The 71621-nt window shown below is 49.7% G+C and overlaps 3 protein-coding genes across 5 annotated transcripts in view; all 3 read left to right on the forward strand.

The window, feature by feature from the left end:
* The first annotated feature begins 16884 nt into the window (after window positions 1-16884).
* On the forward strand, window positions 16885-37973 carry aldh3b1 (aldehyde dehydrogenase 3 family, member B1). Its single transcript, XM_059642803.1, has 8 exons — window positions 16885-17046; window positions 20622-20742; window positions 21163-21248; window positions 23531-23612; window positions 24690-25076; window positions 28987-29153; window positions 34155-34254; window positions 37777-37973. The coding sequence occupies exons 1-8, from the start codon at window positions 16885-16887 to the stop codon at window positions 37971-37973; spliced, it is 1302 nt and encodes a 433-aa protein (XP_059498786.1).
* Window positions 37974-44316: 6343 nt separating this feature from the next.
* Window positions 44317-58922, forward strand: LOC125449602 (ras-like protein family member 10B). The gene is made up of 4 exons (XM_048525441.1): window positions 44317-44378; window positions 49431-51145; window positions 57372-57508; window positions 58651-58922. The coding sequence occupies exons 2-4, from the start codon at window positions 50936-50938 to the stop codon at window positions 58919-58921; spliced, it is 618 nt and encodes a 205-aa protein (XP_048381398.1). The 5' UTR covers window positions 44317-44378; window positions 49431-50935; the 3' UTR covers window position 58922.
* Window positions 58923-65212: 6290 nt separating this feature from the next.
* The window catches only part of LOC125449551 (E3 ubiquitin-protein ligase DTX4-like), a 40491-nt gene continuing 34082 nt past the window's right edge, over window positions 65213-71621 (forward strand). For 2 of the 3 annotated variants that reach the window (XM_059642828.1, XM_059642829.1), the window contains exon 1: window positions 65215-65619. In XM_059642828.1, the coding sequence (XP_059498811.1) occupies window positions 65394-65619 (226 nt within the window). In that variant the 5' untranslated portion in view covers window positions 65215-65393. Of the gene's footprint in view, window positions 65620-71621 lie in introns of all 3 variants that reach the window. The other variant, XM_059642831.1, reaches the window with a different exon arrangement.

Here is a 71621-nt window from a genome sequence, read left to right on the forward strand (position 1 = left end):
GGGATCGAGCTCTGGAACCAAGAGGTTATGGTGAAGCTGTACAAACCTCTGGTGCGGCCGCACTTGGAGTATTGTGTACAGTTCTGGTCACCGCATTATAAGAAGGATGTGGAAGCTTTGGAAAGGGTGCAGAGGAGAATTACTAGGATGTTGCCTGGTATGGAGGGAAGGTCTTACGAGGAAAGGCTGAGGGACTTGAGGCTGTTTTTGTTCGAAAGAAGAAGGTTGAGAGGTGACAATTGAAACATATAAAATAATCAGAGGGTTAGATAGGGTGGATAGGGAGAGCCTTATTCCTAGGATGGTGACTGTGAGCACGAGGGGGCATAGCTTTAAATTGAGGGGTGAAAGATATAGGACAGATGTCAGAGGTGGTTTCTTTACTCAGAGAGTAGTAAGGGAATGGAACGCTTTGCCTGCAATGGTAGTAGATTCGCCAACTTTAGGTACATTTAAGTTGTCATTGGATGAGCATATGGACGTACATGGAATAGTGTAGGTTAGATGGGCTTCAGATTGGGATGGCAGGTCGGCACAACATCGAGGGCCAAAGGACCTGTACTGTGCTGTAATGTTCTCTATGTTCCACGCAGACAGTCACCTGAGGCTGAAATTGAACCCGGGTCCCTGGCACTGTGAGACTGCAGTGCTAACCACTGTGCCACCGTGCCGCCCACAAATACATTATTAGGTTCATTGTAACCTGCACAATCTGTTATAATTGCATTGGAATAATCCAGAAAACTATAGACTGGTGAGTGTCACATCCATGGTTAGGAAGCTATTAGAGAGACTTCTTTCGGATAGGACTTACACGCATTTGGAAAAGTATGGCCTGATTAGGGACAGCCCACATGGCTTTGTGTAGGGCAGGTCATGCCCTACTAACTTGATTGAATTTTTCAAGGCGGTGACGAAAGTGATTGAAGAGGATAGAGCAGTGGATGTTGTCTGTGTGGATTTTCGTAAGGCTTTTGACACGATCCCTCATGGTAGGCTCACCCATAAAATAAAGATGCATGGGATCCACTGTGCCAAACAAAAGTGGACCCGGCACTGATCCCCGTGGAACACCACTGATCACAGGGATCCAGTTTTTCTGTTTCTCTTTCTGTCCGTCTGTCTCTCTCACTCTGTGTATCTTTGTGGTTGCCCCTTTCTCTTTCTTTCTGCCTCTCTGTCTCTGCCACTTTCTATGTTGTTCTCGCTCTCCCTGTCTCTCTCTCTCTCTGTCTGTGGATAGGTGTTTTTTTTTTGTGTCTTTCGGTCTCTCCCCCAACCCCCTGTTGAACTTGCCAGTGACTGTCTGCTTAACTGGGAAAATCCACTTCCCCATTCAAGCTGTAGGATGTGTAACTCGGACTGTAGTTTCATAAAAGGTAACTTTTGAAGCTCGGTTTTCATTGTTTAGAGGTGGGTGCTTGCAGTGATTGTAACAAGGACCAGGAGGAACTAATTGACTATGAGATCCATGATTTGGGCTGTTAACGTGGGTTATTCAGGGAGTACTGATGGACAGATATGAACAGGAGATTCTGGATCTGGACTGATGGGTCAGAGGCAGTGTACTGTGGACAAATACATGCACAAAGCTATAAAGGGTGACTAGGTGATGAAATATTGGCATTTGTGCAATTATTTCAGTGTTAAATACCTGCATTGCATTGTTCTGAATTAGAATTGATTAGAAATCTGAACTGGAATAAAAGTGAACAGTCACTTTTGTGTTGCCATCCTGAATCTACGCCAATAGTGATTGTTTATCTCTAGTTTCCCCTTGATAAGGTGGTGTCTTCTTCTCTGCTGACTAACAATGCACTTAGAGCATGAAATCAAGGATTCTGACCCAGCGACACTGAAGCAACAGCGATATATTTCCAAGTCAGGATGGTGAGTGGCTCGGAGGGGAACTTACAGGGGCGGCTGTTCTCATGCATCTTCTGCCTTTGACATCGAAGGTGGAAGTGGTCGAGGGTTTGGAAGCTGCTGCCCTTGAATTTCTGCTGTGCATCTTGTAGATGACACACTGCAGCTACTGAGCATTGATGGTGGAAGGGAGTGGGATGATTGTGGATGTGGTGCCAATCATGTCCTGGATGGTGTCGAGCCACTTGAGTGTTGTTGGAGCTGCCCCCATGTAGGCAGGTGGACTAAAGAACACCAATTTCAGACTGAGATGTGGAGGGATTTCCTCCCTCAGAGGGTTGTGCATCTTGAAACTCCTTGTCGCAAAGACCTGTGGGTGTAGAATTCTGATGTAGATTTAAGGCTGAGAGAGGGAGAGATTCTTCAGTGAATCAAGGGTTATGGGGCAACGGCAGGTCGGTGGACATCAGAACTGCCAGACCAGCCATGATCCTTTTGAATTGTGGCTCGAGCAGCTGAACGGCCCGCTCCTGGTTTTATTTACTATAGTCTTATTTACTCAATGTCGCACTGACCCACCAAACTTCACACATCCCTGGTTAGAGAGGAATGAATGAAGACAATCACTTGACACTCAGTTCCATTCCAATCATCAAATGGCGTATTTTATAGCTGACGGGGAATAAGTTGTTGGGTTTACCATGCACTTTTATTCGCTGAGCAAAGGAGATCATGTATGTTCTTCCCTTTTACTCCTACGCATGCTGGCTGGTTCAGGATTTCCTTAAGAAGGAGGAGTCTCAGTGGCCAAGAACTTTCTTCCTAATGAGTGTCAGTGGTCAATATTTCTTTCACAGTGAAACTTGATGCTCAGTTGTAATGTTCAGGGATCTGCTCAGATCTGGTGGGGTAAATGATCATCCACTGTGCATTGTACTTAACGTGCCCCACTCTCAGAAATAAATAGGAAAAAGTAACAATAAAAAAGTCACAAATGTAGACAGGAAATGAAATATCAGCTCACATTCTATCACAGCTCTAAAAAAAACAAATGTAAGGCACACAAAATGAAGAAGATTCAGGAATGTGGACAATGGGGTAGCCTCAAAGATAGATGGTGGGTAATGGTATACAAAGTGGGAACAACTGGGCAATTTGTTTTTGTTTTTGATCAGTAATGCCAGAGACTGAATGTGACTTGTGGAGAACACTTTTGAGTATTGTCTGTTCTGGTCCCATCCGCTCATAATATTAGTCACATCAGATCGCAGAGTGAAAGCAGTTTGGAAAATTTTAAGTTTAATCTTTGAATTTGATTGATGCAGTGGTTAGTAACTGAACATATTCACACTAGGCTGCCACTGTCCTTTCATCCCAAAAAGATAAATTTATAAATGAGAAAGTGCAAAGCTATAAATGCTTTAGAAATTGGAAAAGAACTCAATATGAAACTCAGAAGCAAAGGCTCAGCCTTTTTTTCCTCAGAAACATCCTTTGCAGATGTTCGATCACAGTGAAATATAATTCTATTTTCAACTCATTAATTTCTTGCATAACTGATTCTTTCCAATTTTATTGGCAGAGAGGCCAATTCTGAGGCCTTACACTTTTTTTCAGTTAATACAGCTAATTCCACAAGCTCTTTCAACATGGAGAGCCTGTTGTATGACTGGAAATATATCTTCAAAAGGAGGTCAGACCTCGACGCTTATCTGCACAGCTCAACAACTCGAGCAAATGGATACTTTACTCCATTGTTTAACTCCTCCCTGAATTTAGACTGCGTTGGAGCGTAGATGCAGGTGTTGGTGCACGAATTCAGAAGGCGTAGCATGAATCTAATTTCTTGAAAGACAAATATCGGGTCATTTAAAGTCTTGTCTTCATAATTATAATTTACTTCTTGCCAGTTCAAAGAGCGTATGACATATGTCAACCACAGCAGTATAAAATTAGCAGACAAAGCAAAGAGCAAGATGATGGATTTTCTCCGGTTTACCATCTCTGGATCAGTACTATCCTGTCCTTTTCCATGGATCTGGAGGCGACAGCAAATGCGATTAGCTGTTATAATATGCCTGACAGTCAGAGCATTGAAAATTAAGATCAATACAATTGGTAGCAAAGGTGTAATTATACTGTCAATCCATTCATACACTTTCCAAAATAATGATGTGTGATAGTTTGATGTTATGAGACAAAACCATGGTACATTGTCAATAACAACTGAAGGAATAAATACAAAATACCAAGTAATTGACCGCAAACAGCCAACCACACTCACAGTTACTATAACCACCAATGCTTTTCGCTTTTTACAATATCTTGCTCTTAGGTTCTGACAACAAATTGCCACAAACCGATCAAATGTGAAAGCAACTGTGAACCAAACTGAACAGTCCAGGGCTGCAATGAACAGGACAACTCTCACAGCACACACAGGAGTGATGGATAAGAAAGTAACTGGGAAATATAAATTGTTAATTCGGTTCAGTAAGACATTGAGGATGACAAGAAGTAGATCTGCTGTAGGCATTGCCAACAAATAGCAAGTGATGCACTTGGATAGCCCACACTTGCCTCGATTCAGGATCACGATTGCCACTAAATTAACTGCAAGAAAAATAAAGAAATGTACACTTCTTCATGACTGGAGTCACAGCAAAAAAAAGCTTATTATGCCTACTACATCACACCAATTTCCCCAGCCTAATATATTAATTATATGATACATGGTGAAAAATTACAATGTAATTGCTGACTCAAGTAAACCAGAATGAAGTAAAGATATGCTGTGAACCAATAGACAAGCAGTGAAAGAAATAAATAATTGAGGAATAAAAACTACAATGAATGAAATATATTAAAACAAGTCTGGCATGCTGACAGATTAATTGAAATGTTTAATGGATGTTTCATGCTTATCAAACTGGGTAATGGAGCAACTACATCCACAAAATAATCCCCTTCCAACACTAACACTCAGTAGCTGAAGTGTGCAATATCTGAAAGATTCAGTGTGGAAACTCATCAAAGATTCACATACAGCACCTTTCAGACCCACAACCTCTCCCACTGATATAAACCAGAGCATCTCACACATGGGAACACACCCCCCGCAACCCCCACAAGTTCTCCTTGAAACCCCTCACCATCACCTTCTTGAGTGCGACTCGGGATGGAGAATGAATTCTGACTCAGCCTACTCTCTATTGGAAGTAAATACTCTGTAAAACATTCATAAACAAACCTGATCCTCCAGATGTAGGGAAACAATAGTAAAATATGAACGACTGGTGGAGCCATTAGGAGCACGTAGTTTGGAAATAACCAAAACTGGGGAAAGTACATCAAATTTCAACAAATAATGAAAGTAGGGTTAAATAGGTTTTACGTGAGCATGACTGGATTTAAGGACTTACAAATAATGCCGACAGCTGCAAGTATTGGGTAGTAAATTTGAGCGATCTGTAAGATTGCTGTGTATTTCATCCTGTCTCAGTCAGGACTGTCTGTTACTGTGAAGTCAATGATGCTGTTCACTGAAATACAATAATATCGTCAACATTACTGCATTTTATTTGGAAGCTCAACATCGAGGGAGACAGTACTTCTGGTTGAACCACTAGTTAGATTAATTGCAGTCATCTGAATTAGCAGCAAATCATACACTCTCCTCTGGGAGTTTTTACACAGTCGAATCTACTTTGAAGAATAAAATGTCACTAAGTTCCTGAGAATTAGATTTAGATTTTATTGTCATGTGCACTCAAGTACATGTGGACAGTGAAAAGTGTATGAAGTCACCATCCCCGGCTCTATTCAGTGGACAAAGGTACTGCGGGACAAAATCTTAGGTACAAAATAGATAAATTACAAAAAGTTAAAAGTTAAACATTACAGTCCTTCTTAGCCTTAATAAGAATATAAAGAAATAAGATTAAAAGACTAGTTCAGAAATATTTTCGAAAGAAGCGGTTCAATTAATAAATGATAGTGCTGCCACCACAGAGCTCTAAGTTCTCAAAACAACAATTCAGCAGCAGTTTTAACCATGTTAAGAAATAACAAAGGCAATTTGTCACAACTTGGGAATGGTGTACGGCCCCATTTGTAAGAACGATATGCTACGATGCTGTACAAAGTAAGCAATAGCTAGAACTTGTCACACAGATGTGATGATAATTAATCGTAGGATACTTTAATGCATTTAGGACTGGGGAAGATAAAGATGGCCAAGATGACTGTTCATGGAATGTTGTCGTAAGAAATTCTTAGAACGGCATCTTCTGGAACAACAAGAGAAAAGGTGCACTTTCGTCCAAAGAGAAGGAATGAATTAATGACCTAATACTGAGAGCACTGCTAACAGTGACCCTATTCTGAGGAAGGATGCTCTTGCTCTCGAGGGAGTGCAGCTAAATGTTTATCAGGCTGATTTCAGAGATGGTGGGTGTGATGTATGAGGAGACATTGGCTCGGTTAGGATTGTTATTGCTGGAGTTTGGAAGAATGAGGGGGCGATCTCAAAGAGGCTTATAAAATTCTAACAGGACTGGACACAGTCAATGCAGGGAGGATGTTCCCAATGCCGGGAGTGTCCAGAGCCAGGGGTCACAGTCTGAGGATTCAGGGTAGACCATTTAGGATTGAGATGGGGAGATATTTCTTTACCCAAAGAATGGTGAGCCTGTGGAATTCATTACCACAGGAAGTAGATGATGCCAAAATATTGAATGTGTTCAAGAAGTGGGTGGATGTAGCACTTGGGGATAACGGGATCAAAGAGAAAACATAAGAGCATGGAGCAGGAGTAGGCCATTGAGCCATGCTCAATATGATCATCATAGCTGATGTCATCTGAGCCTCATTTCCTGCCCACCGTCTATAACCTTTCAAATGTTATTTGAAAATATGCCTACCTCCTCCTTCAAGATCACTTTCTCTCTCTGCAATGCTCATTCTCTCTCTCACTTGTGCTCTCATGCTCACTCGCTTGTTCTATTTGCTAGACCTCATCTTGCTCGTGTTCTCTCACTCTTCCTCTCTTACATGCTCTCTCTCTCTGTCTCTCAACACCCCCTCCTTTAGACTCCCCTGCTTGCTTGCTTTTGTCTCCATCTTACTCTTTCGACATTTTGCTCTCCCTCCCTCTTTCACTCTTCCTTACTTTCTCGCTCGCTCCCTTTCTCGCTCTCACCCTCACTATCACTCCCTCACTCTCCCCCTCACTTTCTTACTTTCTTTTTCTCCCTCTCGCTTTCCCTCTCACTCATTTTCTCCCCTCCTTTATCACAGTCTCTAACTTGTTCTATCTCTTGTTCACTCTCCCTTTCTGGCTCACTATCACTCTCTCCCTGTCGCTCGCTTGCACTGTCTTTCTCTCTCTCTCTCATTCTGTCTCTCACTTTCTCTCTCACTCTCTCTTTTAGCCTGCTTTGTCACCCACTTGTGCTCTGTCCCATTGACCTTACCTTTCCACATCCATTTGTTAATGTCTGATTATTGAAAATTACTTATCTGCAAATTTGGCTAAAGCGTTTTCTATCACAGCATCCAACTCATTAATATGGTTTATGAATAGCTAGGGCCAAACATCTGAACCCTGTGTCACCCACTAGTTCTAAGTTAAATAGCAGAAGGAGCTTGATGGGCTGAATGGCATACTCATGCTTCCAGTTCCTATGTTCTCCTCAAGACATAGAAATGCAATATTGATGGAGAGGCACAGACTTATTTGGGAGTTTGGCTGCCCATGGATTTAGTATCTAATCCATTTTTAGAATTGACCTAACGTAGTCTTCTCATTCCACTCTTTCTGTTATGACTTTCTCCCCATATCTGTTGGTAACGTTTTGCTCTGAGAACTATATCTAACTCCTTCTTAAAAACATTCAATATTTTGGCTTCCATTGCTTTCTGTGCCAGAGAATTCCACAGGCTCCCCCAGGGTGAAGATATTTCTCCTCATCTCAGTCCTAAATTGCCTACCTTGTATCCTTAGATTGTGATCCCCTGGTTTTGGGCTCCCTGGTCATCACAAACATTCTTCCTATATTTATTCTGGCTAGTCCTGATAGAATTCTGTAGGTTTCTATCAGAATTCCCCTCACCTATTTCTCTAAACTCCAGTCAATCCAGTCCAAACAATTCAGTCTCTCTTCATACATCTCTCCGTAACTCACTCAATCTCTCTATCACTCTCACTCACTTGGTCCCTCTCTCTCTGTCTTGCACTCTCATTTAGTTTCTCTCTCTCTTGCTCAGTCTCTCAAAATAACTCTCGCATTCCCGCACTCACGAAGAGACTCATTCTCACTCTCTCTCTACCTGTCTCTCTCGCTCAGTTTCTTTCTTTCGCATGCCCATTCTCTCTCACTTGCACTCACTCAATTGCTGTCTCTCGATTCCTCACTCTCTCATGATTGCTGTGTCCCTTGCTGTCTAAAATGCTCTCTTTCTCACTCTCTCCATCGCACCCGCAGTCACTCTGTTTGTCCCTCACTCTCTCCATTGGCCTCTGCTCTGCTCTCTCTGGTGGTCCCTCTTGCACTCTCTTTCTCACTCTCTCCATCGGTCTCTCCTATGCTCTCTCTGTCTCTCCCTCACTTTCTCTCCCTCACTCTCTCACTTGCTCTCTCTTGTGTTTTCTCACTCTTCCTCTCTCGCTCACTTGGCGTCTCTCTCTTGCTTGTTCATTCAGTTTCTCACACTCCCTCTCGGTCTTGTTCAAAGTCTCATGCGAACTCTCTCACATTCCCCAATCACTTTGCACTCAATCTCACTCGTGCTCTCTTTCTCCATCTCTCGTTCAGCTCTTTTCTCCTGTTACCCACCTTCTCTCTTGGTACACCTCTCTCTTTCCCTCGCACTATTCCTCTCGCGTTTGCTGTCTCGCTGCATAGGGCACGCTTGCTTTCTCTCTCTCTCTGCCTTTGCTTACTCACTCACTTCCATCCTCTCTGTCATGCTCTCTCACTCATTTTCTGTCTCACTCTCTCTTTCTCAGTTACTGTCTTGCTTGCTCTCTCACTCTCTTGCTCTCTCTCCTCTCCCTCCCTCCCTCTCTCTCTCACTTTATAAAAGGTGACCTGTCAGGGTCAGACGCTGAATTGTGGGTGCGTGATCTTGTGCGTGATCTGTCTCAGGACGATACCCTGCAGACTGGCTTGTTTTATCCTGATAGCAGGAATTTATAAAATGCTGCACAGCCGTACCATGGCTTCAAATTTTGTGTTCTGTACAAACAAAAAATACCTGCATTGAAACTGTGTGTGTGTGTGTGTGTGTGTTTGTGTGTGTGTGTGTGTGTGTGTGTGAGTGTGTTTGTGTGTGCATGCCTGAGTGTGTGTCTATGTGTGTGTGCGCGTGTGTGCATGTATGCATGTGTGTCTGTGTGTGTGCATGCATGTGTGCTTGTCTATATATATGTGTGTGTGTGTCTGTGTGTGTGTGTGTGTGTGTGTGTGTGTGTGTGTGTGTGCGTGTGTGTGTGTGAGAGAGAGAGAGAGAGACAGAGAGGGGAGAGATAGAAAGTGTGACTGAGTTTGTGTGAGAAATTGAGTGAATAAATATTTATGTCTGACAGTGTATTTGTATGTGAAGGAGGAACTCCAAAGGTATATTAATTTCATCAGTGAAAGGGAAAATCTGACCTGGAGAGATACACAGTAAAATTTCCTGTCGCAACAATAACTGGCAATGTATCACAGTCCTCCTAATTGTTGTCTTTAATTGTTATGTTTCTGATATTTGTGTACAAAATTGCTCAAACCTGCTGGGCAATAATGTTTGATAACAAAGTATGGAGCTGGATGAACACAGCAGGCCAAGCAGCATCTCAGGAGCACAAAAGCTGACGTTTCGGGCCTAGACCCTTCATCAGAGAGAGGGCAATAATGTTTAATCATTTCTCAGCATTTTAAATCAAAACAATCTTCTTCCTACAAACGTGAATCACATTTCACCTCATTATACTCACCTGGTAATGATTCAAATATATGTCACACAATACAGACAACACAGTGTATGATGTAAGATAATAAAATGTGAGGCTGGATGAACACAGCAGGCCCAGCAGCATCTCGGGAGCACAAAAGCTGACGTTTCGGGCCTAGACCCTTCATCAGCGAGGCTTTCTGATGAAGGGTTTAGTCCCGAAACATCAGCTTTTGTGCTCCTGAGATGCTGCTGGGCCTGCTGTGTTCATCCAGCCTCACACTTTATTATCTTGGATTCTCCAGCATCTGCAGTCCCCAGTATCACAGTGTATGGTGTGATGGGATGCAGCAAACTCTGTTCCACTCAGTATCCTCATGTTGCAATGGTGTAATATTGAGTCAGAAAACGGGCCTCACATTGGGGGACAGTGCCACTGGAAGTGTGGACTGGGCAGGGACAGGGGTTTTAACACATCACTGGCCGTAGTTTCTAAATCTGTACCACTAGCGGAAGTTTACACCAGCTCACTTGTGAATGTTCAGTCTGAGTTTGCAAGATTTCACAATTTGTCAACATTTAAAGCAGCAAAAGCTCTGTCTTTCTATCAATGTGATTGCTCCACATTATATTCCATCTGCCAATTACTTGCCCACATGGTGACCTTAATCATATCTGTTTCACAGCCTCTTTGGTCATCCCCACAGCTTTCTGTCCCACCCAGTTTGGGTCTTGTCATTGAACGTGGAGATAGTACACTTGCTCTTGTTGTCTGACTCATTGCTATCAATTGTAAATGACTATGGTTTTACCAGTGACCTGTCTGGCTCTCTCACCAGTCCCAGCTCGCCAAGCTGGAAATGTTCGCTGTCCACCAGCCTTTTCTCTGTCCTCCAGGACACTTAACATATAATGTTATAACATATAGTCAGAGGTGTGTCAGTGATGGGAACATACAGGGGGAGTGAGTGATAAATTTGGTGGGTTAGCGAATTGGGGGCAGGATATTGAAAGGCTGTATTACGCTGCACTCAAAAGGACAAGAAGATCAAGTTCACACTTCTCCTGAAGAAGGGTCTAGGCCCGGAACGTCGGCTTTTGCGCTCCTAAGATGCTGCTTGGCCTGCTGTGTTCATCCAGCTTCACACTTTGTTATCTTGGATTCTTCAGCATCTGCAGTTCCCATTATCTCTCACACTTCTCCTTGTCGTTTTCTCTTTATAAAGCCAGCGTGTGCTTTAAAGTGAACAAACCAAAAATGGCTGACTTACTAATTCCGTTGGAATCATTTGTGCTTCCTTGCAGATTAAAACACATCTCACACTTTTAACAATCCCATCTCCTGGCGTTCTGTAGATTTCCCAGCCGTTATCAGACTGATGAATGGGGTCTGCAACCTCAATTAACTCTGATCTTGCTGATGTTGATCTCGCCTAGTGCACATGATGTGCAATGTAGCCCGTATATCTCAAAGTCTTTTTGATATGTACATCCTTTGCTAACTGTGGCCTGTCTGCACTGCTCATAAGCAAAGATTTTCACTGCACTTCAGTACACGTGATAATCAATCAAACAAAATACAGCAACATCAAAAGTAATGATTTTTGGATGTTAGACTGTAAACAAGTTTGTACAATGTTAAATTGGCTACAGAAATAGAAAGGCTTCAGCTCGGGTCTGGATTTGTCAGTATAAGAGGCAGGCAAACGTGTCAAAAGCTGCTTTCATTTATACATTCCTGCATCAGAGAGATGTCAGCTCGCTCCGCATAGCCCTGTAAAAAAGGGTTGGCACGCTTCCATTGATTGGAGTGCAAATTCCAGAATCTGTCGAAAGTCAGTGCTTTGAGATAGTTAACAGTTCCGGCAGGGTCTGGCTAACTTGGCAAACTCCAAACAGCCAGAGCGATAGGAATATACAAAAAGCGACGTGTCAGGTCAGCCACTGAATTGTAGGTGTGAGGCCTTGTTCAGAATCTGTCACAGAGTTTTAACCTGGAGTCAGGCTTGGTTTACCCCGAAAACAGGAATTAACAAAATGTCAGAGATAATGGGAACTGCAGGTGCTGGAGAATCCGATTGGAGCTGGATGAACACAACAGGCCAAGCGGCATCTTAGGAGCACAAAAGCTGACATTTCGGGCCGAGACCCTTCGTCAGAAAATGAAGGGCCTAGGCCTGAAACGTCAGCTTTTGTGCTCCTGAGATGCTGCTTGGCCTGCTGTGTTCATTCAGCTCCAGACTTTGTCAATGAAATGTCACATCGTCCTCCTCTGGTTTCATATGTTGTGTTGTCTAAAGAGTTAAATAACTTAAGATCATAAGGCCATAAGACATAGGAGCAGAAATTAGGCCATTCGGCCCATCAAGTCTGCTCTGCCATTCAAACATGGCTGTTAAGTTCCTCAACCCCATTCTCCTGTTTCCTCCCCATAACCCTTGATAATCAAGAACCTATCTATCTCAGTATTAAATGTACTCACTGACCCGGCTTCCACAGCCTTCTGTGGCAGGAAATTCCATAGATTCACCACTCTCTGGCTGAAGACGTTTCTACTTATCTCCGTTCTAAATAGTCTTCCCTTTACGCTAAGGCTCAGGCCCTAGTCTCTCCTACCAATGGAAGCATCTTCCCAGCATCTACTCTGCTCAGGTCATTCTGGAAGTTTCAATTAGCTCCTCCCTCATCCTTCTAAACTCCAATGAGTATAGTCCCAGAGTCCTCAAACATTCCTCATATGTTAAGCTTTCCATTCCTGCAACCATTCTTGTGAACCTCCTCTGAGCCCACTCCAGGGCCAGTTCATCCTTCGTGAGATATGGGGCCTAAGTCTGTAATATATCTGTAATTGAACTAATCTCCTGGATAAAAACCAAACAGCTTTTCAAGCCAGAAGGTGACTGGCAGTGTCCGATAGAACTGCGGATGCTGTAAATCAGGAAGAAAAACAAAAGTTGCTGGAAACTGGCAGCATCTGTGAAGGAAAAAAACATGTTTCGGTTCCAGTGACCCTTCCTCAGAATGAACTGCTGAGCTTTTCCAGCGACTAAGTATTTGTTCCTAATCTCCTGGATGGAATGATGCACCCAGTGAATCTGTGTGTGTGAGTGTATGAGGGTGTGAATGTGTGTCTGCACATGTGTGTGTGAGGGTGTGTATGTGTGTGAGTGCATGGGTGTGTGTGTGGGTGTGCTTGTGAGGGTGTGCACACTTGATTTTGCTGGTGAGGGAGTGTGTGTGAGTCTGTGGTGGAGTCTGCTTGAGCGAGAGATTGCGTTTATGTGTGTGTGAAAGGCATGTGTCAGGGAAGCCAGAGAGGAAATAGCCGGGGCCCTAACAGATATCTTTGCAGCGTCCTTAGACACGGGTGAGGTCCCGGAGGACTGGAGACTTGCTAATGTTGTCCCCTTGTTTAAGAAGGGCCGCAGGGATAATCCAGGTAATTATCGACCGGTGAGCCTGACATCAGTGGTAGGGAAGCTACTGGAGAAGATACTGAGGGATAGGATCTATCCCATTTGGAAGAAAATGGGCTTATCAGTGATAGGCAACACGGTTTTGTACAGGGAAGGTCATGTCTTACCAACTTAATAGAATTCTTTGAGGACGTGACAAAGTTGATTGATGAGGGAAAGGCTGTAGATGTCATATACATGGACTTCAGTAAGGCGTTTGATAAGGTTCCCCATGGCAGGCTGATGAAGAAAGTGAAGTCACATGGGGTCCAGGGTGTGCTAGCTCGATGGATAAAAAACTGGCTGGGCAACAGGAGACAGAGGGTAGTAGTAGAAGGGAGTTTTTCAAATTGGAGACCTGTGACCAGTGGTGTTCCACAGGGATCTGTGCTGGGACCACTGTTGTTTGTGATATATGTAAATGATCTGGAGGAAGGTGTAGGTGGTCTGATCAGCAAGTTTGCTGATGACGCTAAGATAGGTGGAGTAGCTGATAGTGAAGGGGACTGTCAGAAATTACAGCAGAATATAGATAGACTGGAGAGTTGGGCAGATAAACGGCAGATGGAGTTCAATCTGGGCAAATGCGAGGTGATGCATTTTGGAAGATTAAATTCAAGGGCGAACTATACAGTAAATGGAAAAGTCCTAGGGAAAATTGATGAACAGAGAGATCTGGGTGTTCAGGTCCATTGTTCCCTGAAGGTGACAACGCAGGTCAATAGGGTAGTCAAGAAGGTATATGGCATGCTTTCCTTCATTGGGCGGGGTATTGAGTACGAGTTGGCAGATCATGTTACAGTTGTATAGGACTTTGGTTCGGCCACATTTGGAGTACTGTGTACAGTTCTGGTCGCCACATTACCAAAAGGATGTGGATGCTTTGGAGAGGGTGCAGAGGAGCTTCACCAGGATATTGCCTGGTATGGAGGGCGCTAGCTATGAAGAGAGGTTGAATAGATTAGGATTATTTTCATTTGAAAGACGGAGATTGAGGGGGAACCCGATTAAGGTCTACAAAATCATGAGGGGTACAGACAGGGTGGATAGCAAAAAGCTTTTTCCCAGAGTGGGGGATTCAATCACTAGGGGTCATGAGTTCAAAGTGAGAGGAGGAAAGTTTAAGGGAGATATGCGTGGAAAGTTCTTTACACAGAGGGTGGTGGGCACCTGGAACGCGTTGCCAGTGGAGCTGGTGGATGCAGACACGTTCACGTCTTTTAAGATATATCTGGACCGGTACATAGATGGGCGGGGAGCAAATGGACACAGACCGTGAGAAAATAGATGACAACTTAGAAAGAGGATCTTGATCGGCGCAGGCTTGGAGGGCCGAAGGGCCTGTCCCTGTGCTGCAGGTTTCTTTGTTTCTTTGTTTATTATGTGACTGCAAGGCAGTGTGTAAGGCTTTGTGAACATATCTGAGAGTTCATATCAGAGTATGTGAATACATGAGTGTGTGACGGTGCCTGGGTGCATGACTGAGTGTGTTTGTCTAAGTGAGTGTGTGTCTGTGTGTGTGTGACTGTGTGTGTGTTTGTCTATGTGTGAGTGTGTGTGTCTGTGTGTGTGTGACTGTGTGTGTGTTTGTCTATGTGAGTGTGTGTGTGTGTCTGTGTGTGAGTGACTGTGTGTGAGTGTGTTTGTCCATGTGTGAGTGTGTGTGTCTGTGTGTGTGTGACTGTGTGTGTGAGTATGTGTGTGTTTGTCTATGTGTGAGTGTGTGTGTCTGTGTGTGTGTGTTTGTCTATGTGTGTGTGTGTGTGTGTGTGTGTGTGTGTCTGTGTGTGTGTGTGTCTGTGTGTGAGTGACTGTGTGTGTTTGACTATGTGTGAGTGTGTGTGTCTGTTGTGTGAGTGACTGTGTGTGAGTGAGTGTGTGTGTTTGTCTATATGTGAGTGTGTGTGTGAGTGTGACTGTGTGTAAGTGTGTGTGTGTGTGTGAGTGTGTTTGTCTGTGTGTGAGTGACTGTGTGTGAGTGTGACTGTGTGTAAGTGTGTGTGTGTGTGAGTGTGTTTGTCTGTGTGTGAGTGACTGTGTGTGAGTGTGACTGTGTGTAAGTGTGTGTGTGTGTGAGTGTGTTTGTCTGTGTGAGTGCGTGTCTGTGTGTGAGTGACTGTGTGTGAGTATGTGTGTCTGTGTGTGTGACGGTGTGTGCGTGTAAGTGTGTGTGTCTGTGTGTGTGTGTTTGTCTATGTGTGAGTGTGTGTGTTTGTGTGTGAGTGACTGTGTGTGAGTGTGACTGTGTGTGAGTGTGTTTGTCTGTGTGTGAGTGACGGTGTGTGAGTGTGACTGTGTGTAAGTGTGTGTGTCTGTGTGTGAGTGTGTTTGCCTATATGTGTGTTTGCCTGTGCAGAGTTTTACTGTGAGATTGTGTGTTTGTGTAAGAGATTTTGTGAGAATGTCTCTGTGGCTGGGCTTGGAGGAGAAACTCTACCGGATATCGAGGGAATGGGAGAAATGATACTCTCCAAGACTTCCTCACCTTCCCAACACAATCTCCTGGTAATAACCAGCAACGTTGCATTTGTTGTCATAATTGTTAACTGCGCCACCAGATTAACTGTTGGAGATTCCCACACACCATGAGACCATAAGACATGGGAGCAGAAATTAGGCTATTCAGCCCATCAGATCTGCTCCGTCATTCAATCGTGGCTGATATGCTCCCCTTACTACCTGGGCAATAATGTTTAACCACATCTCACCAAGACATTCCCTTGTTTTCTGTTCTTCCTACAAATGTGAATCACAGTTCACCACATTATATTCAGCATTTTAAATTCAATATTAATTCACATGATACAAGCAACAAAGTAAATGATATAATGGGATGTAACAAATTCTGTTACACTCAGTACCCTTCATGTTGCAAAGTTATAATATCCAGTCAGAAAACTGCCCTCTGTGAGGAACAGTGACCCCAAGGGCTGGGTTACCGTCAGGATGAGACAGCCCGGGTACCGGGTGAGAGAGGACATTTGATCCAGAGGGCTGGTAAGTGACATGGTTCGGAGAGGAGGAGGAACAGTTACACCCATGGTCTTTGCTCAAAGCTGGCCAGGACATAGTCAGCAGTGAAACCTTGCCCTTAACCTGACCCCAAACCTGAGAAACACACACACACACACACACACACACACACACTTGCTCAAACACTCTCATACATGCACTCACTTTCACACACGCGCTCGGACACATACACATGCACACAGCCTCTCACACGCTCACTCTCAATAATAGGTAGCTGAGACTGACACACACACGCGCACACACACTCACACACGTTCACTCTCTCTCTTTCTCACACATACACACACACACACACACACACATGGTCTCTCTCCCTCACACATATGCACACACACACACACACACACACACACACGCACACACACACACACACACACACACACAGCCTGTACAGGAGCAGGCATTGACAGGAAGTGGCAGTGGGGTACAGAAGGGTGACCAATTCATGGATAGGCTGGTACAGACACCATGGGCTGTGTAACCACTTGTTGTGCTGTCCTGACCTATCATTCAACATGTGAAGGCTGTTCCCTTGAAGCAAGTTATTCTTCTAATGGGTTGTTCTCTGTTTGTTCAGCCGTCTCTCTCTGCAATGACAACTTTTGCTGAATCCCTGTTGAGGCTACGCAACGCTTTTGCGAGCGGGAAAAGCCATTCTGTGGAATTTCGCATCAGTCAGTTACAGTCCCTGATCAGACTGCTGGAGGAGAACGAAGCAACACTCCTCAATGTTCTCAACCAGGATCTGCACAAGGTCTGTGCCAGGTTCGAGATCAGAGCCCATCACCCAGTGGGAGAGCCCATCACTCAGTGGGAGAGTCCATCACTCAGTGGGAGAGCCTGTTACCCAGTGGGAGAGTCCATCACCCAGTGGGAGATTCCATCACCCAATGGGAGAGCCCATCACTCAGTGGGAGAGCCCATCACTCATTGGGAGAGTCTGTCACCCACTGGGAGAATCTATCACCTAGTGGGAGAGTCCATCACCCATGGAAGAGTCCGTCACCCAATGGGAGAATCTATCACCCAGTAGGAGAGTTCCTCATCCAGTGGGAGAGTCCATCACCCAGTGGGAGAGTCTGTCACCCAGTGGGAGAGTCCATCACCCAGTGGGAGAGTCTGTCACCCAGTGAGAGAGTCCGTCACCCAGTGGGAGACTCCATCAACCAATGACAGAGTACAGAGTCCGTCACCAGTGGTAGAGCCCATCACCCAGTGGGAGAGACTGTGTCACCCAATGGGAGAGACTGTGTCACCCATTGGGTGAGACCATCACCTGACGAAGGAGCAGTGCTACAAAAGCTTGTGATTTCAAATAAACCTGATGGACTAGAGCCTGGTGTTGTGTGGCTTCTGACTTTAGCCAGTGGTAGAGGGTGTGCAAGATTTTTTCACACAGTGGGAGCATCTGTCAATATGTAGGAGAGGCTGACTAATACCAACCCGTTGTGTCTTGCAGTCGAAGTTTGAGGCAATGATTGCTGAGATTGGATTTGTGAAAAATGAAGCAATTTCTGCAATGAATAACATCAAATACTGGGTCTCAGCCGAGTTTGTGGAGAAGACATTTGTAGGTATTGGGAGGGACTCTCTCTCTCTCTCGCTGATTGTCTCCTGCCATTTCTCAATCCTTCTCTCTTCATTTGACTTCCTCGGTCCTCAGTCCCCACTTCTCTGTCTCCATCTCTCTGACTCACAATTCTTCCCTTTCCTTTGTGTCCCTCCATCTCTCTGTACCTGTTTGTCCATCTCTGAACTGTCCTATCTCAATATCTCTCCATCTATTTCTGCGCCTCTCAGTCAACTCTCACCCTATCTGTCTCTCTTCATCACTCAAATTCTCTCACCTTTTATTCTATATACATTGCTGTAAGTTGGATGTAGGAACTAAAATAATGTGTGAATGTTTCACGAGGAGAACATTTTCACAGCTGGACGCGCTGTGTGAGAGAACCAATTTGAGATTCAGTGCAGATTGAGTCCTGTTTGTTTTTGTTCACACCTGGAATATAGTGTGCGGTTTTGGTCTCCATTTCTGAGGAAGGATGCTCTTGCTCTCCAGGGAATGCAGCGAAGGTTCACCTGGCTGATTCCTGCGAATGATGTATGAGGAGAGATGGACCAGGTTGGGATTGCTTTCATTGGAGCTCAGACGAAGGAGAGGGAGGGGAGATCTCATATAGACTTAAAACATTCTAACAGACTGGGCAGGGTGGATGCAAGGAGGATGTTCCTGATGGTGGGTGTGCCCAGAACCAGGGGTCACTGTATGACCATTTAGGGTGGAGATGAGGATACATTTCTTCACCCAAAGGGCCTGTGGAATTCATTAGCACAGGAAGTAGTCACTTCCAAAATACTGAATGTATTCAAGAGATGACTAGATATAGCACTTGTGGGATTGTGGGATCGAAGGTTATGGGGAGGAAGCAGGATGAGGCTGTTGAGTTGGATGATCAGCCATGATGGTGAAGAATGGCAGTGCAGGCTCGAAGGGCTGAATGGCCTCCTGCTGCTCTTCTTTCCTATATTTCGATGGGAAACGGGCATGGTTGGCTGGGCCCAGCATTTGTTGTCCTGTCCCTAATTGCCCCCCTTGAGAAGGTGGGGGTGAGCTGCCTTCTTGAACCGCTGCAGTCCATATGCTGTGGGTTGACCCACAGTGTCCCTTAGGGAGGGAATTCCAGGGATTCTGACCCAGTGACACAGAGGGAATGGGGATATATTTCCTAGTCAGGGTGGGGAGTGATTCGGAGGGCAACTTGCAGGGGGTGGGGGTCCTACGTACCTGCTGCCCCTTGTCCTTCTGGATGGAAGTGGGTTGTGGGTTTGGAAGGTGCTGCCTGAGGATCTTTGGTGAATCTCTGCAGAGCATCTTGTAGCTGGTACACACTGCTGCGACTGAGCGTCGGTGGGGCAGTGCAAGCTGATCAATATGTTTCCTTGCACAGGCTGAGTGCTGTTTTCTGAATGCTCCTTGGTACAACCTGAGGGCTGTGTTTCTTTATGTAGGCTGAATGGTGAGTTCCTTTGTACACGTGGAGCAGTGTATTTCTTTTGGAACAGGTCAACTCTGTGGTTGTGAGGGATAATGGGAACTGCAGATGCTGGAGAATCCGAGATAACACAGTGTGGAGCTGGATGAACACAGCAGGTCAAGCAGCATCAGAGGAGCAGGAAAGCTGGTGTTTTGGGCCTAGGCGCTTGTGTTTGGGTGTGTGTACCTGTGTGCATGTGTGTGTGTGTCCATGTGTATCTGTGTATGTGAGTGTGTCTGTGCATGTGTGTGTAGGTTTGGTGTGTGTACGCCTGTGTGTTTGTGCGTGTGTGATAGTGTGTGTGTGTTTGTGTGTGCGTGTGTGTGTTTGTGCATATGTGTGTCTGTGTATGTGTGTGTGTGCACGTCTGTCTGTGTATGTGTGTGAGTGTGTATGTGTGTGTGTTTGCGTCTGTGTGTGTGGGCATTTGTGTTTGTGTGTGTCTGTGTGTGATTGTGCCTGTGTGTGTGTGTGTGTGTGTGTGTGATTGCGTTTGTGTGTGTGTGTGATTGTGCCTGTGTGTGTATGTATTTGAGTGTGTGTCTGTGCCTGTGTGTGTGATTGTGCCTCTGTGTGTTTGTGTGTGTGTCTGTGCCTGTGTGTGTGTGTGATTGTGCCTGTGTGTGTATGTGTGTGTGATTGTGCCTGTGTGTGTGTGTGCATGTGCGTGTGTGTTTGTGTGTGTGTCTGTGCCTGTGTCTGTGTGCATGTGTGTGATAGTGCCTGTGTATGTGTGTGTGATTGTGCCTGTGTGTGTGTGTGCCTGTGTGTGTGTTTGTGCCTGTGTGTGTGTGTTTGTTTGTGTGTCTGTGCCTGTGTGTGTGTGTGTCTGTGAGATTGTGCCTGTGTCTGTGTGTGTGTGATTGTGCCTGTGTGTGTGTTTGTGTGCATCTGTGCCTGTGTGTGTGTCTGTGCCTGTGTGTGTGTGTGCCTTTGTGTGCGTGCGTGTGTGTGTGTGTGTATGTCTGTGCCTGTGTATGTGTGTGCCTTTGTGTGCGTGCATGTCTGCGTGTGTTTGTCTGTGTTTCTACAGTCATTCAGAGATCCCAGCTGTCTGCAGATTAAATGTGGCTCAGAGGGAGGCAGAATCCTCAATGTGAGACCATTCAGCCCATCATATCTGAAAGTGGCTCTCTGAATGGAGAATTTACTTCAGCCCATTCTCTTACCTTCTCACTGGAGCTCTACCCATTCTTCCTCCCTGGCTGTGAGGATGCGGATAAGACACAGATTGGGAATGATGCTTATCTGCCCCGCCAACCCCTACTGACGCACCCCTCGTGTATCCTAGGTAACCAAGCTGGACCAATGCTTCATCCGGAAGGAGCCATTCGGAGTGGCACTGATCATCGCAGCCTGGAGCCACCCCGTTCAGCTGCTGCTAACCCCCCTGGTTGGAGCCATCGCTGCAGGTCAGTATCGGCGGCTGGGAATATGTGGCACAGCAAGATCCCAAAACCCATCACCACCCTGAGCCTCACATGGGCACGGTGAGATCCCAGAATCCTGGGGTCAGTGGCAGTCGGGCGTTGGGGGGAGGGTGGTTGGAGCGTGCAGCGAGATCCCAGACCCCTGTTACCCCCCTGAGCCTCGCAGGGCATGTGGACGTCGAGCCGCGATGAGATCAAATTGAAGGCGCCGAAGGGCCTGCGGTTGCTCATATTTTGTATATCGGCGTGAAACGGTTTCTTCCCAGAGGCTTGATGTGTTAGGTACATTCGGGATTGTCTGCTGTTTCCCTCCTTGAGGAGCACAAACGGTCTGATGGATAAGCACCGAGCATCCCATTTTAACCCTCCGGCTTCACTCTGTTTGTTTGTGTTCAACCTCAGGCAACTGCGTTGTGCTCAAGCCGTCTGAAGTGAGTGTCAACACAGCAGCTCTGCTCAGCAAACTCATCCCCCAGTATCTGGACAAGGTGAGTCCCGGTGTAAATCCTCGATTTTGTCATCTGCCACAGTGAACGGGGAGACGAATGTAGCGGGGTGTGACACCTTTCACTGCCTCACTGACACATTCAGCCCCCTTCTTCAACCTGTCCCACCAAGAACAGGAGCAGGCCATATCGCTAATCTCCATCCTGGCCCATGGAAAATAGGGCATTCAGCCCCCTTCTCTAGCCTATCCCACAGGGATAGGATGATCCCATTTAGCTCCCATCTCCATCCTGGCCCATGGAGAATAGGAGGAGGTCATTCAGCCCCATATCCAGCCTATCCCACAGAAGCTGCAGGAGGCCATTTAGCCCCATCTTCATACTTTCCCATGGAGAACAGGAGGAGGCCATTCAGCTCCTTCTCCAGACTGTCACACAGGTACAGGAGGAGGTGGCTCACCACCGCGCCCCCAATCTCCAGTTGCTCCTCAGAGAACAGATGCAGGCCATTCAGCCTCACAATCCCAATTTTACATATTAATCAGATCTGGGTTGATCAATATTTTAAACCAATTTAGCAGCATTTGTTCAGTAACTTTAATCCCTTTCCCATTATAAAAAAAGTGTCAGTTTTGAAATCTCCCACTGACTGCCAGCTGGAACAGACTGACGTAGGGACAGCATTCCAGATTCTAGCAGCTCTCTCCGAGTGAAGATATGCTCCCTGAAGCCACCGCTGAACTCATTTCAATTTTAATGTTCTGATTACCTTGTTCTGCACTGCCCCCTTCTAAATCCAGCTCCCACTCGATTCAGCTGGGATTGTGTCAACCTGTCTGTACAGTTAACATCATCAGCATTTCTCATCGTCTCTCTGCTTTTTTAAAAATCCCAGCAAGTAACATTCACAGCACACCATGACCAACTCCAATAATCTAACAGTACCCAACCACCGTCCCTTTACATTCAATGGTGTTACCATCACTGGATCCCCCACTACCCACATCCTGGGGGTTACCATTGACCAGAAGCTCAACTGGACCCACCACATAAACACAGCGGCTACAAGAGCAGGTCAGAGGCTGGGAATCCTGCAGCGAGTAACTCCCGTCCTGTCTCCCCATCTACAAGGCACAAGGCAGGAGGGTGATGGGATACTCCCCACTTGCCCCTGGATGGGGGCAGCTCCAACAACACTCCAGAAGCTCGACACCATCCAGGACAAAGCAGCCCCCGCTCGATTGGCACCACATCCACAAACATCCCACTCCCTCCCCCCACCGACGCTCAGTCGCAGCAGTGTGTACCATCTACAAGATGCTCTGCAGAGATTCACCAAAGACCCTCAGGCAGCACCTTCCAAACCCACGACCCACTTCCATCCAGAAGGACAAGGGGCAGCAGGTACATGGGACCCCCACCCCCTGAGCCCCTCTCCATCCTGACTTGGAAATATATTCCCATTCCCTCAGTGTCGCTGGGTCAGAATCCCTGGAATTCGCTCCCTAAGGGACACTGTGGGTCAACCCACGGCACATGGACTGCAGCGGTTCAAGAAGGCAGCTCACCCCCACCTTCTTAAGGGGGGCAACTAGGGACAGGGCAATAAATGGATACTGAATCTAATGTGTCCAGATCTGATGATGAATAAAATAAGGTCTCATCATAAATCAGAATTAAACCTTCCTAATCCAGTTTAATTCTTTTATAATTGGGAATAAACCATTCATGATTTCCTAATCTCAGTCCCTTAAACCTCTGACCCCATTAATGCTGTTTGATGGGGACAGGGTAGAGGGAGTTTTACTCTGTATCTAACCCCATGCTGCCCCTGTCCTGGGAGGGTTTGATGGGGGCACAGTGCAGAGAGAGCTTCACACTGTATCTAACCCTGTGCTATCCATGTCCTAGGCGTGTTTGATGGGGGCACAGTGTACAGGGAGCTTTAGTCTGTATCTAACCCCGTGCTACCCCTGCCCTGGCACTGCTTGATTGAGAGAGTGTGGAGAGAGCTTTACACTGTACCTAACTCCTTGTTATCCATGCCCTGACAGTTCAGAGAGACCTTTATTGTGGATCTTACCCTTTGCTGTCCCTGACCTGGGAATGTTTTATTGGTGGGTGGGGGGGGGAAGCAGTGCGGGGAGAGCTTTACTCTGTCTCTGACCCTGTGCTGTCCCAGTTCTGGGAGTGTTTCCAGGGGACAGTGCAGAGGGAGCTTTACTTTCAGTTAAAAGTTTTGAGCTGACTATGGAAGTGTTGTGGGCAATATAGAGGGATCCTTGCTCATGCTCAGCCCCTGAGCTCTGTTTGTATCATTCCAGGACTGTTTTGCTGTGTTCAATGGAGGGCCAGTCGAGACAAGGAAACTTCTGCAGTACAAATTTGATTATATCTTTTACACAGGTGAGAGGGTCTACCAGACTGAGACACGTGAACGGGCACCAGACTGAATACATCGCAGGGACAGCGGGAGGCTTCGACAAGTCAGTTAAAATAGAGGTGCAAAGCCGAGATACTAGAGAAGGGACACAGGAGGTGGTTAGACAGGACATTCAGAGTGTGGTCTGGACATGAGGGGAACAGAGTAAATATACACTAGAGGCACAAATGCTAGACACTAAACTAAAGATTTAAAGTCGGCCTGTGGACTTGTTGTATGGAGGGGCGGGTGATGGAGTGAAAACTGAGAGGCTAAACAAACACAGGGAGAGTCTAAATTCAGAATAGGCACTGATGGATTGACAAGAATATGTATGGTGTCTGGGAGAGAGAGTCCAGAATGTAAATGGAAACTGAGGCAATACCTAGAGTGGATGGAGGGTGAGGGAGTGTCTAGAGTGTGAATAGAGACTAGGAGAGTGACTCGAGTGTATGGACACTGAGGGAGTGCCTAGCCTCTGAATGGAATCTGAGGGAGAGTCTAGGCTGAGTAGAGACTGAGGGAGTGACCAGACTGTGAATGGAGACTGAGACAGACCTCAGACCGAATGCACACTGAGGCAGACCACAGACTGAATGGAGACTGACACAGACCCCAGACTGAATGGAGATTGAGGGAGAGTCTAGACTGTGAATGGAGACTGAGACAGACCTCAGACCGAATGCACACTGAGGCAGACCACAGACTGAATGGAGACTGACACAGACCCCAGACTGAATGGAGATTGAGGGAGAGTCTAGACTGTGAATGGAGACTGAGGCAGGCCACAGACTAATTGGAGACTGAGACAGACTCCAGACCGAATGGAGACTGAGGGAGAGACCAGGCTATTGTAATGTAAAGGTATTTTTGGATGTGACACAATGACAACCTGTTATCGGCCTGTGCCTGCGCGGGTGAGATGGTAATGGGAGAGATGTGTCTCAATCAAAGGTTCTCCCAAGAAGGAGCAGTGGGTGTCGGGACGGTGTGAAACAAATATTTCTGCCACCATTTGCTGCTGAATAATGAACCCACGCTTCCGCTCCATCTCTCCCCAGGGAACAGTGCGGTGGGGAAGGTCATCATGAAAGCGGCTGCTGAACATTTGACTCCTATAACGTTGGAGCTTGGAGGCAAGAACCCATGCTACGTCGACCAGAGTTTTAATCTCGAGAGCACAGTCCAGCGCCTCGTCTGGGGACGATTCTTTAACAGTGGCCAGTGCTGCATCTGTCCAGATTATGTGCTCTGCAGTGAAGAGGTGCAAGAACAGTTGGTCCCAGCCATCAAACAGTGTCTGAAAAAATTCTACGGAGAAGAAACAAAAGAAAGTGCTGATTATGGAAGAATAATCAATGAACATCATTTCAATCGACTGCAAGACCTCCTCAATTCTGGCCAGGTGGCAATAGGAGGCGATACAGACAAACAGGAGAGATATATTGGTAAGCATCTTTAAATATTTCTGCAAGTCCCGGTCAGTATAACTGGGTCAGCGAGTTAAATACAGTGTCCCCGTCCCAATCAGTGTAACTGAGTCAGTGAGTTAAATACAGTGTCTCTGTCCCGGTCAGTATTACTGGGTCAGTGAGTTAAATACCGTGTCCCTGTCGCTGTCAGTATAACTCAGTCAGTGAGTTAAATACAGTGTCCCCGTCGCGATCAGTGTAACTGAGTCAGTGAGTTAAATAGTGTCCCCGTCCCGGTCAGTATAAGTGAGTCAGTGAATTAAATACAGTGTCCCCGTCCCGGTCAGTGTAACTGAGTCAGTGAGTTAAATACAGTGTCCCAGTTCCGATCAGTATAACTGAGTCAGGGAGTTAAATACAGTGTCCCCGTCCCAGACAGTATAACTGAGTCAGGGAGTTAAATACAGTGTCACCGTCCTGGTCAGTATAACTGAGTCAGTGAGTTAAATACAGTGTCCCTGTCCCGGTCAGTATAACTGAGTCAGTGAGTTAAATACAGTGTCCCTGTCCCGGTCAGTATAACTGAGTCAGTGAGTTAAATACCGTGTCCCCATCCCGGTCAGTATAACTGAGTCAGTGACTTAAATACAGTGTCCCCCTCCCGGTCAGTGTAACTGAGTCAGTGAGTTAAATACAGTGTCCCCGTCCTGGTCAGTACAACTGAGTCAGTGAGTTAAATACAGTGTCACCGTCCTGGTCAGTATAACTGAGTCAGTGAGTTAAATACAGTGTCCCCGTCCCGGTCAGTATAACTGAGTCAGTGAGTTAAATACAGTGTCCCAGTTCCGATCAGTATAACTGAGTCACGGAGTTAAATACAGTGTCCCCGTCCCAGACAGTATAACTGAGTCAGGGAGTTAAATACAGTGTCACCGTCCTGGTCAGTATAACTGAGTCAGTGAGTTAAATACAGTGTCCCTGTCCCGGTCAGTATAACTGAGTCAGTGAGTTAAATACAGTGTCCCTGTCCCGGTCAGTATAACTGAGTCAGTGAGTTAAATACCGTGTCCCCATCCCGGTCAGTATAACTGAGTCAGTGACTTAAATACAGTGTCCCCCTCCCGGTCAGTGTAACTGAGTCAGTGAGTTAAATACAGTGTCCCCGTCCTGGTCAGTACAACTGAGTCAGTGAGTTAAATACAGTGTCCCCGTCACGGTCTGTATAACTGAGTCAGTGAGTTAAATACAGTGTCCCCGTCCTGGTCAGTATAAGGGACTCCGTGAATTACATACCATGTCCCTGTCGCTGTCAGTATAACTGAGTCAGTGAGTTAAATACAGTGTCCCCGTCCCAGTCAGTTTAATTAAGTCAGTGAGTTAAATACCGTGTCCCCGTCCCGGTCAGTATAACTGAGTCAGTGATTTAAATACAGTGTCCCCGTCCCGGTCAATATAACGGACTCCGTGAATTAAATACCGTGTCCCTGTCGCTGTCAGTATAACTGAGTCAGTGAGTTAAATACAGTGTCCCTGTCCCGGTCAGTATAACTGAGTCAGTGAGTTAAATACAGTGTCCCCCTCCCGGTCAGTGTAACTGAGTCAGTGAGTTAAATACAGTGTCCCCGTCCCGGTCAGTTTAATTAAGTCAGTGAGTTAAATACAGTGTCCCCGTCCCGGTCAGTACAACTGAGTCAGTGAGTTAATTACAGTGTCCCCATCCCGGTCAGTATAAGTGAGTCAGTGAGTTAAATACAGTGTCCCCGTCCCGGTCTGTATAACTGATTCAGTGAGTTTAATACAGTGTCCCCTTCCCAGTCAGTACAACTGAGTCAGTGAGTTAAATACAGTGGCCCCGTCCCGGTCAGTATAACTGAGTCAGTGAGTTAAATACAGTGTCTCCGTTCCGGTCAGTATAACTGGGTCAGTCAATTAAATACAGTGTCCCCGTCCCGGACAGTATAACTGAGTCAGTCAATTAAATACAGTGTCCCCGTCCTGGGCTGTATAACTGAGTCAGTGAGCTAAATACAGTGTCCCCGTCCCGGGCTGTATAACTGAGTCAGTGAGTTCAATACAGTGTCCCTGTCCCCATCAGTATAACTGAGTCAGTACATTAAACAGCACGCTCCCTCAGCACTGACCCTCCGACAGTGTGGTGCTCCCTCAGCTCTGACCCTCCGATAGTGCCCGCTCCCTCAGCACTGACCCACCGATAGTGCCCGCTCCCTCAGCACTGACCCTCCAACAGTACGGTGCTTCCTCAGCACTGACCCTCTGACAGTGCCCACTCCCTCTGCACTGCTCCTCCAACAGTGCGGCACTCCCTCAGCACTGACCCTCCAACAGTGCCTGCTCCCTCAGTACTGCCCCTCCGACAGTGCCCGCTCCCTCAGCACTGCTCCTCCAACAGTGCGGCTATCTCTCAGCAGTGACCCTCCGACAGTGCGGCGCTCCCTCAGCACTGACCCTCCGACAGTGCCCACTCCCTCAGCACCGACCCTCCGACAGTGCCCACTCCCTCAGCACTGACTCTCTGACAGTGCCCGCTCCCTCAGCACTGACCCTTGAACAGTGCGGCGCTCCCTCAGCACTGACTCTCCGACAGTGCGGCGCTCCCTCAGCACTGACCCTCCAACCTTGTCTGCTCTCTCAGCACTGACCCTCCAACAGTGGCTGCTCCCTTAGCACTGACCTTCTGGCAGTGCCCGGTCCCTGAGCACTGACTCTCCGACAGTGCCCGCTCCCTCAGCACTGACCCTCCCATAGTGGCCGCTCCGTCAGCACTGAGCCTCCGACAGTGCCCACTCCCTCAGCACTGAGCCTCCGACAGTGCCCACTACCTCAGCACTGACCCTCCAACAGTGCGGCGCTCCCTCAGCTATGACCCTCCGACAGTGCCCACTCCCTCAGCACTGACCCTCTGACAGTGCCCACTCCCTCAGCACTGACCCTCCAACAGTGGCTGCTCCCTTAGCACTGACCATCTGAAAGTGCCCGTTCCCTGAGCACTGACTCTCCGACAGTGCCTGCTCCCTCAGTACTGACCCTCCGTCAGTTCCCGCTCCCTCAGCACTGCCCCTCTGACAGTGCCCGCTCCCTCAGCACTGATCCTCCCATAGTGCCCACTCCCTCAGCACTGACCCTCCAACAGTGCCCGCTCCGTCAGCACTGAGCCTCCGACAGTGCCCACTACCTCAGCACTGATCCTCCAACAGTGCGGCACTCCCTCAGCGCTGCCCCTCCGACAGTGCCGCGCTCCCTCAGCACTGACCACCCGACAGTGCCCACTCCCTCAGCACTGACCCTCCGACAGTGCCCACTGCCTCAGCACTGACCCTCCGACAGTGCGGCGCTCCCTCAGCACTGACACTCCGACCTTGCCCGCTCTCTCAGCACTGACCCTTCAACAGTGGCTGCTCCCTTAGCACTGACCATCTGACAGTGCCCGTCCCCTGAGCACTGACTCTCCGACAGTGCCTGCTCCCTCAGTACTGACCCTTTGACTGGGCACTTCAACACAAGCCATGTAACGCTATTTTGTTTCAACTTTATGAAATCACTGATAACTCTTGCAATAATTTTGGACAATTTGTTTGCTCAGTGGAACTGAATGTTTGGAAATGTGTAACTGAGAGTCGATGATCAGTTTATGATGGCGGTTGAGGGAGCCGTTGAATAGTCTTTGTCAGATAGTCACATGCAGCACTATGGGAATTGTATGTGCACAGCATCTGATTGTCCAATCGAGCAGGATTGTATTTGCTCGAGGGATAGTCTCGATCAGCTGAATGGTCTTCCCGTTCTCTTTGTCTATGTCTTCTGTGCTTGTTCACTTCCTGTTTCCCGCAGTGTTTGTAATTTTTCCCGTATCTTTTGCAAAGGTGTGAGGAATGCTTGCTTTTCCTGTGCGTTGGGACTCCACTGACTCTGCACCTTCTGCTCCCAGGTCCGACAGTCCTGGTAGACGTGAAGGAATCTGATGCAGTGATGCAGCAGGAGGTTTTCGGCCCAATTCTGCCAATCATCAACATCAACTCCATGGAGGAAGCCATCGCCTTCATCAACAGGCACCAGAAACCGCTGGCCCTCTACGTTTACGCCAGCAACACTAAGGTTGGGAGGTTTCTGATCAAGGTCCCTGTCTGGGTATTGAGAGCTACTGACAGAAAGGCCCAGAGTGTAGGAAGCTCCAAGCTCATCCCATGTGTGTACCATCTTCCGAAGCTGGCCTGCATCGCCTTGCTGGGTCCACAACATGTTGCATAGAGATCCCTGAGCTCGATCCACAGCTTCAGGCTCCTGCTCTGTGTCACAGCTGAGTGCTCCCCCTCTCCCGACCACAGCAGCAGGCCGAATGGCCAGTGCTGCTATCACTGCCTGAGCAAGGCTTCCCCATTGGTCAGAGGGCTTATAATAATGTCTCTCTATTGGTCGCTGTGTTCTGTTCCATCACGCTTATTTTGGTGGGTGTGTTCAGTATGATGTCTCTCTATTGGTCAGTGTGGTCTGAATGCTTTCTTTCTATTGGTCAGTGTGGTCTGAATGATGCCTCGCTCTTGGTCAAGGTGTTTTGAATGATTTCTCTCTATTGGTCAGTGTGCTCAGTATGATGTCTCTATTGGTCAGTGTGTTCTGAATGCTTTGTCTCTATTGGTTGGTGTGCTTCAAATGATGTCTCTCTATTGGTCAGTGTGTTTGGTATGATGTCTATCTATCTATTGGTTGCTGTGTTGTGGATGATGTTTCTCTATTGGTCAGTGTGTGCCAAATATTGTCTCTCTCTTTCTCTATTGGCCAGGTTGTTTTGAATAATGCCTTGCTATTGGTCGGTATGGTCTGAACGACGTCTGCATTAGTCACCACACCTCTTGCCTGCCAGCATCATCCCCGCCTCCTTGACCTGTCCATCTTCCCTCAACTGACGAACCCCTAAATAGGCTCTGATGAAGGGTCTAGGCCCGAAACGTCAGCTTTTGTGCTCCTGAGATGCTGCTTGGCCTGCTGTGTTCATCCAGCCTCACATTTTATTATCTCTGCATTAGTCAGTGTATTCTTGGTGATACCTCTCCGTTGGCCAGTATACTCTGTATGAAGTCTCTCTATTGGACAATGTGTTTTGTATGCTGTCTCTCTATTGATCGGTGTGTTCTGAATGATGTCTGCCTATTGGTCAATGTGTTCTGAATAATGTCTGTCTATTGGTCAGTTTGTTCCGAATGATGTCTGACTATTGGTCAGTTTGTTTTGGATGATGTCTGCCTATTGGTCGGTGTGTTCTGAATGCTGTCTTGTCTATTGGTCAGCATGTTCTGAAATAAGTCTCTCAATTGGTCAGTCTGAAGTTATATCTATCTCCCTGTCGGCCATTATGCTCAGAATGATGTCACCCTCTGTGCCCCTGAGACAGTCAATCCCACTGCATGGGTTCGTATTCCTGCACGACCCAATAACTGTGGAAAAATGGCATATCCTGAACCTCCCACATTGATCACGAGATAAATTGAGCAGAGATAAACACCGAACGATCTGTAAAACACAGGGCCATGATGTAACCCAACTCAATATCAAACATCTCCATCTCTCTCTGTTGTCTCCATCATCCTCTGTCTCAGTCTGTCTCTTTCACTTACCCTCTCTCTGCTTCTGCCATTCTACCTCTTTAAATCAGTCTCACTTTCTCACTCACCACATCTCCATCATACCATTGTCTCCATCTCTCTCCCTTTCTGCAAGCCTCTCCTTCTGTTGTGCCTCATGTCTCTCTATCCTTTGCTTTCTCTTTCTATACCCTGTCTTATCTCTTACCCCTTCATCTTTCTATTACCCCCCCTCTCTCTCCCTTGCTCCTCTTTTTATTAGTTCGAACCTCTCCATATCTCTCCGTTTATCAATCTGACCCTGCGTGCAAGACCCGGATTTCCCAGAGCCTCTGGGCAACATCCTGTTAAATTAAAGCTGGATGTAAGCGCTGGGGCCACTGTCCTGTCAGATCCCTGAATGCGGCTAAAGGAGCTGAAGCTGTGGTCAATATAGATGGTTCACGCGGTTCAGCTGGAATAACCCTGCAGGGCACAGGAACAATCTTTTGAACCAGCAAGTATTCAGATCTGACCCTCATTAATAATCCAAGACAAGAACCCCCCCACCACTACCAACCCCCAAGCTGGTTCCAAGTTAAATGGACCTCGGGGAGCGTTCAGAGATAATGGGAACTGCAGATGCTGGAGAATCCGAGATAACAAAGTGTGGGTCTGGATGAACACAGCAGGCCAAGCAGCATCTCAGGAGCACAAAAGCTGACGTTTGCGGCCTAGACCCTTTTCTGATGAAGGGTCTGGGCCCAAAACGTCAGCTTTCGTGCTCCTGAGATATTGCTTGGCCAGCTGTGTTCATCCAGCTCCACACTTTGCTACCCCAGAGAGTGTCGTTGTACAGAGGCACCTAGGGTTGCAGATTATTAATTCTTTGAAAGTGGCGTCGCAGGTAGATAGGGTCGTGAAGAAGCCATTTGGCATGCTTGCCTTTGTTGGTTAAAAGCATTGAGTGAAGGCATTGGGAGGTCATGTCGCGCCTGTACAGGACATTTGTGAGGTCACCTGCGATAGAATGCCGTGTACAGCCCTGGTCACCCTGCTGTCGAAAGGATGTTGTTAAACGAGAAAGGGCGCAGAAAATATTTACGAGGATGCTGCTAGGCCTGGAGGGTTTGCGCTACAGGGAAATGCTGAATGTCTTCCTCGGAATGTTGGCGGGTACAAGTATAATATTTAAGAGATGGTGTCTCAGTGGGTTAGCACAGCGTCAGAGATCTGCGTTCAATTCCACCCTCGGGCGGCTGTCTTTGTGGATTTTACACATTCTCCCTGTGTCTGCGTGGGTTTCCTCCGGGTGCTCCGGTTTCCTCCCACAGTCCAAAGATGTGCAGGTTAGGGTGGATCGGCTGCGCTAAATTGTCTTATTGTGTCTCAGCTTGGGGAAGACAGGGATGGTGTAGGGGTTGGGTCTGGGTGGGATGTCCTCAGAGGGTCTGTGTGGACTCGATGGGCCAAATGGCCTGTTCCCACACTGTAGGGATTCTATCTCCATTCTATGTTTGGAAAGCAACGTAGATCAGAAAAGTTTAGAGGGGATATGGGTCAGGTGCAGGCAGGTGGGACTAATTCAGTTTGGGATTCCTGGTTGGCATGGACGAGTTGGATCTCAGGTCAGTTTCCCTGCTGTATGACTGCGACTCAAAGAGAGTGAAAGGTCCAGAGACAAACTATTCTTGACCAATAATCAGGAGGCTGAAATTAAACATGGAGATGTGGTAGGACATAAATTGTACATTAGCCTTCGCAAGGACAGGATTCGAGTACAGGAACAGGGGTGTGTTACTGCAATTTAACAGGATCTAGGTGAGACCACCCCAGAATATTGAGTGGGTCTCCTTATTGGAGGGAGGGTGTTCTGGTGATGGAGGGGGTTCGGCGAGGGTTTAGCAGGCTGATTCCAGGGATGGCAGGACTGACGGACAAAGAGAGACGGGATTATATTCACTGGAGTTTAGAAGAATCGGGGGTTAATTCATCGAAATCTATAAAATATAAACAAGGCACGAAAGGGTGGTAAATACAGAAAGAGTGTTCCTGAAAACTGGGGGATCTAGAATCGTGGGTCACAGTCTAAGGATACTGGATAGGCCATTTAGATCTGAGATGGGGAGAAACGTTTTCACCCAGGGAGTGGGGTGCATGTGGAATTCTCTGCTATGGAAAGCAACTGAGGCCAAAACATTGAAAGTTTTCAAGAAAGAGTGAAGAGATTTTGGGGTCAAAGGGGTCAAAGGTTACAGGGGAGAAAGTGGGAACAGGGGACTGAGTTGGAGGCTCAGCCGTGGTTGTGTAGAATGGGGGAGCAGGCTGGAAGGGTTGAATGACCTCACTCCCCCGCTCCCCTGGTTCTCTGTCTCAAACAGCCGGGAAGCGATGAACAGAAGACCAAGAGTTTGTTGGGATTTCCCATGACGGCAAAAGAGAATCGACGTAATCGCAGCGAGTCCAGAAAAATAGCCAAAGCTGTGTTGTGCTTGTTCACCAGGGTTGTGTTGGAGGGATTGTCATCTCAGACATTGCTCAGACGATGGTGACCCTGTGGAATTTTGCACAAAAGGCTGCAGGGGTCAAGTCACTCCCCTCAGGAGGAATTAGATGAATCTCCAGAAGATTACTACGTTCAGGGGTATGGAGGGAGTGTGGGATGCTGGTGTTGAGACAGAAGATCCCATTCTCTCCTCCCCACCTCTCTGTGCCCATCTGTCTTTCTCTGTCTCTCTCAGCCCCCACACCACCTTGTGGTATCTCTCACTCCCTGCCTCTTCCATTTGTTTCGTTGTCTCTTTGGGTTTTTCGTTTTTGTTCTTTTACATTCCATCTGTTTCTGCCGTTGTCTCACTTCCACACCATCTCTCCCTCTCTGATTGTCACTGCCCTCCTGCCTCTGTCTTGCTGCCTTTCTCTTTCTTTGACTTTGTCCGCTTCTCTATATTCGTCTCTCACCTCGTCTCCCACTTATTCTTCATTCCTTCCGACCTGTCTACCTGCACCTTCACTATCTACTGTCTCTTTTGACTTCCTGCATTGCAGTCTGCCCCTTCTGCTTCTCTGCCTGTTTCTCACTTTCTGATTCTCTCCATGTCTCTCTATCTCTGCCGCTGTCTCTCTCTGGCTGTCCGTCTATCTTGATCTGTGTTTGCCTCTCACTGTCTCTTTGCCTCTTCCTTTCTGTCTCACATCCTTTATCTCAGAGAGAGATTTTCACCTCTCTGTGTTCCTTTCCCACTCTCTTTTCTTCCCCACTATGTCTCTCTGTCTGCGTCGTTCCTGCATGCCCCGTTCTTCTCTCTCATTCTCTGGCTCTGTCCCACTCTTTCTTTTCTGTCTCCCACCTTCTCCCCCTCGTTTTCACTCCCCTTCCTCTATGCCTTCTCCCTCCCTTATGCAATGTCCCTGTCAGCATCCCAGCCGCCTCTGTTTCTGCCGTCTGTGTGTTATCAACAAGACTGAGACCCTGTAAATTTAGATGAAAGTTTCCATCTGCCCTGGCTGTTTCTCCAACTCGATGCTGTGTTTCCAGGTGGTGAATGAAGTCCTGGAGAAAACCAGCAGTGGGGGCTTCTGTTCCAATGAGAACATGGTGCAGATGACTCTCAACACGTTGCCCTTCGGAGGAATTGGTAAGTCTTCCACCTGGGGCTCAGGCCCATACAACAGAGTGGGAAAGGCCCAGGTTCCAATCACGGCCTGTGCCTCTCACTCACTCTCTCTCACACACACACACACACACACACACACACACACACACACACACACACACACACACACACACGCGTGCGCGTGCACTTAACGCATACACACACTTAACAGAGACACAACTTACTACATACATACACAGACACACACTTAACACATACACACACTGAACACATACGCACACATACACATATTTATGCGCATATATACACACACATTTAACACATACACACATACACACGCATACACATATTTATGCGCATAGATCTAATAGATCCAACGTGATCATGCATTGGCTGAATTGGTCCAATGGCACTCGCAGTATTGTTTCCTCCCATTTTTCTACATTCCAATGAGCACAGGCCCGACCTCCTCAACCTCTCCTCCTAAGGCAGTTCCCCTTGAATCATATGGTAAAGAGACCACTGTGCTTGTAGGCCAAACCTACATCAAATAGATGCTGGATAACAAAATGTGGAGCTGGATGAACACAAAAGCTGACGTTTTGGGCCTAGACCCTTCATCAGAAAGCCTCTCTGATGAAGATGCTGCTTGGCCTGCTGTGTTCATCCGGCTTCACACTTTGTTATCTTGGATTCTCCAGCATCTGCGGTTCCCAAATTACCTCAAATACATGCTGGCCCCACTTACCAGCACAGTGAACCTTCTCTTCACTGCGACCAGTGCCAGTCTATATTCCCTTAGGTAAGGGACCTAAAACTGTTTGCAGTACTCCGGCAGTGTTCTCACTCGTGATTTTGCAGATTGTCCCAGTTTTGATACTCCATTCCCTTTGAAATAAAGGCTAACATTCCAGTGGTTTTTCCCACGATCCACTGAATTTGGATGTTACTTTTCCTTGTGATTCACGAATGAGGACTCTGCAACTTTCTGCAGTCTTTCACTACTTAAGTATGTATTTGACTCTGCCGTTCTTTCTCCCAAAGCACAGGACCTCACATTTTCCAACATTAGATTCCACCTGCCAAGTTTATACCCATTGCTTCACCTGTCTGCTGGCGTTTCATGGCATCCTTACTCATTGCCTCCTCACTATTAATGTCTTGTCTGAAAACAAAAGGTCAAATTGAAGCAATGAGCTCAGACAAAGTAACAAAGTGTGGAGCTGGATGAACACAGCAGGTCAAGCAGCATCTCACAAAAGCTGGCGTTTCAGGCCGAGACCCTTCATCAGAGAGGGGGGTGGGGAGAAGGAACTGGAATAAATAGGGAGAGACAGGGAGGCGGACCGAAGATGGACAGAGGAGAAGATAGATGGAGAGGAGACTATAGGTGGGGAGGGGATAGGTCAGTCCGGGGAGGACGGAGAGGTCAAGGAGGCGGGATGACGTTGGTAGGTAGGAAATGGAGGTGCGGCTTGAGGTGGGAGGAGGGGATAGATGAGAGGAAGAACAGGTTAGGGAGGCGGGGACAAGCTGGGCTGGTTTTGAGATGCAGTGGGGGGAGGGGAAGAGCTGGGCTGGTTTTGGGATGCAGAGGGGGAGGGGAAGAGCTGGGCTGGTTTTGGGATGCAGTGGGGGGAGGGGACGAGCTGGGCTGGTTTTGGGATGCGGTGGGGGAAGGGGAGATTTTGAAGCTGGTGAAGTCCGCATTGATACCATTGGGCTGCAGGGTTCCGAAGCGGAATATGAGTTGCTGTTCCTGCAACCTTCGGGTGGCATCATTGTGGCACTGCAGGAGGCCCATGATGGACATGTCATCTAAAGAATGGGAGGGGGAGTTAAAATGGTTCGCGACTGGGAGGTGCAGTTGTTTATTGCGAACCGAGCGGAGGTGTTCTGCAAAGCGGTCCCCAAGCCTCCACTTGGTTTCCCCAATGTAGAGGAAGCCACACCGGGTACAGTGGATACAGTATACTATATTGGCAGATGTGCAGGTGAACATCTGCTTAATATGGAAAGTCATCTTGGGGCCTGGGATGGGGGTGAGGGAGGAGGTGTGGGGGCAAGTGTAGCACTTCCTGCGGTTGCAGGGGAAGGTGCCGGGTGTGGTGGGGTTGGAGGGGAGTGTGGAGCAGACAAGGGAGTCCCGGAGAGAGTGGTCTCTTCAGAAAGCAGACAAGGATGGGGATGGATAAATGTCTTGGGTGGTGAGGTTGGATTGTAGATGGTGGAAGTGTCGGAGGATGATACAAATATGGGAACATGGATTGGGATGAGGTCAATCAGCCCCAAGATCCTAACCCACCATTTCAGAAGATCAAGGCTGAGTAGAATTTAACCTTAAGTTCAAATTCCCGTTGACCCCATTAACATTTCACCCTTTTCCTTGAACACAGGCCTGTCCACCTTGGCCACAATAATGTTTCCAGAGCTCCGATTGGACTACCTTTTCAGAGAGCAGACTTCCAAAGCCACATGGCAACCTGAGAAAAATAAATATTCACCACCTCTCTGTATGAAAGGGGCAATCCTTGCTTTTCTCTAAACGGTGATTACCCATTCTAAACTCATCCATTTAAAACATTTTCTCCACATCAATCGTTCAGTCAGATGGAGACAGAGGGATAGTCAGAGACGGACACTGTGGCCTTCCCTCAGCACTAACCCTCCGACAGTGCGGCACTCCCTCAGCACTGACCCTCTGACAGTGCGGCGCTCCCTCAGCACTGACCCTCTGACAGTGCCCGCTCCTTCAGCACTGACCCTCTGACAGTGCGGCACTCCCTCAGCACTGACCCTCCGACAGTGCGGCGCTCCCTCAGCACTGACCCTCTGACAGTGCCCGCTCCTTCAGCACTGACCCTCCGACAGTGCGGCGCTCCCTCAGCACTGACCCTCCGACAGTGTGTCACTCCGTTAGCAATGACCCTCTGACTGTGCGGCATTCCCTCAGCACTGACCCTCCGATAGTGCTCGCTCCCTCATTACTGACCCTCCGACAGTGCAGCGCTCCCTCAGCACTGACCCTCCGACAGTGCCCGCTCCCTCAGCACTGACCCTCTGACAGTGCCCGCTACCTCAGCACTGACCATCTACAGTGCCTTCTCCCTCAGCACTGACCCTCCGACACTGCCCGCTCCCTGAGCACTGACCCTCCGACAGTGCCTTCCCCCTCAGCACTGACCCTCCGACAGTGCAGCGCTCCCTCAGCACTGACCCTCCGACAGTGCCCGCTACCTCAGCACTGACCATCTACAGTGCCTTCTCCCTCAGCACTGACCCTCCGACAGTGCCCGCTCCCTCAGCACTGACCCTCCGACAGTGCCCGCTCCCTCAGCACTGACCCTCTGACAGTGCCTTCTCCCTCAGCACTGACCCTCCGACAGTGCAGAGCTCCCTCAGCACTGACCCTCCGACAGTGCCCGCTCCCTCAGCACTGACCCTCTGACAGTGTGGCTGTCTGTCCATCCTGATCATTTGGTCTGGAACACTGCACAGTATGGTTGGAGAGAGTTGATGTGGTCTCTTACTGAATGTTGGCAGGTTACAGTGGGATCGGCATGTATCATGGGAAGTTCAGCTTTGACACGTTCTCCCATAAGCGGGCATGTCTGCTGAAGAGCCCTGGGATGGAAAGGTTCAATGCCACCCGTTATCCTCCCTACAACGAACAAAAACTCAACTGGCTCCTCTGGGCCACTGATGTCAAGAAGAGAGACTGTAGCTGTCAGCTGTTGTAGATCCGGACCGTGAGCATATCAGCAGAACCTTGAACAGCTCTCCCCTCCAGTCATTCAGCATGAATACCTGTTATTGCATTAAAACCTGTTGTTATTTGTTGAATACCTGTTACATATCACTCTTGCAACCCTGCTCCTCACAACAGGGAACAGCAAACCCCTTGCTCCTGCTTTCTCCTCCAGGACAATGAATACATCTCTGTCTATCAATTGCACAGCAGGATTCCACACATCCGCACTGCTTGCAGATACCTTGCTTTGCAGCTCTTATGTTTTCACGTTGCCATTCTGTTTAAAACTAAAATGTTCATCCTGTAATAAATCTTGGATCCAATAACGCTTCAATTTGATTAAAGTTTTTGAAGTCAAAATCTCACTGACCCTCTCTGTGATTCTGGTTGAAGTACATCATGGGTTTTCTTGCACTCTGCTGTGTCTGTCCTCCTGAGTCCTGGATTAGAGGAGGGAATGGGAATACACTGGGTTGGTGGAGGGAGTGTGTGCAGAGTTTATGGTGCAGAGTTGCTGATATCAGTGCTGACTCTGAAAGGCTGTCATCTTTTCACTCACTCGTGGGACGTGGGCGTCATTGGCCGGGCCAGCTCTCATTGCCAGTCCCCAGGTGCCCCCTCGTCATTTCAGTCCAGGGTCATTTTAGTGGCCTTTGAGCATTGAGTATCCAGTTAGTCAGGTCTCACCGAGGACCTTAGTGAGATGGATCGGTTTGGATGACAATTGTTGGTAGTTTCATGATCATTATCAGACTTGTAACTCCTGACTTGTTTGAATTTTCCTTTGCTGGGATTTGAACGCCTTTCCCCAATATCCCAACTTGGTCTCTGGGTTACTATGCTCGTGGTAATGACACAGAACGTCAAGCGGTAATGGCTGGATTCTCTCTTGTTGGAGATGGTCATTGGCTGGCACTTGTGCGGCATGAAGTTATTTGCCAGTTATCACCCCAAGCCTGGATATTGTTTAGATCTTGCGGCATATGACCACTGACTGCTTCAGAAACTTCACATTCTGAAGCAGTGGCATATGTGTCAAGGATCGAAAACTCTGGTTAAATCCGAGCAAATCATTTGGATGGAACAAGTGTTGTTCAGACTGTTTGCGAGCATTCCAGGGAGAGACGAGTTTAAACCTTCAAATTATGTGCATAAATTCCAACTGGGATCAAAGTGAATGAGGACTGTGCTGCAGAGCCATTAAAGATGAATCAGCTCAGTAAACGTTTGAATTTGTATGTCTGGCAGCATGTGACAAAACAGAACTTACTGGAGCAGAATTATGACTGCAGCCCGGAACGATACTGTTGTGTACCGCTGGAAATTTGACACTTCAAAAAATTCAATCTGCTGTAGTATTTTACCCTGCTATTTTCCAACTCTAAGAGTCCATCAGAATGCTGTGCAACAATTAACATTGGGATCAACAATCTTGGTGCGTTTAACATATTTACCTTTAATTACCATCATCCACAAATTTTCATATGCTCTTTTCGAGTAGTTTCTGTTCCTATTTCTTGAATGCATGGTGAGGAAGTGGGAATCAAACTGGATAAGTTTGACCCAGATTTCAATTTTCAGATCTGCTCTTTTCAAGGTGCCTGCAAAATTTGCAAGTCAATGCAATCTCTAAGTATTTCACCTGTTTCTTTTTTTCTGAAAAAAAAGGATGCATCAATCGTGCATCAAAATAGAAAGGCTCTTACTCTGTCCTGCGCGTTGAGATAAAACAGAAGTTGCTGGAAAAGGTCAGCAGGTCTGGCAGCATCTATGAAGAAAACATCAGGGGTAATGTTTTGGGTCCGGTGATACTTCCTCAGACGGGTCATTCATTCATTCATTCTGACCCTTCATTCACTTCCTGAATGCTGTTTGATACCTTAGTAAGTTTCAATGGTATTGCCAATCCTCAAATTTAACTGGCTTTGCACTTTATTTGTTTGCCAGCCTGGTGTGAGAAGCTAAAAGGGAGGTGAACCCCAAAGTTATTGAAAATGTAAGCACATTATTTTCCAGTTTGGACAAATGGGAATGATTTTCTAATGCTTTCATGCCTTGCTCACTTTAGAGAAGCTAAAGTCCCACATGAATATCAATTCCATTCCAGATGCATCTTCAGATCGGGCTGGAACCTGGCCAATGTAAGTGTGATCAACCACACTTAAGTTTGGGCACGACCTGGGTCAGAATTGCTCTCCAGATTCCACCACGTTAACCATTTCCCATCACACGTCTGGATAATGGGCTCAGTAGCTATTTGCAGACAAGGAACACTCACCTGGCAAAAGATTCCAGAAAACTAGAATGACCCCTAGCATGGAGAGTTTGGTCTCTCGGACAAAGTTTAAACAAATTTATACTCTACTCGCCAAAGTTTAGGAGAATGAGAGGCGATCTCTTTGAAACATATAGGATTCCAAAGGGGCTTGACTCGTCTCTCCCTGGAATGTTTGGAAACAGTCTGAACAACACTTTTTCCACCCAAGTGCTGAAAGGGTGTTTCTCCTTCATGGGAGAGTCTAGGACCAGAGGGCATAGTCTCAGAATAAAAGGGGTGCCAACTGAAGACTGAGATGAGGAGGAATTTCTTCTTTCAGATGGTTATGAGTTATTGGAATTCTGTGCCGCAGAGAGACGTAGGGCTGACTCTCCATGTATGTTTAAAAACAGAGATAGATCCTTGAACAGCCTGGGAATCCATGGCTATGGGGAAAAGACAGGAAGGTCAATGTGAGGAATGCTGGATAGACCAAGATCCTTTCGAAAAGCAGAGCATGTTTGAGGAGCCGAATGGTCTACTTCTCTCTGATTTCTTTTGATCTGAATATGTGGATCATTAATCAGAGATTTGACCTACCGTGCCGTCTCACATGCAGCTGGCATCTCCAGCTATTTAGTTGTAAATCCTTGACAATAAAAGAAAAAGCTCAGAAATCGGGGACATGATTTTTAAAAAGATATCTGCATAAACAAACACAAACACACAGCTAGTCAGGAAGCACCTGTTGGGACAGAAGCTGAGTTATGCTGCCAGGTTGATAATATTTGTATCCAACCCTGGTTCACTTCAGCAACGAACTGTTATAAAATGTCGATCAGGCCCGAGTGAGGTATTTAAAAGGGGAGATGTTTCCAATTCTATTGAGCAGTGAATGTTTCTACTGGAAGGTGAAAGAGCTAGAAGATGGATCAGTGGAGATGTGGATGTTTGAACCAGGAAAGCAGGGTGAGTTTTGAGGACAATGCTCCAGGGTCAATTTGATGAAAAAAGCCACAGGGATCCCAGGGCTATGGGACAGGCCATTAGGCACTTATTGAAGTGGGATCTCCATCTCCAGCAGGACAACCCATCCACTCCCTGCCAAAGCCAGACGGTAGAATGCTCCTATGCGGTGCTGATCGTTGGTGAAGTGTTCAGTTCAACAGCATTGGAGGCCAATAACAGAGAGGCCAGTTGGGGAGGGAGTCATGAGCACTGTCTCGGGGAGAGAGAGAGAGAGAGAGAGAGAGAAAGAGAGAGATGGGTCATTCAAGGTCAACTGAAATGATTGACTAAAGAGTTTCACCAAAGTCATGACTAAGCCCAATTCCTGAGGACACTATGTGGAAGAACCTCAATCAGTAATGTTCTGTTTGATCTGGGTGTTCTTTCTGGGAGGAGAGCGTAGGACAGCGGCAAAGCGAGGGTCAGCAAACCCAGCATCACAAAACACACCCCTTCCTGCTCCCCCCCACCCACACCAAAACCTGGGGGCGAGGAATCAAGCACCAGATCAGGCAGGGTGGATGGGCAAATATTTGATCCAAAGTCATAACAAGGATGTTAAACATGCAGAGAGAGGCAGACAAGCTCAAGAAAAATATCCCAGAACCACATTACTAAAAGGAAGGGCAGAAGCAGCATGGATATAAACTTCCTGTGAAAATAAACTTGCCCTGGTTAGTTTTCTGATTGGATTTTGTCACGGTGTCATTACATTTGATAGTCACTCATTTTGAAATTCATAGATGACCCAAAATGTGGAAGCATAGTAAGGCCATAAGACCAGAAGACATAGGAACAGAATTAGGCCACTGATTCTGCCTTACCATTCCATCATCATCAAAATGTTTCTCAATGTCATTCTCCTGCCTTCTCTTGATCCCCTGTCTACCCAAGAACCTATCTATCTCTGTCTTAAACACACCTCAATGACATGGCCTCCATAGCCCCCGGCAGCACTGAGTTCCACAGATTTACCACTCTCTGGTTGAAGAAATTCCTCTTCATCTCAGCTGTAAAGAGTTGACCCTTCACCCTTAGGCTGTGCCTTCAGGTCTTTGTCTCGCTGACTTGTGGAAACATCTTCAACAGGTCCCCTCTATCCAGGCCTCTCAGTGCTCAGTAGGTTTCAATCAGATTCCAACCTCCGCTCATCCTTCAAGCACAGATCCAGAGTCCTTACAATCCCAGACTCGTGTACACCGCTATCAGGTATTCCTTCTCTGCTCCAAATAAGACAGCCCAAGCTTATCCAGCCTCTCTTCATTGCTGTCCCAGGGCAGCATGCTGGTGAATCTCCTCTGCACCCCTTTCCAGTACAATCCCATCCTTCCTATAGCATGGTGATCAGAATTGCACCTAGTATTCCAGTCCTGTACAGTTCCAAATTCAACTCCCTCCTATTATTTCAGGGGGAATAACAACTCTGCACAGGCTGGTTAGAAAATGTAGAGCGTTTTTTTTTCCTATTCATTTTGTGGGAAGCGGGCATGGCTGCTGGGCCCAGCATTTATTGCCCCGTCACTAGCTGCCCCCCTTGAGAAGGTGGGGGTGAGCTGCCTTGTGACCCGCTGCAGTCCATGCGCTGTAACATGACCCACAGTGTCCCCTTAGGGAGGGAATTCCAGGGATTCTGACCCAGCGACACTGAAGGAACGGGGATATATTTCCGAGTCAGGGTGGGGAGTGGCTCGGAGGGGAACGTGCAGGGAGTGGAGGTCCCATGTACCTGCTGCCCCTGGTCCTTCTGGATGGAAGTGGGTTGTGGGTTTGGAAGGTGCCGCCTGAGGATCTTTGGTGAGATTCTGCAGAGCATCTTGTAGATGGTACACACTGCTGCGACTGAGCGTCGGTGGGGGGAGGGAGTGGGATGTTTGTGGATTTGGTGCCAATCGAGCGGGGGCTGCTTTGTCCCAGATGGTGTCAAGCCTCTTGAGTGTTGTTGGAGCTGCCCCTATCCAGGGGCAAGTGGGAAATATCCCATCACCCTCCGGCCTTGTGCCTTGTAGATGGTGGGACAGGATTCGGGAGGAGACAGGACAGGAGTTACTCGCTGCAAGGTTCCCAGCTTCTGACCTGCTCTTGTAGCCGCTGTGTTTATGTGGTGGGTCCAGTTCAATTTCTGAACAATGGTAAGCCCCAAAATGTTCATAGTCAGAGAGATTCAGTGATGGTAACGTCATTTGAGTTTTTTTATTCATTAACAGGATGAGGGTGTCACTAGCCAGGCAGCATTTATTAGTATCCCTAATTGCTGAGAGGGCAGTTTGGAGTCAACCACATTGCTGCCGGTCTGGAGTCACATGTAGGCCAGTGGAAGGAAAGAATGGCAATTTCCTTCCCTAAAGGCCATTAGTGAACATAGAACATTACAGCGCAGTACAGGCCTCTCGGAACACACTGACACACACAGATACGCACACATACATATATATACATACACAAACACACACACACACACACACACACACACACACACAGGCACACACACACACACACGTACACACATTCTCATACACACACAGACACATACACATTCACAGACACACACAGACACAACCACATACACACACACATACATGCACACACACACATACACACAAAAATACACTCACACATATGCACGCAATAACACACACACACAAACAGATACGCACACATACAGACACAACATACACGCAAAATAACACACACATACACACATATACAAATACACACACTCACACACACGCACACACACAGAATCACATACACACATATACATCCACACACACACACACACAACACACAAACACTGTCACAGACACACACACACACACACACACACACACACACACACACACACACACACACCATTCTCCAGACTGTCCCTCCTGAACGCATCCCACCTCGTTGCTTGCAAACCCAATCAAGCGAACAGTGTGTGCAGTGAATGGGAGTACCATGGTAACGCAGGGCAGTCTGCGGTATTCTGTTCGCTCCTCCCTACAGCCGGGAGATCACTGCGAGTGAGGCTGTTTGAGAGCTGGCTAACTGGGAAAATGAGAGCCAGAGGGGAGTGAGTGTGGGGGTGGGGGTGTGAAAAGGGGGAGGGCTGCGTGGGTGGTGCTGGGGGCCACTGCCACGGCAAAGGTAAGAGCTGTCCCTGGCACCATGTCACGGAGGGACTGGTGGGTTGGGGGGGGGGTGCGGTGGTGGGGGGTGGCGGGCAAGGGTTAACTGGATATTACTGCGAGATACTGTGTGGGGAGTCAGATGGTCTGGTTGATGCATGTCCACTGTTTCTGGGGAGGGGTGACGGAGGTAGCGTGGGGGGTGGGTGGATGGTTGGTCAAAGTGCACTGCAGGTGTGGGCAGGAGAGGTGTGCAGAGTGATGGGAGGGGTGGGATGTATGTACCGAGGGTGGGGGTGGCTTGGAGGGAATTGTTGCGGGTGGTGGGGGGGTCTTGCTATGGAGGGTGGTGTGTTGTGAGCGTTGCTCCAGTATCCAAGGTATCTTGGGAACAGGAGGTGGGCATGGGGGACGGGGTGTGTGGGGCTGAAGGGACAGCAGAATCCCCTGTCTCAGGTACCCCATCACTGGCTCTTTCTCATGGCAATGCAGCCAGCAGCTCTGGAGTGTTTTTGACTGCACTGTCAGAGGCTGGAGGCTGGTGAACTATGGTGTGGGGGGTTGGGGGGTGAGGGGTGGTTAGGGTCTGTGAGTGGGGGTTGGGGAGCAGACATACAACACACACTTTTTCTCTCTCTCTCACACACACACACACACACACACACACACACACACACACACACACACACACACACACACACACACACCTACACTCAGGCACGCACATAGAAACACTTACACAGAGGCACACACACAGAAACGCACAGATGCACACACCCATGTGCACACTCAAACACATACACACAGACACATACATATGCTTACAAAAAGGCAAAACCACACACACACACATATACACACACAGACAGCCACACTCTCATACATAGAAACACGCATACATATACACAGACTTACAAGCATACAGACACGCACAGATGCACACATATACAGACATCTGCGTGCATGCAAACACATATACATACGTACAGCACATACATACAGACAGACAGACAGACAGACAGACAGACACACACACACACACACACACACACACACACACACACACACACACACACACAAAGACAGACACTGACACACACACACATACAGATACCCACACACATACAAAAACACACAAATGTACATGAAGACACATTCGGTCACATGCATGCGTACAGACATACACATCTGCACTATTTTGATTTGATTTGTTCTTGTCACATGCACCTGAGTACAGTGAAAAGTTTTGTTTTGCGAGCGTTACATAACATACAAGGACACACGGCTCATAGGGTGTTCAGATAGCGCGAGGCATACAGGTTACGCAGCTCGGGAAGTACATAAAAGCAAGATCAATATTATTTGAAATTAGAGAGGTCCATACAGCAGTCTAATAACATCAGAGATAAAGCTGCTCCTGAACCTGTCCGTGCATATGTTCAAGCTTCTGTATCTTCTGCCTGATGGAAGAGGTTGGAAAACAGTATAGAGATAATGGGAACTGCAGATTCTGGAGAATCCGAGATAACAAAGTGTGGAGCTGGATGGACATAGCAGGCCAAGCAGCATCTCAGGAGCACAGAAGTTGACGTTTCGGGCCTAGACCCTTCATCCCCGAAACGTCAACTTCTGTGTTCCTAAGATGCTGCTTGGCCTACTATGTTCATCCAGCCCCACACTTTGTTATCTTGGAAAGCAGTATAACTGGGTTGGGAGGGGTCTTTGATGATGTCGGCTGACTTTCTGCAGCAATGAGAAGTGTATAGATGGAGTCCCTGGATAGAAAGTTGGCTTTCACTATTGCCTGGGCTGTGTTCAAAACTTTTTGTAGTTTCATTCGGCCCTGGGCAGAGCAGTACTGTAACAGGCCGTTATGCACCCGGACAGGATGCATCACCTGTAGGAGTTGGTGAGGGTCTGTATGGACATGCCAAATTTCCAGAGCTGCCTGAGGGAGAAGAGGCATTGTTGTACCTTCTTGCCAATTACACCTACATGGGAGGACCAGGATAGATTGTCAGTTAACATCACTCCTAGGAACCTGATGCTCTCCACCTCATTGATACACACACAGACGCACATCAAAGCAGACACACGCATGCTTGCAGACACAGACACCAAGGATATATCACATCTCCTCATGTATAACACATGCATAATAAACACACATACTGTACACATGCCCGTACCCCACACATGTATCATGCACTCGCCATACCACACACAGATATGTGCAATTCATCACATCCACAATCACATCCGCCCAGTGCAGATGGAGGCCATTCAGCCCATCAAGTTGGTATGAACTATCCAAAGAGCATCCCACCTATCCCCATAACCCCGTCTCTACTAACCCACCTTGCCTGGTTGGTCCTGAACACTATGGTGCAATTTAGCATAGCCAATACACCCTATCCTGCACATCTTTGCAGGAAACTGGAGACGCCGAGAGAATGCGCAAACTCCATGCAGACAGCCACCCAAGGCTGGAATCGAACCCACGTTGCTGAATCCGTGAGGCAGCAGTGTTAACTGCTGAGCCACTGTGCCACTCCATGTATCACAGACATATATACACATAATTGAACATGGAACTGTACAGCATAGGCACAGGACCATCGGCCCATAATGTTGTGCTGACCATGACACCAAATGAAACTAATCCCTTCTTCCTGCTCTTGGCCATCCCTCCATTCTTTGAATATTAATCTGTTTATTTATGTCTTTATCATATCTGCCTCTATTATCACCCCCGACAAAGCTTTCTAGACTCCTATCACTTTCTGTGTAATAACCTTGCCCTCATGTCTCCTTCAAACATTTTCCCTCTAACCTTAAATGTATGCTTTCTAGTATTAGAATCATATGAACATATATTACACTCAGATTACACGCATGCCCACCTTGTCGCCATAAATACTGAAAACACATACACAAAACACACGTGTAACACACTTATACCTGTCTAACTCTAGCATTTCTCTAAAACACAAACACTTTTAGTTAGTGAATTTTGAAATGTGCACTGCACACTCAAGTTTAAACCATTAATATAGACCAATAGAGGCTGTCCCCCTGTGACTTACATCTAAGGAACACCAAATTTCACCTCCATTAACAAATGGCCTGCCCTTTGTGAGTTGCTGCTGGCTTCCCTTAATCCATCCACACGTGTTCAAGTAACTTGCGTGTGTTAGCATTTCATCATAGCTTTTCGAAAAAAAAAGCTTTCCCACTCCAAATTTAAAACCCACAGTTGCTGGATTCATAACATGTGTGTGATATGTTCATATGGCTAACTGTGTCTGTGGCATGGCTTGTCTCGTGATGTGTGTGCAAATGATATGTCTATTTATGAATGTGTGAGGGATATGTACATACGTGGGACACATTCATAGAGAATTATAGACTTACCTCGGCAGCAGGGAAAATGCTAGGATTGATTCAGCACCTACCGAAATGGGAAGGATGAAAAGCCTGGATCACTCTTATCTTGAAAAGAGAAGGCTGAGAGTTTCGCTCTTAAAGTTCTTTAGAATTGCAAATGTGCTTTGCAAGTGATTTTACTTGACGAGAAGAGCAAATCCAGGATCATCAGGAGAAGGGAGCTATCAAAAATTCAAATAGGGAACTCTTTATCCAAGGATTTCCAAGGATGTTGCCAGTCTTGGAGGATTTGAGCTACAGCGAGAGGCTGAATGGGCTGGGGCTGTTTTCTCTGGAGGCTAAGGGGTGAACCTGTAGAGGCTTTTAAAACCGTGAGGGACATGGATAGGGCAAACAGACAAGATCTTTTCCCCCAGGGGTAGGGGAGTCCAAAACTAGAGGGGCATTGGTTTAAGGTGAGAGCGGAACGATTTAACAGGGACCTGAGGGGTAACTTTTTCACACAGAGGGTGGTAAATGTATGGAACTAGCTGCCAGAGGAAGTGGTGGAGGCTGCAACATTTACAGCATTTAAAAGGCATCAGGATGGGGACATGAAAAGGAAGGGTTTAGTGGGACAAATGCTGGCAAATGGGGCTAGATTAATTTGGAATTATGTTTGGCAGGGACTGGTTGGACCGAAAGGTCTGGTTCTGTGCTGTATGACTCAATGCCTATGACTCTGTGGCAAATGGAATATAATTCTTGTTCATCTGAGATGTGGGTGTCACTGACGACATTTCTTGCCTAGACGGGAGTTAAAACACATTGCTGTGGGTCTGGAGTCATGTGTAGGCCAGACCAGGTTCAGAGGGGAGATTGCCTTCCCTAAAGGTCATCAGTGAACCAGATGGGTTTTTCCAACAATTTACAACTGTCATCATTCGGCTCTTAATGTGAACTTCTAATGCCAGATATTTATTGAATTAAACTTCCACCATTGCCATGGCAGGATTCAAACCCAGGTCCCTAGAGTGATAGCTGGACTTACAACTAATAGTCTAGGGATAAAAAGGATGTCAGCTACAATGCAGAGAACAGTGTAAGGGGTGGAGGAGGGAACTGAGGAAGGGAGAGGTGTTGGGACTGGAGGAAGTGACAGAGATAGGGAGAGGGTGTAGGGGCCGGATGGGGCTACAGAGCTAGGAAGGGGGCGTGGGGCTGGAGAGGGTTACAGAAATAGGGAGGGGGTGTAGGGGCTGGAGGGGGGACAGAAATAGGGAGGGGGTATAGGGGGTGGAGGGGTCTACAGAGGTAGAGAGGGGTTGTAGGGGCCGGAGAGGGTTACAGAGATAGGGAGGGCGTGTAGGGGCCGGAGAGGGTTACAGAGATAGGGAGGGAGTGTAGGGGCCGGAGAGGGTTACAGAGATAGGGAGGGCGTGTAGGGGCTGGAGGGGGTTACAGAGATAGGGAGGGGGTGTAGGGGCTGGAGAGGGTTACAGAAATAGGGAGGGGTGTAGGGGCAGGAGGGGTTTACAGAGACAGGGAGGGGGTGTAGGGGCTGGACGGGGTTACAGAGATTGGGAGGGGTCATAGGGGCTGGAGGAGATTTGTGCAAAAATGAGTTTTGGCCAGAAAAGAAATTAAATGTGGGAATCTGATCAGTGACTGAGCTTTCCATCTCCATTCCTTTCATCTCTGATAGGCAGCAGCTCAGAGACTCGCAGAGGGGCCTTCCTGAGGTGGCGAGTCATTGCGTTGTGCCGAGAGGTCACAGAAACGTCAGGAAACCGAGAAAGGCTCAAAATTAAAACAGCGAAAATCCACAGTTCCGTTTCTGAGTGACGAGAGGGAAATGGGACCTCCACTGGACGTGTCGTCTCCCTTCTATTGACCCCAGTCAGGGCTGGCAAGGTGGGCATTGTTGCTCCGTGGGATCTTGCTGTGCACTGGGAGACCCACCTCCTATGCCCATGCTGTGGGTGTCAGGTGTGTGGGGAGATGGGAGGATGAGTCTCTTGAAAGGAATCCTCTAAGTTGACTCGTTCCGATTGGCCAAAGATGGACGGAAGTTTTTTTTGGCAACAACATCAACTGGCCCAGCCCAAATAGCCACGGGCTATTTCTCCTCATTGTCTCAACTCCCAAGCCGCCACCTCATCACCTCCCCTCCAAAAGTCAGCCCACCTCCCCCCCGCCCCCACAAACCAGGCAAACTGACGGTGTTGCCTCTGGAGTCAACATCTCCACGTTGGGTGGCTGACATCCTCCAATCTTTCGACATTTGCCAAGCCTGGCCAGGGTGATCTGTTCTGGAGGGTGTCGCTTCCAACACTGTTCCCCCCCTCAATGCCCCACTCCAACACCGTCCCTCCCTAATTCTCCTCCTACCCAATCCCATTCCACTCTTCAACTCATTGGATTTGCTAGATTGACTCTTCCCTGTCCAATTCTGAAGATGTGGAATGCCTCCACCCGTCCAGGCACTTCATCCCACTGGATTGTCCCAGTCAACATCCCTTCAGGTATGGTGCACCTGAATAGAACATCTGGAAGCCGGTGAGGATCCTGAATCTTTTAATCTGAAAATGGCAGGGATGCTTTGAAATGGAGGAGGAGCCTCAAGTGAGGAAGACATTGAGGAACCAGTGATACCTTCTCCTGTGCTGAAGATTTCACAGTTGACACAGTTCAAATGGAAATGAAGCTCTCAAATTCAATGAGATTGAACCAGTTGAAAGTTAGGGAGATCCTGCTTGATGTGTACCTGCTTCTGAACCAGGGTTTTAGCATGGACCAAAAAATCAGGGGACAGTCAACCTGAAAAATACCCCTGATCCCTCGAGAAGGGGCAAACATTTTGAGCATCTCCAAATCCAAAGAGGTGACAGACGTCCTAGAACTTTGATCTTGCCTCGACTGGATCCAGACAAATGAGGGGGAGAGCAGGTGGTGGCAGGATTTACTGGGAGATCCTCATGCTGACCTCCTGAAGATGAGGATCTGGGATGAGAGTTGTTTGAGAATTTCCGAGTCTTCGTTGCCGCATTCCCAATCTGTGAAGAATTGACCTCAAGTCCACTTTGTGTCTTCACAGGGAGGGAGCAGACGGACTGCCTCCCCTTTTTATTGGGCCCTTGCTCTCTGCCAAGATAGTCCCCCTCGTTTTTTTTTGAGATAACCAAGTCTTCATTCTTCTTCCTTCCTCCAATGGCCGATTTCCTCAAGATTGCCATTCTGGGGGCTCCAGGGGTTGGCAAGACCGCCATCATTCAGCAGTTTGTGTGGAACCAGTTTGCGGAGGATGCTCGCGTCCCACACAGTGGGGTGTACCATCCCTCTGTCGTCTTAAATGACCGGATTTACCACTTGGTCATCTTGGACATCCCAGCATCGCTGGTCTTCACTGACAACCAACAGGTGAGGGCACTTCTGATCGAACAATCCCGCTCCATCTGCCACAGCTGCACACTGGTGCGAGGCAGAGCCAGGCCATTCAGCCCATGGAGATCTGCTAGCCCTTTTGCAGCGCAGCCCAGACCGCTCAACTCCTGCCTCCCTAGTTTTCCCTATCTCCTTCAAGCTCTCCTTTCCTCATTCACTCATGAAATGTGGGCATCACTGGCGGAGCCCAGAATTTTTTGGCCATTCCCCAATCGTCCCATAGGGCCAATAAACTAACCACATTGCTGTGGGTCTGTAGTCACGTATACTTCAGGCTAGTTGAGGATGGCTGGTTTCTCTCCCTAAAGGACATCAGTGAACCAGAAGGGGTTTTCCAACAATGATTTCACGGTCATCTTGAGACTCTGCATTTGAGGCTTTTTATTGCATCCAAATTTCACCACCAGCAGTGGCGTGATTTGAAATCAAAACACTAATTGGGTGTCTGGATTGACAGTGCCACTTGGTCATTGCTCCCCCTGGTATCCCCTTCGAATCCCATTGTAATCTAACCACTTGCTGTGATACAAAGTATTCCCTGTGTCACTTGACAAAACTCTGGGTCAATGGACTGGTGCCACTAACTTTGTTGGGTTCGCCCCATTTTTCTTGCCCTTCATGCGATGCCCCTTTCTCTGTCAGCCTCGCAGGCACTAGGGTCTCCTCAGGGAACCCCACCACCCCACCAACCACCTCCTCGCTCCTTCCCTCTCTCAGAGAGTGAGGCGTTGGAGTGAGGCAGAGAGGGCGCCTCCTGCTGGTTCCTACTGGGTGAGCAGTTTAAGCGATTGCCAACGTGGTTGTGGGAAGTGGTGGCAGCGGGAGGAGGGAATGCCAGGTGGCTGTGCAAAAATGGAACCACCTTCGATCCCTGCCCTCACCGACAACATGCGTGGACGGTTTTGCTGCTCATTTCCCTTGGGGTTCTATGCCTTCTCGACTCGAAACACATCAGTGTGGCGCAGTGTTCATTTTCTGTCTGCCAGAATACCAGAAACCGGAGCAGGGGTAGACTGGCCACCTCTCGAGCCAGCTCATTTCTCTTGAGATGGGATGTGCACGTTGCTAGCTGCAGCAGTATTTATTTGCCTGAAGGAGGCGGTGGTGAGCTGCCTTCTGGAACCGCCAGGTTCTTGTGGTGCAGGGACAGTGATGTCAGGAAGGCAGGTTCGATATATTTCCAAGCCAGGATGGTATGTAATTTGTCGGGGAACCTAGAGGTGCTTGGCTCCCATGTAATCTGTTGCCCTTGTCATTCGAGATGGTCAAACCCACATGATTTAGAAGGGGCTGTTTGGAACTTGCTGAAGCACAGCTTGTGGGTGGCACTGGTGCCATTTTGTGACATCTGACACCCACGACATTTTTACCCTTTTAACATAAAGCATGAAACCCGGGCCTCTGTTGAGCCCAATATCTTGAAGCTTATTTACGGCACTAACTATTTACAAGGCTTCACTATCGCAGGAATCTGTGTCCTGTGCTTACCGATGTTTCTGCACGTAACACAGGGTCAAAAATCGCACAACACCAAGTTATAGTCCAGCAGTTTTATTTGCAAATGCAAGTTTTCCAAGTTCAGCTCCTTCCTCTGAGCTCTGTAAGAGTATGTTACACTCACAGATGGATGACACTAACTCCACGGCACAATGACTGCAGGCGAAGTGATTTACCTCAATACTAGAACGCCATATTACACGAGGATTTGAGCTGTCTTCAAGGTACAAGCCAAGTTTGGGGCAGACCTTTTCCCTGTAAAGAATTGGAACTCTGATTCGGGTAAACAGCGAGCATTCAGGCCAGGGTGTTATATCTATATGTTCAGAAAATGCATGTGCTGATGGAACCCACAAACCAAGCTAGCCTGATACAGTTATCAGGGCATGGAGACCATCCTGGCTGTATGGTTTGCGGTTGGCCATCACAGATGCATGTGTATAATTTACTGTGGATGCGTGGGTGTCATTCAGTGAGCAATCCTCACTTTCCTGTGTGTGATGGAGGTTAGAATTTGCAATTCCAATGCGTCATCTGTTTCCTGACAGGACTGGGCCATTGCATCTCATATCATCGCATATCACAGGGGAACTCAATGTACACAGCAAGTCCAAATGGACCATATAGACAGGAACTAATCATTGACTCCCAGTGTGATATAGAGACTGGAACTTGTACACGGTGACTCCCAGTGTGATATAGAGACTGGAACTGTACACAGTGACTCCCAGTGTGATACAGAGAGAGGAACTGTACACAGTGACTCCCAGTGTGATACAGAGACTGGAACTGTACACAGTGACTCCCAGTGTGATACAGGGACCAGGAATTGTACACAGTGACTCCCAGTGTGATAGAGAGACAGGAACTATGCACAGTGACTTCCAGTGTGATACAGAGACTAGGACTGTACACAGTGACTCCCAGTGTGATAGAGAGACAGGAACTATGCACAGTGACTCCCATTGTGTTATACAGAGAGAGGAACTGTACACAGTGACTCCCAGTGTGATACAGAGACTGGAACTGTACACAGTGACTCCCAGTGTGATACAGGGACCAGGAATTGTACACAGTGACTCCCAGTGTGATAGAGAGACAGGAACTATGCACAGTGACTTCCAGTGTGATACAGAGACTAGGACTGTACACAGTGACTCCCAGTGTGATAGAGAGACAGGAACTATGCACAGTGACTCCCAGTGTGTGATGCAGAGATCAGGAACTGTACACAGTGACTCCCAGTGTGTGATACAGAGAGAGGAACTGTACACAGTGACTCCCAGTGTGATAGAGACTGGAACTGTACACAGTGGCTCCCAGTGAGATACAGGGACCAGGAATTGTACACAGTGACTCCCAGTGTGATAGAGAGACAGGAACTATGCACAGTGACTTCCAGTGTGATACAGAGACTAGGACTGTACACAGTGACTCCCAGTGTGATAGAGACCGGAACTGTACACAGTGACTCCCAGTGTGATATAGAGACCGGGACTGTACACAGTGACTCCCAGTGTGATACAGAGACAGGGACTGTACACAGTGACTCCCAGTGTGATAGAGAGACAGGAACTATGCACAGTGACTTCCAGTGTGATACAGAGACTAGGACTGTGCACAGTGACTCCCAGTGTGATAGAGAGACAGGAACTATGCACAGTGACTCCCATTGTGTTATACAGAGATCAGGAACTGTACACAGTGACTCCCAGTGTGTGATAGAGAGAGGAACTGTACACAGTGACTCCCAGTGTGATACAGGGACCAGGAATTGTACACAGTGACTCCCAGTGTGATAGAGACCGGAACTGTACACAGTGACTCCCAGTGTGATAGAGAGACAGGAACTATGCACAGTGACTCCCAGTGTGATGCAGAGACTAGGACTGTACACAGTGACTCCCAGTGGGATACAGAGACGGGAACTGTACACAGTGACTCCCAGTGTGTGATATAGAGACTGGAACTGTACACAATGACTCCCAGTGTGTGATATAGAGACTAGAGCTGTACACAATGACTCCCAGTGTGTGATATAGAGACTGGAACTGTACACTGTGACTCCCAGTGTGTGATATAGAGACTGGAACTGTACACAGTGACTCCCAGTTTGATACAGAGACTAGGACTGTGCATGGTGACTCCCAGTGTGTGATACAGAGACCAGGAACTGTACACAGTGACTCCCAGTGTGATACAGAGACTAGGGCTGTGCATAGTGACTCCCAGTGTGTGATATAGAGACTAGGACTGTAACAGTGACTCCCAGCGTGATACAGAGACAGGAACTGTGCACAGTGACTCCCTGTGTGATACATAGACTTGGACTGTAACAGTGACTCCCAGTGTGATACAGAGACAGAAACTGTACACAGTGACTCCCAGTGTGTGATACAGAGACTAGAACTGTAACAGTGACTCCCAGCATGGTATCTGCAAGATACACTGCTGTAACAGGTTTTCTAGTTCACAAATATCATTCAGGGAGAAATACATACCTTCCATTCCTTGCAAGTCTGACATGCTCTCTGTCGAATTACACTGATATACTTAACTTTAACTCAACATCTGACTCCCCAGAGTCTGTCCCACCATTGACAAGGCACAAGGCAGGAGGGTGATGGAATACTCCGCACTTGCCCCTGGATGGGGGCAGCTCCAACAAAACTCAAGAAGCTCAACACCATCCAGGACAAAGCAGCCCCTGCTCGATTGGCACCACATCCATAAACATCCCACTCCCTACCCCCCACCGATGCTCAGTCGCAGCAGTGTGATTATTTTAAATCATTCATGGGATGAGGGCATCACTGGCAAGGAAACATTTATTGCCCATCCCTAATTGCCCAGAGTCAACCACCTTGCTGTGGTTCTGGATTCACGTGTATGCCAGACCAGATAAGGATGGCAGTTTCCTTCCTTAAAAGGGATTAGTGAAGCAGATGAGTTTTTCCATCAATTGACAATGGATTCATGGTCTTGTTAGATTGTTAATTCCAGATTATTTACTCAATTCAAATTCCACCGTCTGCTGTGGTGGGATTCAAACCCAGGTCCCCAGAACATTATCTGGGTCTCTGGATTATCAGTTCAGCAACAATACTACTAGGCCATCGTCTCCCATCTTGTATCATCTACAAGATGCTCTGCAGAGACTGACCAAAGACCCTCAGGCAGCACCTTCCAAACCCACGACCCACTTCCATCCAGAAGGACAAGGGGCAGCAGGGTACATGGGACCCCCACCCTCTGCCAGTTCCCCTCCGAGTCACTCCCCATCCTGACTAGGAAATATATCCCCGTTTCGTCAGTGTCGCTGGGTCAGAATCCTGGAATTCCCTCCCTAAGGGACATTGTGGGTCAACCCACAGCACATGGACTGCAGTGGTTCAAGAAGGCAGCTCACCCCCACCTTCTCAAGGGGGGCAGCTAGGGACGGGGCAATAAATGACTCAGCCAGTGACACCCATGTCTCACGAGTGAATGAAAACAAAGCACTGAATAAAAATGCCTAACCCCCTTGAGGTAAAGATTAACAAATTATTTGCTCCTCCAGCTTTTCGTCTCTCCAGCTTGATGGAACAGTTGGGGGCCATTCGGCCCCTTTGCAAAACTCCCTGTCCTTCAACCCGCCTGCCCCCATATCGTGTGTTACCCTGAGATTCTGGAAGTCACTCAATTACAGTCTTGTTGCCCTGTTAGAGTCACAAAATCGTACAGCACAGGAGCAGACCCTTTGACCCAATTCGCCCATGCTGACCAGGTTTCCGGCACTCAATGGGTCCCGTTTACCTGTGTTTGGCCCATATCCCTTGGAACCTTCCCTATTCAGTACCTGCTCAAATGTCTTTTAAATGTTATAACCGTGCCTGCATCTATAAATTCCTTTGGCAGCTCCTTCCATACACATAACACCTTCTGTGTGAAAAAGTTGTCCCTCAGGTCCCTTTCAAATCTTTTCCCTCTCACCTTAAACCTATGCTGTCCAGTTTTGAACTCCCTCCACCCCTGGGGAAAAGACTTTGTCTATGTGCCTTATCTACACCCTTTATCATTTTATAAACCTCCATAAGGTACCCCTTAGCATCCAACACTGCATGTCCAACCTGGGTAAAAAGGTCCCAGACTGTCCAGAGATAGTGTGAACTGCCGATGCTGGAGGCTCTGAGATAACAAGGTGTAGAGCTGGATGAACACAGCAGGCCAAGCAGCGTCAGAGGGGCAGGAAAGCTGATGTTTCAGGTCTGGACCCCTCTTCACAAGTGACCTCCCTCTTCTGAAGAAGTGTCCAGACCCGAAACATCAGCTTTCCTGCTTCTCTGATGCTGCTTGGCCTGCTGTGTTCATCCAGCTCTACACTGTTATCCCAAACTATTATCCTTATAACTTTGGTCTCAGTAACATCCTCGTTTCCTACCTTTTCCAATCGAATAGTATCCTTTTGCAGAATTGCCCGCAGTATTCCAAAAGTGGCCCTAACCAATGCCCTGTGCAGCCCGAACATGACCCTCCCAACTCCCTACACTCAATGCACTGACCAATAAAGGCAAGCGTCCCAAACACCTCCTTCACTGTCCCATCTACACGCGGCTCCTGTTCAAGGAACGATGTGTCGAGCTGACCTGTTTTCTCCTCAACCACCATTCCCACCCCCACCACTCCCCCCGTTTCCAACCCCCCCAACCCAACCCCGCTACCCCAGGAGTGGATCGAGCGGTGGACTGAGACGGGCCATCAGGGTATCCAGCCTGCCCACGCCTACATCCTGGTCTATGACATCTGCTGCTTTGCCAGCTTCGAGTACATCAAAGCCGTGCACCAGCTCATCGTGGCCAAAAGGTGAGACACCCCTCTGGCCGGGTAACCGGGCAGATTTGGGGAACATGGAGGAAGGGGATGGTGGGGCGGGGGTCACTACTGGGCAATGTGCGGAAGGTCGGAGAGAACGCAGCGGGGGTGACAGTGGGAGAGGGCAATCACGGTTGACTCCAACAAAGAGTTAGATATACCTCAAAGGGGAGGAAGGGATGGGAGCCTGTGGGGCTATTGGTGGGTAATGGCAGGGAAGGAGGAGCAAATGGTGCAGGTAGTAGGCAGGGCCGAATGGCCTCCTCCTGCTCCTATTTTCCATGTTTTGTCCAACCTGGGCAGGACTGTCCCCGATCACTTCCTCTGCTTCTCACACCCCACCCCTGCCCCTCACTTTCATCCGCCACCCCTCCATCCCCTACCCCACCCCTTCATTCCCTCCTCTGTCCTTCCATCCCGTCCCCTGCCCCTTGATCCCCTCCCCTGCTTCTCACTTTCCTTCCTCATCCCTCTATCCCCTCCCTGTTCTTCCATCCCCTCCCTCTACCCTCCATTTCCTCCCCATCCCTCCAGCCCCTCCCTTGTCCCTCCATCCCCTCCCCCACAACCCTCCATCGTCCCTCAATCCCCTAACCCTGCACCTTGCCCCTGTATCCCCTTCCCCTTCCCCATCCCCATTGCACTCCTCCCCAGTCCCTGCGACGCCTCACCACCCCTTAGTGCCGCCCCCCCCAAAACCTCCCCCAGCATCGCCCGGCCACTCACCCCTTGACTGTGAGAGGGAGTGTCCGACCTCTGAACTCCCTCGGAGGGACCGTCCACTGGTGGAGGGTCAAAGGTCATTCTAACATCCTCCCGTCAGGGCCTGGAGAGATTAACCCCGACCCTATGGGGATGTCGGTGAAGGGGATGGATGGTGAGTCTCCGATTCGTTCCCTCCACTTCAAAACTGCAATTGTCAGGGTGGGGGGGGGCATTGTGGAAGAGATTTGGGGGTTGGTGGGGAATGTGTGACCCCAATATGAGGTGGCGTCCCCCCAGTGTCCCCACACGTCTCCCCGTCCCCCTCCCCCCCCGGGGACCAGCAATCCCATGTCAGACCCTTCTCCCACCGCTGCCCGCCCCATCAGCCCTGACCGTGCTCTCCCACCTTCTCTCTCCAACTGCTCCAGGCCCCCTGGCTCGGGAAAGGCTCCCATCCTGATCGTGGGCAACAAACGGGACCTTCAACGCCGCAGGGTGGCGCCCCGGCACAATGTGGCGGCCCTGGTGAAGCGGACCTGGAAGTGTGGCTACATCGAGTGCTCGGCCAAGTACAACTGGCACATCCTGCTGCTCTTCAAGGAGCTCCTGAAGACCACCGGCTGCCTGGCATCCAAGGGCGCGCATGCCTCTGCCTGCCTGCAAGGGGGGCTGCGAGCCAACCGCTGCATCATCCTGTGAGACGGGACTGGGGGGAGTGGGGATCCGGGGTGGCGGGGGTGGGGGGAGTTTTGGTGGGGTGGTGGGGTGGGGGCAAGGGTTTTGGTGGTCTGCATGAGGTGAAAGCCGTACAGGACCAAAACATTAGGCACCACCCCACCCCACCCCACCCAAGGCCTTGCAGGGACAGCACGAGGCCATTCAACAGCAACCCCCACCACACCACCCTCCCCTACCCGTGGGGCCACAACCGCCTTCTCCAGCGTGTCCCACGGGATCAGCAGGAGGCCATTCGGCCCCCTTCTCCAGCCTGTTCCCGCATGAACCAGAAGAGGCCATTCAGCCCCTTCCCCATCTTGTCTCGGGGGAACGGGAGGAGGCCAGTCAGCGCTTTCTCTGGCCTGCCCCATGAGATTAGGAGGAGGCCATTCAGCCCCCTTTTCCAGCCTGTCCCGCATGAACAGTAGGAGGCCCTTTCTCCAGCCTGTGCTGTGAGATCAGGAGGGGACCACTCAGCCCACTTCTCCATGCTATCCCGCATGAAAAGGAAGAGGCAATTCAGCCCCTTCTTCAGCTTATCTCAGGGGAACAGGAGGAGGCCCTTTTTCCGCCTGTCCTGTGAGATCAGGAGGAGGCCACTCAGCCTCCTTCTCCAGCCTGTCCCACGTGATCTACAGGAGGCCACTCAGCCCCCTCTGCAGCCCGTCCCACAGGATAAGGAGGAGAGAATTCAACTGCAGCCACTGTCAAATAAATGCAGGCCAATCCTCCGGCCGTTCCTTTCTTTCCACCATTCATTCTCTTTCTCTGTCCCCATCTATCTCTCTTTCTCGTTCTTCCCCCTTTGCTACTGCTCACCAGTCACCATAGCATTGCGGTTCCTCCCTGTTAGCTCTGCTAAATCCAGCTTTCCCTGGCATCCCAAAGTGCCCTGCCATTACCCACCGACTGGCACCAGCAAAATGTTTCATGATTGCAAACATTTGATTGAATGTTCCTGAGCCCTCTAAAAATAGTTGTTGGGACTGGGGTGCAGGATCAGAATTGCTCTACAGGCACTTGAAAGCCACTGGATATTGTCAAACCGTGAACTTTATAAAAAATGTGCACAAGGAGTCCATGGATTCGGAAGAGCGGAAGGTAAAACTTTGCTGAACGGCTACACAAACTGGCTGGCAGCCAACAACCGCACTGTGACTGTTTACATAGGAAAAACTGTGCTTTGCCGTAGCGCTTTACAACGGCTGAAGGAACAGCATGGTAAAAAACATAGCACTGTGGACTTCACATTGCACGGTTTCAGCATGGAAATTGCCGTCTTTCTTAATAAAGAGACAATTTGATTCTTTTCGTGAGCAGAATAAGTCGACAAATCTCCACGCCTTGTGATGGGCTGAGTCGCATGGATGAAAATTTCATGGCAGAGAGATATCGCCGGGTATGTAGGGGTGTGTCATCAGTTTCATGATTACACGCCATGAAATTGTCAAGGAAGCATAAAAGTCATCGGTAAAGTGACCGAATGTACCGTACGTAAGCCTCACCGGATCGAGCCCTTCACCAAGAAGGTGCGCCGCACTGTCACAGGCTCAGTGCTGGGGGAGCACCGCACTGTTGGAGGGTCAGTGCTGAGGGAGTGCCGCACTGTCGGAGGGTCAGTGCTTAGGGAGTGAAGCACTGTCGGAGGGTCAGTGCTTAGAGAGTGAAGCACTGTCGGAGGGTCAGTGCTGAGGGAGTGGGCACTGTCGGAGGGTCAGTGCTGAGGGAGTGGGCACTGTCGGAGGGTCAGTGCTGAGGGAGCGGGCACTGTTGGAGGTCAGTGCTGAGGGAGCAGGCACTGTCGGAGGGTCAGCGCTGAGGGAGCGGGCACTGTTGGAGGGTCAGTGCTGAGGGAGGGCTGCACTGTCGGAGGGTCAGTGCTGAGGGAGGGGGCACTGTCAGAGGGTCAGTGCTGAGGGAGTGCCGCACTGTCAGAGGGTCAGTGCTGAGGGAGTGGGCACTGTCGGAGGGTCAGTGCTGAGGGAGTGGGCACTGTCGGAGGGTCAGTGCTGAGGGAGTGGGCACTGTCGGAGGGTCAGTGCTGAGGGAGTGGGCACTGTCGGAGGGTCAGTGCTGAGGGAAGGGGCACTGTCGGAGGGTCAGTGTTGAGGAAGCGGACACTGTCGGAGGGTCAGTGCTGAGGGAGCGCCGCACTGTCACAGGCTCAGTGCTGAGGGAGCGCCACGCTCTTGGAGGGTCAGTGCTGAGGGAGCGCCACATTTTCGGAGGGTCAGTGCTGGGGGAATGCCACAGTACACAGGTTCCGTGCTGAGGGAGCGCCGCACTGTCGGAGGGTCAGTGCTGAGGGAGCGGGCACTGTCGGAGGGTCAGTGCTGAGGGACCGGGCATTGCCAGAGGGTCAGTGCTGAGGGAGAGCCGCACAGTTGGAGAGTCAGTGCTCAGGGAGTGCCGCACTATCGGAGGGTCAGTGTTGAGGGAGCACTGCACTGTCACAGGTTCAGTGCTGAGGGAGCGCCACACTGTTGGAGGGTCAGTGCTGAGGGAGCACCGCACTGTCGGAGGGTCAGTGCTGAGGGAGCGGGCACTGTCAGACGGTCAGTGCTGAGGGAATGGGCACTGTCGGAGGGTCAGTGCTGAGGGAGCACCGCACTGTCGGAGGGTCAGTGCTGAGGGAGTGGGCACTGTCAGAGGGTCAGTGCTGAGGGAGGGGGCACTCTTGGAGGGTCAGTGCTGAGGGAGTGCCGCACTGTCAGATGGTCAGTGCTGAGGGAGTGGGCACTGTCAGAGGGTCAGTGCTGAGGGAGCTCCGCACTGTCGGAGTGTCAGTGCTGAGGGAGCAGGCACTGTTGGAGGGTCAGTGCTGAGGGAGCGGGCACTGTCAGAGGGTCAGTGCTAAGGGAGCGGGCACTGTCGGAGTGTCAGTGCTGAGGGAGTTGGCACTGTTGGACGATCAGTGCTGAGGGAGCGCCACACTATCGGAGGTTCAGTGCTGAGGGAGCACCGCACTGCCGGACGGTCAGTGCTGAGGGAGTGGGCACTGTCGGAGTGTCAGTGCGGAGTGAGCGCCACAGTACACAGGCTCCGTGATGAGGGTGTGCTGCAATGTCAGAGGGTCAGCGCTGAGGGAGCGCCACACTGTCTGAGGGTCAGTGCTCAGGGAGTGCCGCACTGTTGGAGTGTCAGTGCTGAGGGAGCGCCGCACTGTTGAAGGTCAGTGCTGAGGGAGCGGGCACTGTCAGAGGCTCAGTGTTGAGGGAACGCCGCACTGTCGGGGGGGTCAGTGCTGAGGGAGTGGGCACTGTCGGAGGCTCAGTGTTGAGGGAGCGCCGCACTGTTGAAGGTCAGTGCTGAGGGAGCACCGCACTGCCGGAGGGTCAGTGCTGAGGGAAGGGGCACTGTCGGAGGGTCAGTGCTGAGGCAGCGCCACACTGTCGGAGGGTCAGTGCTGAGGGAGCGGGCACTGTCGGTGTGTCAGTGCTGAGGGAGTGGGCACTGTTGGAGGGTCAGTGCTGAGGGAGCACCGCACTGCTGGAGGGTCAGTGCTGAGGGAGCGGGCACTGTCGGAGGGTCAGTGCTGAGGGAGCGGGCACTGTCGGAGGGTCAGTGCTGAGGGAGGGGGCACTGTCGGAGGGTCAGTGCTGAGGGAGTGGGCATTGTCGGAGGGTCAGTGCTGAGGGAGCGCTGCTCCCTTTAATGTTAAATATAAGTAATGCAGTGCAGAACTTTCTAAGGTCAGTTACAGGTGAGTTTTGTTTCTAAATCATGCTCGAACTGTCGAATCTGATGTTGATGTGTTCTGCTGCGCATCTTCAGTTGCTTGAAAACAAAAATGGAATTGTTCTGGACGCCCAGATTCTGCAAATGACACTAGAAACACAGGAAATGCTCTCCCAGTGGCCACAGCGGGACAGGAGGGAGGTCAATCTGTTCTTTATGTCTCTTTGATGCAGCCTTTTAAATCAGTACTGACCCTCCGACAGTGCCCCCTCCCTCAGCACTGACCCTCCGACAGTGCTTCACTCCCTAAGCACTGACCCTCCGACAGTGCGGCACTCCCTCAGCACTGATCCTCCGACAGCGCCCGCTCCCTCAGCACTGACCCTCCGACAGTGCTTCACTCCCTAAGCACTGACCCTCCGACAGTGCGGCACTCCCTCAGCACTGACACTCCGACAGTGCCCGCATTTTAAATTAAATCAGTGGGCACGGCATTGAGGCGAGGCATAAAATTGGTTTCTGCTTCTCCCTGGCATGTGCCCGGGATTTTTTATGAGAACAAAAAGACCCAGGAGCCGGGTAAGGCCACTCAGCCCCTTGAGCTCGCACTGCCACTGCATCCCATCATGGCTGATCTCATCACGGCCTCAACTCCACTTTCCTTAACCGCCCTTTGGGCAATTAGGGATGGGCAATATGCTAGGCCTAGGCCCAGAACGTCAAGTTTCCTGCTCCTCTGATGCTGCTTGGCCTGCTGTGTTCATCCAGCTCCAAACCTTGTTGTCTCAGAATAGTTACGTGCATGTTTGTGCCTGGCACACACTGGCCTTTTTCTGTGCTGTGGATCTCTGTGACTCCATAACTGAAGCTCTGCATCCCAAAAAGGTGTGGAGTCAGGAATACTTAATCACATTTGTGAACTATGTACGTGGCCAGGCGAAACACTCTGGACAAGGGGTCCGAGTGCAGGAAACAGGACAAGAATGGGAAGGTTGGGTCATACACAAGGCTTTCCATACTGTGCAAATTCCAGGCTAGCTCTTTTTAGGGTTGGGGGGGGGTGCAGAATGGTGTGATGTTGAGGGGGTGTGGTTCCTGGAGAATGGGGTCATTGGCCTCGTAGGATCACAGAGAACAGGAAGATGGGACACACTCCTGATAGACTCCTCTCCCCCGTCCACCTCCAAACTCTAATGGACAGCTCCCCCCACCCTGAGACTCTGACGTACTCCCCCTCCCTCCGATTCTGATAGACTGCGACCCTCCCCCACCCTCAGACTCTGATAGACAGCTGCCCTGACCACAAGGCCTGATGTACTCCCCCCAGCCCCCAGGCTCTTATGTACTCCCCAACCCCCATCCCCATGATTGATAGCTCTCAGATCCAATCCTTTCCAGGGCACACCCCGCCGACCCCCGACCTCGGTCTCTGCATCCTTCTCCCCCTGGTTAAAAACAATGAGAGTCTGCTTAATTTTAAAACAAAAATCAAAAACATACTTTATTCTTAACAAGATAATAAAATGTGAGGCTGGATGAACACAGCAGGCCAAGCAGCATCTCAGGAGCACAAAAGCTAGCTTTTGTGCTCCTGAGATGCTGCTTGGCCTGCTGTGTTCATCCAGCCTCACATTTTATTATCTTGGAATTCTCCAGCATCTGCAGTTCCCATTATCTCTGATACTTTATTCTTAACAAGTCTTTTTGTGCATTTGTCTTGTTCTGCACAGTATCATATCCAGTAGGCAAACAAAACATGGGAGTTCAACTCCATCCTCCATAGCAAACCTCTCTCACACATACAATACTCGTGCTCCCATACATTGGGAGGCTCCCGGAGGGTCCCAATCACTGAAAAGGTCCCCATTTACTTTAGGCTGGAAGACCTGAGGAGGTGGTCTTTGCTAACCTCTCCTAGCCCCGGGCTCGGGAGGGTCCCTCGGCTGGCAGTCCGGGGCTTTGGCATGCGCCAGTCTGCAGCACAGGGTCGGGGCCGACCCCTTGCTCTAGAAAGACGCGCAAGCTCTGGGCAGAGGTCTCTCAGGGGCTCGATTGGTTGGGAAGTAACCAGGAACCCAGGACAGGACATTCAGCACCGCCGCAAACTGCTGGTATATGCCACCCCACACCCCCAATTCCCCACCCTGGGGGGTCATCTTCTGCCATCTATCGGGGGGGGGGGGATAATGCAGCATCACCCCTGTGCCCACCCCTCTGAGCAGAACTCCTCCTTCCACCCTGGGGAGACCTCTCCTGCCAGCTGAGGGGGGGGGGGGATAATGCAGCATTGCCCCAGTACCCACCCCTCTGAGCAGACCACCTCCCCCCACCCTGGGGAGACTTCTCCCGCCAGCTGAGGGGTTGGGGGGATAATGCAGCATTGCCCCAGTACCCACCCCTCTGAGCAGACCTCCACCCCCACCCTGGGGAGACCTCTCCTGCCAGCTGAGGGGTGGGGGGGGGGGGGATAATGCAGCATTGCCCCAGTACCGACCCCTCTGAGCAGACCTCCTCCCCCTACCCTGGGCATAGGGATTTATCTTGGATGGAAGGGATTGGGGGGCGGGTGAGGGTAGGAGGGAGAGCAGGAAGGGGAAGCTCATTCATTGGGAGCTGACCCAGAGCAGTGAGGGAGACAAATGTAAAGCTGTCGAGACACAGGGTGTCTCTCTCTCTCTCTCTCTCTTTCTGTCTCTCTCCAAGGTTAGGTTTTGAGGGGGAGTGTGTGCTTTATTTGCAAATGTGTTTGCGGGGTTGAGATTGTGCCTGTGCAGGGATGATCGGGGACACCAGGGCTCGGTGCTGCTCGGTGGTTTGGGAATGGCTCAGCGAGCACGGACGCTGGAGACCGTACAGCGCGGCGGTGTGCCACCACATCGAGATGCTGCTCCGTTCCACCGGGACCGCGGCCAGGGGAGGTGTGGTCCTCGGGCGCCTGGACCCCCGGCTCTCACCTTACATCATCGACCTGCAATCCATGCACCAATTCCGGCAGGATACCGGTAAGGGACCCCGGGCCGGGGAGGGAGGGGGGAGGAGTTGGAGGGGGGAAGGGGCAACGGGGGGACCTCAGGGTATAAGGGGAGGGGGGGGGCTACCCTGTGCGTATACACCTCCCTTACCTTCCCAACACACACACACACACAGTGTCTGTCTGTCTCTCTGACCCCCCCAACACACACCTCCCCTCACCCCCAACCACACACACACCTTCGCCCCCCCTACACACACCTCCCTTCTCCACCCCCCCCACACACACACACACACACACACACACATACCTCCCATCTCACCCCCGCACACACACACCTCCCCTCTCACCCCACACACACCTCCCTTCTCCCCCCCACACACACCTCCCCTCTCACCCCAACACACACACACACACACACCTCCCCTCTCACCCCACACACACCTCCCTTCTCCCCTGACACACACACACACCTCCCCTCTCACCCCAACACACACACACACACACACACACACACACACACACGCCTCTCCTCTCACCCCCACACACACCTCCCCTCTCACCCCTGCAGACACACACCCTCCCTCCCCCCCCCGACACACGCACACACACACCTCGCCTCTCCCCCCAACACACACACCTCTCCTCTCCCCTCCCCACACAGGCACACCTTCCCGCCACCCCCCCCTCCCACACACACACACACACACACACACACACACACACACACACACACACAAACAAACCCCTTCTCTCTCTCCCACACATACACACCTCCCCTCTCCCCCTCCACACACACACACCTCCCCCCTCCCCCCCACCCACACAACCCCTCTCAGCACCCACCACACACACACACACACACACTTTCTCTTCCCCATGCACACACCTCCCCTCTCCCCCCTGACACACACACACACCTCCCCACTCCCCCCCACCCACCCACACCTTCCCCCCCACCCACACACACGTCCCCTCTCCCCCCATCCACACTCACCTCCTCTCACCCCCCCCAAACACACACACCTCCCCCTCCCCTCCCACCTCCACACACACCTCCCCTCTCTCCCCCACCCACACAACCCCTCTCTCCCCCACCCACACAACCCCTCTCTGCACCCTCCACACACATACGCACACACACACACACTTTCTCTCCCCCATGCACACACCTCCCATCACCCCCGCCACACACACACCTCCCCTCCCCCCCCACCCACACACACCTCCCCTCTCCCCTCCCACCCACACACACCTCCCCTCTCCCCTCCCACGCGCGCACACACCTCCCCTCTTCCCCACCACGCGCACACACACCTCCCCTCTTCCCCCCCACGCACACACACACCTCCCCTCTTCCCCCCACGCACACACCTCCCCTCTCCTCCCCACCCACACACCTCCCCTCTCCTCCCCACCCACACACACCTCCCCTCTCCCTCCCACCCACCCACACCTTCCCCCCCCCAACCCACCCACACCTTCCCCCCCACCCACACACACCTCCCCTCTCCCCCCATCCACACTCACCTCCTCTCAACCCCCCAACACACACACCTCCCCCTCCCCCTCCCTCACACACACACCTCCCCTCTCACCCCCACACACACCTCCCTTCTCCCCCCCACACACACACACCTCCCCTCTCACCCCCACACACACCTCCCTTCTCCCCCCCACACACACACACCTCCCCTCTCACCCCCACACACACCTCCCTTCTCCCCCCCACACACACACACCTCCCTTCTCACCCCCACACACACACACACCTCCCTTCTCACCCACACACACACACACACACACACACACACACACCTCCCCCCTCACCCCCCCACACACACACCTCCCCCCCTCACCCCCCCACACACACCTCACCCCCTCACCCCCCCACACACACACCTCACCCCTCCACACACACACCTCCCCCCCTCACCCCCCCCACACACACACCTCACCCCTCCCCCCCCACACACACACACACACCTCCCCTCTTCCCCCCCCACGCACACACACACACCTCCCCCCCTCACCCCCCCACACACACACCTCCCCTCTTCCCCCCCACGCACACACACACACCTCCCCTCTTCCCCCCCCCACGCACACACACACACCTCCCCTCTTCACCCCCACGCAGACACACTTCCCCCCTCCCCCCACCCACACCTCCCCCCCACCCACACACACCTCCCCCCACCCACACACACCTCCCCCCCACCCACACACACCTCCCCTCTCCCCCCATCCACACTCACCTCCTCTCTACCCCCATCCACACTCACCTCCTCTCTACCCCCCATCCACACTCACCTCCTCTCAACCCCCCATCCACACTCACCTCCTCTCAACCCCCCAACACACACACACCTCCCCTCTCCCCCAACCCACACAAACCTCCCCTCTCCCCCCCACCCACCCACCCACACCTCCCCTCTCCCCCCCACCCACACCTCCCCTCTCCCCCCCACCCACCCACCCACACCTCCCCTCTCCCCCCCACCCACCCACCCACCCACCCACACCTCCCCCGACCCCCACAAACCTCCCTTCTTCCCCCTGCACACACACACGTTGCCCCCCTACTTAAACACGTCACTGCACCAAACATACACACAACCCTTTCCCCCCAACACACAGCCCTCTCCCGCACACTCAAACACCCCATCCACCACACCCCACAAACCCACACAGCCTGTTCCATTTTGGCACAAAACCCCTCTTATATTGACTTGCAGTGTGATTCCCATTGATGGGATTTGAGTATCTGCTGAATAACGCATTGCAGCAGTGGTAGTGAGCTTGCCTCTAGGCCAGGAGACTTGCAATTCAACTCCAGAGGGTGTGCAGTGCCATTCCTGGAAGGGGCGGATGTTTCAAAGCACACATTGTGGGGGAATGGGCTTGGAGCCAAGGACTATAATCTCTCAGAGATAGTAGGAACTGCTGATGCTGGAGAATCTGAGATAACAAGGTGTAGAGCTGGATGAACACAACAGGCCCAGCAGAATCAGAGGAGCAGGAAGGCTGACGTTTCGGGCCTTATAAACTCTCACCGTACCATAAGAGGGACTCAGGCCTGTCCTGTGTTTAAGAGCCTCTCTCCTTGGTAATTTCTAGTTCCAGTTATTATAATCGAGTATCTCCATCGAGTCTGGAGCTTTTAGGGATTTTAAATGCAGACAGTTTCTCACATACTGTAAAGCCCAGCCTCCAGCTGGGATTGCGATCCAAGCAACAACGAACCAGTAACTCTCTGCGCAGCCTCTGGTGCTCCCTCTACACTGGATTTCTGTATTCTTTTATTTCGTTACCCACCCACTCCCCCATCTGTCCCCCAACACCTCCCACGCAACCCCTGAGGGACGCCGTAATGTCAGGGGGTCAGTGCTGAGAGAGCGGGCACTGTCGGGTGGGTCAGTGCTGAGGGAGTGGGCACTGTCGGAGGGTCAGTGCTGAGGGAGCGGGCACTGTCGGAGGGTCAGTGCTGAGGGAGTGGGCACAGTCGGTCGGTCAGTGCTGAGGGAGCGGGCACTGTTGGAGGGTCAGTGCTGAGCGAGCGGGCACTGTCGGAGGGTGAAACCCTCTTGAATCTCACAGCCTCCTGTCCAAACAGCCCATGCTAACCATAATCCCAAAATAAGCTCTTTCCACTTACCCGTGCTTGGCCCACATCCCTCCGAACATTTCTTATTCAAGTACTTGTCTAAATATCTTTTAAACACTATAACTTTACCTGCATGTACCCCTTCCTCTGGCTGTTCATTCCACACATGAACAACACTCTCTTCTAAGATAAATGTTGACGCTCATGTCCTTTTTAAATCTTGCACCTTTAAGCTTACAGAATGTTGAGAGGTGTAGACAGAGTGGATGTGGAGAAGATATTTCCATCTGTCAGACAGACTTAGACACAACGGCACAGCCTCAGAGTAAAGGGATGACCATTTCGAACTGAGATGAGGAGGAATTTCTTGAGCCAGAGGGTGGTGACTCTGTGGAACTGAATGCTACAGAGGGCTGTGGAGACCAAGTCATTAAGTGTCGTTGAGACAGAGATAGATATGCTCTTGATGAGTGAGGGGTTCAAGGGTTCCAGGGAGACAGCAGGACAATTGGTTTGAGAAATACATCAGCCATGATCGAGTGGTGGAATAGACTTGATGGGCCAAATAGTCTCAGTCTGCTCCTTTAACTGATAGTCTTGTCAATTCCTGGCAAAATCTAAAAGTGAATCACTCTCTACCCAAGATAACAAAGTGTGGAGTTGGATGAACAGCAGGCCAAGAAGCATCTCAGGAGCCCAAAGGCTGACGTTTCGGGCCTAGACCCTTCATCAAAAAAGGGGGATGGGGAGATCATGCGAAGCCTCTTGCAGGGATGCCTAACCTGAAGAAGTTACCCTCCTCCCTCTGGACAAACCTCAGGGAATCTCTCTCGCACTGCAATTTCACCCTCCACCTTTGATCCGCCTCCCCCTCTCTCCGTATTTATTTCAGCACCCTCTCCCCATCCCCCTTTTCTGCTCACAGGTCTAGGCCCGAAAAACCTGCTTTTGTGCTCCTGAGATGCTGCTGGGCCTGCTGTGTTCATCCAGCCTCACATTTTATTATCTTGGATTCTCCAGCATCTGCAGTTCCCATTATCTCTTACTCTCTACCCATTTCTTGCTCACTCTCGCTCTCTGAAGTTTTGCTTTTTTGTCTCTCTCTGTCTTTTTCACTCTCTGTCTGTCTCTCTCTCTCTCACACACACACACACACACACACACACACACTCCCTCTCATTGACCCTATTAATTCTTGGCAGTGTCCAAAACAGAATTATTTCCTTCGCACCTCTCTGTTTCTCTCCCCCACCCCCTGCTTTCCACCTACAGGGCAAATCCCTAGTCCCGTTCTCCCTGCTGCATTCCCTGAGAGACTGATCGATGTTGTCTGAGGAACGGTTCCAGACAGGGAGTGATTGTATAGGCTTTGAGAGGGGGCAGGGTGTGATGCTGGGCTCGGATCTGGTCATCCCTTTCTTTCAGCGATGTGGATTTATTTTCTGTGAAGGGGCCTCGATCGAGATGTGTAAAGCAGGAATGCAGTTTGTGAGGAGGCTGGAAAGGGTCTCGTCTCCCACCCCCTACTGTGGCCTATTGAAGCAGGCACAATACCAGCTCCTCATTCATTGTCCTGACCCCTTTTCTGCCTGTGCTTCATCTGAAGGCCCCCTTTCCTGCCAACTTTTTCTCGCAAACAGACAGCTACTGAGCTGGGGGAGGGCTACACAACAGGAGGATTGCTGCAGAGTCCAGACTGCTGCATATCATCACTGTTCAGGGAACAGGAAAGGCCCAGGCTCCAATCCCGGCCCAGCGCTGAGTCTAGCCTGAGGCATACACAGCAGGAAAGGCCCAGGCTCCAATCCTGAGCTGAGTTCAGCCTGATCACACCCCGGTGTGGTATGGGGCCCTCAGACATACACAGCAGGAAATGCCCAGGCTCCAATCCCAGCCCAGCGCTGAGTCCAGCCTGATCACACCCCGGTGTGGTATGGGGCCCTTAGACATACACAGCAGGAAACGCCCAGGCTCCAATCCTGGCCGAGCGCTGAGTCCAGCCTGAGGCATACACAACAGGAAAGGCCCAGGCTCCAATCCCGGCCCAGCGCTGAGTTCAGCCTGATCACACCCCGGTGTGGTATGGGGCCCTCAGACATACACAGCAGGGGAGGCCCAGGCTCCAATCCCGGCCCAGTGCTGAGCCCAGCCTGAAGCATACACAGCAGGAAAGGCCCGGGCTCCAATCCCGGCCCAGCGCTGAGTTCAGCCTGATCACACCTCGGTGTGGTAAGGGGCCCTCAGACATACACAGCAGGAAAGGCCCAGGCTCCAATCCCGGCCTAGCACTGAGTTAAGCCTGATCACAACCTCAGTGACAGCAAAGTTGCAATTGAATCAAAGCACGCGCGTGCGCACACACACACAGGCTTGCTCACTCACTCTCACACACATGTTCACACACACACACACACACACACTCATGT

The sequence above is a fragment of the Stegostoma tigrinum genome, chromosome 46, assembly GCF_030684315.1.
Source record: "Stegostoma tigrinum isolate sSteTig4 chromosome 46, sSteTig4.hap1, whole genome shotgun sequence".
Classification (NCBI taxonomy): Eukaryota; Metazoa; Chordata; class Chondrichthyes; order Orectolobiformes; family Stegostomatidae; genus Stegostoma; species Stegostoma tigrinum.

What these genes read in the sequence shown, in the direction of transcription:
- aldh3b1 (XM_059642803.1), top strand. Translation starts at nt 16,885, where the DNA reads ATGACAACTTTTGCTGAATCCCTGTTGAGGCTACGCAACGCTTTTGCG. An exon ending in GGTTGGAGCCATCGCTGCAG is followed by an intron (nt 20,743 to 21,162) that starts GTCAGTATCGGC and finishes GTTCAACCTCAG; the next exon opens with GCAACTGCGTTGTGCTCAAG. An exon ending in TTTACGCCAGCAACACTAAG is followed by an intron (nt 29,154 to 34,154) that starts GTTGGGAGGTTT and finishes CTGTGTTTCCAG; the next exon opens with GTGGTGAATGAAGTCCTGGA.
- LOC125449602 (XM_048525441.1), top strand. Translation starts at nt 50,936, where the DNA reads ATGGCCGATTTCCTCAAGATTGCCATTCTGGGGGCTCCAGGGGTTGGC. An exon ending in TCTTCACTGACAACCAACAG is followed by an intron (nt 51,146 to 57,371) that starts GTGAGGGCACTT and finishes CCGCTACCCCAG; the next exon opens with GAGTGGATCGAGCGGTGGAC. An exon ending in CAGCTCATCGTGGCCAAAAG is followed by an intron (nt 57,509 to 58,650) that starts GTGAGACACCCC and finishes CAACTGCTCCAG; the next exon opens with GCCCCCTGGCTCGGGAAAGG.